The sequence below is a fragment of the Cibotium barometz genome, chromosome 21, assembly GCF_041138505.1.
Source record: "Cibotium barometz isolate CiBa-2024 chromosome 21, ASM4113850v1, whole genome shotgun sequence".
Taxonomy (NCBI): Eukaryota; Viridiplantae; Streptophyta; class Polypodiopsida; order Cyatheales; family Cibotiaceae; genus Cibotium; species Cibotium barometz.
This window is the reverse complement of record NC_141066.1, coordinates 44,815,334-44,887,422: the sequence shown is the minus strand read 5'-3', so window position 1 is coordinate 44,887,422 and position 72,089 is coordinate 44,815,334. Positions and strand designations below refer to the sequence as shown.

Genomic DNA, 72,089 nt, shown 5'->3' with positions numbered 1-72,089 from the left:
ATATAGAAGAACACATGTTCACATGTGCAAATCATGGAGGCTTTCTCAAATGCCTAAGGTTACAACTCTGCAAGCCTCCCTAATTGAGAATTGGTGCGCTAAGGGTAATGTTCCAAAAGAAAATATTAACTTTTGATGGAGTGGTTTTCGTGGTGGCGCCAGAGAATTGCTCATTGGGGGAGTCTACATGAGGTTAGTGAAACCACAATTGTCTTATTGTTTTTCTAAACTCAAAAAGTAGAAATATCTATTTACATGTGTAAGTTTCACTTTGTATGGCATGGCTACCACGAGCCCATGGGTAAGAGCAAAAATTCCCAGCACAAATCTCTCACAGAGTGTGCATGCTAGTTGGCTAGCTAGAGAAGGAGGCACTAGATATCCCTATTTGATGCTTGTGTAACCGATGTAATAAATTCTTACATGTAATGTGCAAAGTATCTTGGTTTTGAGATTAGACAATACATTGGGACAGGGCTCAATATGGAGACATTTCTACGTAGAGTGTCCATGGGAAGAACTCAAATTCCTGATATGGTTTCTCGAGTGATGCATTTAGCGGTTGTTGTAGGGACTCCTATGTATGAAGAGCCTAACCTTCATGGAGACAAAGAGACGGTTCAATGAAAGAAGAGGGGGAGCATTGCAACTAGCTCCATAATCTAGGCTATGTGATGGAGTCAAGGCAACGCAAACCTTGACGAAGGCCAAGGAAAATTAGTTTTGAAGGTGAGTGAGCACACTTTAGAGAGGAGGATGTGCCTCAAACGGAGGAGACTATACATAGCAAGGACAATAAAGGACAGGGACAGTCTGTAATCAACATAGCAATTAATATGGAGGAGAAAAATGTAATTGAGGAGAAAAAGGTAATTGAGGAGACTATACATAGCAAGGACAATAAAGGACGGGGACAGTCTGTAATCAACATAGCAATGGAGGAGAAAAAGGTAATTGAGGAGAATATACATAGAACAATGTGGGCCATCAAAAGAATATCGATCCATTGCAAATGTAAGTGTTTTGGAGTTGTGAGCAATAAAAAGTGTTTTGACTACATAGAGAGAGTAGGTCCCCCTGGATAGGTTTCACCATGTTTCTGGTCAGCAAGAGTGTATAATGGAAAACAAATCTCCCAATGGATGTGGTTTTTCAATCATGATATTGATCACACGTGGGAGGTGGATAAGCAAGTGAAGATTGTCCCTAGGGTCTTGCCTGTTCTAGTGGGACAAACATGACCAATGATGAGGTGGCCACACTTAGAGGGTTTGGGTTCACATTGAGAGAAGATTTTCCATCACCTATGTTCCATAGAACATAGACACATGTTCAAGGAGATGTAGATTCAGAAGACATGTCTCCTCCATCTAGCAAACACAGCAAAAAATGGAGACAGCAGGGCCATGTCTTTGATGATGCAAATAAAGCTAGTAGACAGATACAACAGAGTCATTCTCAACAGAATTGCAAAAGTACATGAAGAGAAAGAAGAGATTGGGCATACTATGTGCAAATAAAGCTAGTAGACAGATACAACAGAGTCATTCTCAACAGAATTGCAAAAGTACATGAAGAGAAAGAAGAGATTGGGCATACTATGTACATAAAGAGATGGAGAACTACTTGAAGGCCCACCATTCTAAAATATCTAACCCATACCTTCTCACATAGGTTCTCAATCATGTAGCAAAAATACCTCTCAAGGAACCTAACATATGCAGTTGGCACTACTACCAGACCAACCCAAGCTAACAGCTGAAGATGTACACGAAGGGCAAGCCATCTTGATTGAGACCAACGATATAATAAAGAAAATGAAGAAATAGCGCAAGAAGAGAACATAAAAAAAGATGAGGGGAGTGCTCACCGATGTTGATGCTGAGTCACAAAGACTAGAGGAGGAAGTGGCCACAAAAATCCGCACTTACCAAGAGGCACTGAAAGAAATTATTCTCAGCCATACCACACAGCAACTTTGGCAACAGATCACTCCTCCAACAAGCCTGGCCCAACATATATTTACAAACTTATCTCCTCTCAAAGACTCAAGTCTAGAGAAGACACACCAACAGAGAGCTCCAGAACCAGCAACGCTCATACAAGCTGAGAAAAGACAAGATGAACATCGCACGAGCTTGCCTCAGTAGGGTTGGCTCACTTTGACTCTTTAGATTTCACCACTGCATTGAAGGAGTTATGCAGATCCTTCTTGGTGGACTTAGCCACCAAGCGCATCCCCACACTCACCACCACTGCCTACATTAGGGAGGTTTTTCAGTTTCCCACCATTCCCAAGCTTGTAGATGATGGGATTGGGTATTACGGGATTCCTGAGGAGGATTGGGTCCTTAATCTCCAGGGGGTCAGTCCCTGGGATGATTCCTAGGCGTGGAAATCCCCTCATGACCCAGCATCCCCCATCATCTTCCTAGATGCCAGCACGTGTCGGCAGAATAGCTTCACCCCCCACATTTTTTAATCTATTATCTCCTCACTCGCCTTGCCCCTCATCCCCAACCAGGAGTTCTTTGCCTTCGTTTGTTTAATGCATTTCTCTCTTTACACACCACTCACCTCTTTTACTGGGCTGCACTCATCTCCACTGTTCTCCGCTCCACCGTAGCCCGTCTCACATCCACACGCACACCAGCTTTATGCTTTGCTGGTTCATTATTCACACACATGGCACATTACTTTTACACTCACTCGATGGCCCATCCTAAGCACCATCCCTCACTCGCCGACCCTGGTTCCCCCTCACCTCGCACCCGAGCCTGCCTCCTTGGAGAGCAGCCATCATCGCCATCCATCCCACGGCCACCCTCATCATCGACATCCATCCCACGACCACCCTCATCATCGACATCCACTCCACCCCCACCCTCGTCGTTGGCATCCATCCCATGGCCACCCTCGTCATCGACATCCACTCCACCCCCACCCTCAACATCGACACCTTGCCCATCATCGACATCCATCCCACGGCCACCCTCGTCATCGACATCCACTCCACCCCCACCCTCATCATCGACACCTTGCCCACCATCGACATCCATCCCACCCCCACCCTCGTCATCGACATCCACTCCACCCCCACCCTCGTCATCCACCAGGGACACCTTGCTCATCATCGACATCCCCTCCACTCCACCCTCGTCATCCACCAGGGACACCTTGCTCATCATCGACATCCCCCCACTACCACCTTCATCATCAACGGCTCTATCATCAACTACTCCTTCATCACCCTCACACCCCATTCTCCTTCCATGGATCCTTGCTTCCCAGGGACCGGCATCACACCACATCTCCCTGGTTTCCCCTCCGGCGTCACCACTATCCTCGCCACCCTCTCCTTCCGCACCATCCAGAGCCCTCTGGGAATCTCTTCCGATGGAGGTTCCTCCCACACCACCCCTTAGTTTGCCCCAACTCACCCATTTTTTTAGCGCCGACTTCCCTCATCACCACCTCATCTTCCACTTCACCTCGATCTCCTGTCACACCACCGACATGAGCTACTTACTTCAGCCACTACCACCCTCATCCTCTCCTCCGACACACACGTGTATTGCTTGACCACGAGTAATACACATGGTGCAGAAATATTGGTGCCACGTGTAATATCCGAGCATGGACATTACATGTGGAACACCGAGCGTGTAATGCCTCGTTGAGTTATTACACGTGGCTTTTGTGCCACGTGTAATGCCCGAATGAGGGCATTACACGTGGCACGCTACGTCTACATATATATATATATATATATGTGTGTGTATGTGTGTGTGTGTGCGTGCGTGTGTGCAAGCAATACACGTGGTGCACAAACATTGGTGCCATGTGTAGTACCTGAGCACGGACATTACACATGGCATGCCATGCATAGTGCCACGTTGAGGCATTACACGCGGCGTGCGCCATGTGCTCGAGCGTGGGCATTACACGTGGTAAGGCATGTAATGCCCAAATGAGGGCATTACATGTGGTGTGTGCCACTTGTAATGCCCAAATAAAGGCATTACATGTGGCACGCCATGTCTACACGCACACACACACACATACACACACACACACACACACACACACACACACACACATATATGAGAAGGGAAAAATAAAAAATATCATATATATATATATATATATATATATATATATAAATTCACACCTTTGTGGTGACAACTTTATTATTTTTCCCTTTTCATAAAGATATTTTCTCGACTCACTGAAATAAATGTGAGTTCTCAAGGAATTTTTTTTCCAATCTCAACCATGGCTAAAGTGTCTCCAAGCTGACAAGTTGTAGTGGATCACACATGGAGTTGGCATCCACTAGATTGATAGGGTTGTTGGCATTCTCTAGATTACACATGGAGCTATGGAGGATGAAATATCATCATAGTGGGGGGAGAGAGAGAGAGAGAGAGAGAGCTCTCAACATGTGTGTGTGTAAATATATGTGTGTGTGTGTGTGTGTGCAAATATATATTTGTGTACAATATATATATATATATACACACACATATATACATACATATACATACATACACACATACATACATGCATGCATGCATGCATGCATATATATATATATATATCTCCATACATTTTAATTTTTAAAAAAATTAATATTCTTTTTAAAAAGTAATTACATGAAAATGATCAATTAAAAAACGGGGATTATAATTTAGGGAGCTTCTCATTTGGAGCTTTTTCCACAAATAGACCAAAAAATAGAGTTCTTTCAACGCACGAGAGTGATGCACTCACTCGATTCTTCCTCCCCTAGAGAGAGAGAATGAGACATGTATTTTTATTCAAATATTACTAAGCTGGATGGTCCACCAAAAGCGACTCCTTGAGCTATTTCTTGCAATTTGATTGCTACATGCATATAAACCACCTGACATACTCTAATCTACTAATATCCAAATCATGTATAGTGAGAATATTCACCTATACACTATGATTATCAAACAAAATATTTCTAACATCTCAAGAAAAGGTTCAGGGTTATAATAAATACTAGACATAACTTCTATTTTGAGTCATATCACAATTCAACAAATAGCACTATTTTAATGAAGCTATTTCATTGCAATCTATTGTAATTGCTTTGTACTAATGAAGTTTTTATTTCGTCACGCAATCTAAAGTTGTCTTCTAATTTGAGGTCTATTGCATCATTCTTAAACATTTTAGTGTGAATCCCAAAATTTGAGTTGTCCTTGTTTTTTCATGCTCATAAAGGCCATTACTCTAGATACAACAATTAGAGATGCACACATGCTAATCGGACACACACCCCAATTAGACTAACACACACATGTACTTACCAATTTGGCACACACACACACACACACTAATTGAACACATACACACCAATTGGCTACACACACACACACACAAGATTTTCAGTAAATAATTATAGAGCCAAGACATTGCACTTTCATCGTTTACCAATGATTACAAAAAGGTGCATAGATTTGAAAAGGTGAACTTACCAAAGAGCGATTACAAAAAAGGTAATAGAAGTCCAGAAAAAGATGAGAACAAATGTTTTCAATATTTGACCTACTCTCTAGATAAAATTCATGTGTTTGCATACCAGAAATGGTTTCTTGGTCTCCTCTCTTTTTTGAAAGTCGAGGCATGTGCAATATGGCTCTGCTCATTAGGAATTTTTTGGACCCAAAAAGGGCCTCCTAAAAGGATTCCTAATTTTAAGGGATTAGAGCTTAAAAAGCTGGGCTTAAGGGAGACAAAGGCTATGATAACCCCTATTTTTTACCTTGCCACATCAACCATACCCCCTAGTTTCACTTTTTAAAGAGAATATTCTCATACTCTCTCTTACTTTTTGACTTTTCTCATACTTTCTCTCTTACTTTTTGAATTTTTTATCTTCACTCTCTACAAATTGAATCTTTCTTGTTAGTTTGAAATCTTCTTTCTCATTAACTCCCACCATATCTCCCTTCCACATCAGCAAAGCATGGCCCCAAAAAGTGAAAATTTTTTATTTTTTATTTTTTATTTTACATTTTGAGGTAGAAAAACACCACCCAACCAATATGTATGATGAAAATAAATTTTTTCCTCCAAAAAGCTTGTAATTCAAGGGTCACGTCAGAAGCCTGTCAGGAGCCAGTACATCCATAGCTAACTGTCAGGTCCCCACAACCCCATAAACATAACTAACTGTCAGGAACCATTACATCCATGAGATCCCGAAATTGTGGGGACCCCAAAAATTATTATTTTTTTATTTTTCTCATAAATGTAATTTATTGATGAAAAACTCCATGTTAGTATATTTGTATATCAAAAATATCATTTTCTACTTAGAAAAATGGATTTGTGTTAAACTTGCAAACAGCAAAGCTCTCACTCACTCCCTCTCTCTCTCTCTCTCTCTCTCTCTCTCTCCCTATGAGGATCTCTCTGCTTTAGCTTCTTCCTCCTCTGCTTAGCTATGGAGCCTTTGCAAGCTGTGTGTGTAGCCCCTTGTGAAGCTAAAAAACAGAAGGTTGATTTACACATTCGTATTCCTAAAGAGTATGGCAGCTCTAAAAAAACCCATCCTACTGATGCACAATCTGTCCAAGCTCGTAGGATAGCTAAGGAGAAAAATGTAGATCTTTGGGTTGATGGGCATCTCTATCCAGTTGACCCTCCATTAAGAGCAAACCCTCCTTTCCGTAATTTATCATCTTTTATACAATTTGTTGGTGAAGGAGAGCTTGGCTTGTTAGGATACTACAGAAGATTGACTACAAGTGGAGCTTGGCAAACCCATATTCTCCACGTGGAGTACCCAAGGGATGGAGAAATCACATTATAAAGCAAGAGGGGTTTATTTCAAAAATACAAGACATGGAGGTGGAGCTTCTACAGGAGGAGGAACACGGAAGGGTATTGGTTAGCGACTGGGCCTAACAATCTAAGCTTGCGCAAGAGGCATGCAAGGCTGCAAAAAGTCATGCTCGGCTTGAATGGTTGCAGACCAATGCTCCCCATAGGCATGGTGCTTGGCGTGCACACGAATGAGGAGACAAGGGAGGCATTGGGTTGTGCACGCACCAGCATAAATCTAGATGTAATAAGGCTAAGAAAATAAGTTTAGTTAGGTTTTTCTTTTGCCCTTAAAAAAAACTATTAATAGTTCCTTCTCTCACTACATTTTTATTTCCTTTTTTTAGAGAGCTTGAGCTCAAGATCTACGTAGACGCCCACGTAAGGACACCAGCACATCACCACGTTAGCATAGTCGTACATGGATATGGCACGTACCAAGAACACCATATGTGTTACCATGCCTTCACAAAACACAATGCAAGGCACCCAACGACCACATACTGGCGACACCACGGAAGAGAGTGACCCCTTGAATTCTAGGACACGCCCAATGGGATCACCAAAGTCCAAACCCTCCTCCCACAGCAACACTAGCGCACACACATGCAGGCCCTTCTAGTGGGAGAAAGCGTGTGAAGAAGACCCCACAATGTAGCCACCCCAGAGATCAAGACAGAGAGGCTGATGATGAGCAGTTCGACTGGGTTGGTGAAAACATTCCTACATTGCGCAGCACCATAGGTGGCAAGACCCTACTACCAGGGCAGGGTCCCCTACCTACCCGGGAGGAACTTGATACACAGGTACTAGAGCAACAGGAGGAGGAGGATTTAGACTATGAGAGAGACCAAGAGGAGGTTCCTGCAAGTGCGCGCAAGCGTAGAAAGGTTAAGCTCTTCAAGCCAAGGAAGTCCCAACCTCGGCAAAGCACTAACATAACACAGAGAGCTCCAAGGACAAGGATGCGCCAAGAGCATAGGGCTCTACAAGAAATCAAGTTTTAATAGAGGAACACTGAGTTGGTGATAAGAAGAGCCCCTTTCGCTCGCACATTGAAGGAGATTCTCCAACGATATAGAACAGAGTTCCGTGTGCAGTAGGGAATTGCCCTTGAAGCATTGCAAGAAGCCTCCGAGGCTTACCTTGTTGGGATTTTTGAAGACACCAACCTCCTTGCAATACATGCAAAGAGGATTACCATATCTGCCAAGGACATGCAACTAGCTCGACGCATACACGATCTAGAGATCTTAGATATTAACCTTTTTTTTTGAAGCAACTCTTTTGTTTCAAACCCTCCTTTGTAACAAGCCAGTTTCCTTGACCAAAGCAACTGTCTCCGCTGCGATAGATTCTCCAAGGGGTAATATAGCACTATCTAGGTGAGGACCGAGGTTGGACGTATCAAGGTCCACCTCACATCACATGCATATAATGCCCAAGCAATCATCCATTCTCAAGCCAGCTGCCTTTTCAAGGTCATGAGAAATAAGTATTCTTCACCTTCCACCACAATAGTGCTCAAGAGATTGATCTCAAGCTCTGGTAGCACCTTGTTCTCCTTGTATGGGGAAGATGGCCCCGCATCTTCTACTATAGTGGGCTGCTTAGTTGCAGATTGTGCACCCTCTGGAAAGTGCTCTGATGCAAGCTGCTCTTCCACACCAACACTCGTTCCACTGCCTTCACCCCCTTGTCATCCCTTCTGCTTATTAAAGGTATAGTAAGCTCTTGTGGGGATGTAGATGTAGATGAAGCGTTCAAGGCACTGGATGTAGGGGCGGGCATATTGTTGAATGTACTTAAGCAGCTCAATAGGCACCCATCAATCATTGGGACAATGGGGAAAGGAGATGGAGTGGAGAGCCAAGTATTGCTCCATGTATGCAATCTGTGTCTCATAATGTTGGGACGCAAGGGCGAGCGACTTTTCAAAGTCGACTTCACGAGAGAACATGACAAAGAGCTCACTCTTGCCCCTGCCCACGGGGTGGTGGAGAGGAACTCACAGAAGTTGTCAAAGTGGGTAGCCATGTGAATGCAAAGAGATAGTGTGAGCTCATGCTTGGTTTCTATCGCTTTAAAATGAGAAAGAAGGCACCTTTAGCTATTTATAGTTAAAATTTAAAGTTTGGCCTTTTCACACTAGACCGCTAGACAAAAAAAATACAGTTTACAAAAATATTAAGATTTCAATTAAATAAAGATTAGTTAAAAAAGAGCCTGCTACAAAATTACAAGCATGTCATCTAATCTAAAATTGTTATAATGTCTTCATTTTTTGTTCCTCTTGTGACATTTACTTCATGTTGATCTCCATCTCCTTGTTGACTTGAAAGCTTGTCATTGCCTTCACCTCGATCCTGAAACTCTTGCCCCTCGCGTGCATCAAAACAGAGACTATTTTCCCATATACTCAGTTCATATTCAAGCTCTTCCACATGCCTGGTAGGGCTATGCACCTTGCTCTACTGAAAATTCAAGGTCCCCCATTTGCCATGATTCTAAGACCATGGTTGTCCCCTCCTCCTTATGCTTCCCAATCTGTAAAAATATAGAAAGTGGCACAATAACCAGAAAGTGTAAGGGTTAATTCTAGATATATAGTGAAATCAGATATACCTTTCTTCTCATCAACTTGAAACTTGACTCTTCCACATTGTCAAAGCCCATGATGCTAAAGTGTTGACACAGGTCTACTAGGCTCCAATGCTTGCTTGCTGCCACTCGCTCAATCCATCCATTTTGCATCATCACAGCTACCTCAATAGACATAATTTCTTCTTTTGAGGCTTGAAGTGGGATCCATGTCCCGTGCTTTTGCATCCATCTTTGGTAGTGCAGATGCATGTACAAAATAGAGCGTGCCTTCAAGAACCTGAAAGACATTGTAGAATCTACTACATTGCACTTGTACACATCACCTTGATGTGACCCCTCATTAACCTCCCAACCCTCTCCTAGTAATCCTTGAATGAGGTCAGATCGTACCTCCTTTTACAAATATACATTGTTTTTGTTTGGTGCATTGGCATGGAATTGAACATGTGCACAAAAACATGTAAAGGACAAAACCAATTTAGCCCTGCTGACCTAGATGCCTTTGAAAACTTGAGTGATGTCTTGATATCACTTACCATCTTAAACTTTAAGCATAAGATGGTCCAAGCATCAGGTTTGGGCCATTCGGGATTGTTAAGAGGGGGGTTGGGGATCTCTTCTAGCTTGCCAAATAAACCTAGTTTTTTATCTACAAAATATGAGTGAGATAAGAAAAAGATATTGTTCTGTATAAGATCACTTGGGCTTTGAGATACAAACATTGCCTCTCCAATGGATGCATGCATAGAAAACTCTAGTGAGGCTTTGGAGTGGTTGTTCCTCATCAACATAATTAGAGGAGAAAATATCTGCAGAGAGATAAGAAAATGGAGAATCATAAGAAAATTTGAAATAAAAAATTCAATATTAGCATGTTGTTAAAGCTGTGTTTATGTTACACTGACAATTTGAAGAAAACCTTGGTCGTTGGCCTTGAATGTACAGGTCTCCAAGGGTATACACATGTTGCACTATGGCAACCAGTCCTTCCTTCTTAGTATGCTTGAAGCCTTGTAGCCGCCCCTTCCAATGATGTAGCATATTCCCCAGTTGACGCACTCGTCGATATGGTCCCTTAGAGCTTGGCTACATGTAGACCCAAGCCCCAAACCTGAATCTTGTTGGAGCCCAAACTCCATTCTCATCTCTTGTGTTATGCAGAAAAGCTCTTCCACCTTCTCCCTAGGTCTTCTCACATTACTGGAAGAGGCCATGGTGAGAAAAGAGAAGAAGGAAAAAGAAAAGCTTGTTTTACAACAGAGGAGTGGAGAGGAGAGAAAGTTCAGGGTTTTCAGTGCCATGAAAAGACAGAGGGGAATATAGGAGATGCACCAAAACCATACTTGCTCTCATTTCATCAACACATACCAAGTAGAGAAGCTCCATATATTTTTTTCATTGCACTCATAGCACATTTTCTAATGATAAGTTTACACTGTAATAAACCTAATGCTTATGTCCACACACTCGGCCAGTTGGGCACGGCCATTATCATCCACACACACACACACACACACACTGCTACTAGACTAGTTTCCACACACTACCACTATCCACCATCTCCCAGTGACCTTGCATTCTCAACAACTCTCTCCAACCTAGTCCAGTGCTACATACCTTCTAGTTAGTCGAGCATCTACAATTGGTCTCTTCATGTAGAAAGGCCTTGTGAAGGTGAGGGAGAAGGAGTAGCAACAACAGCAGCACTAGTAGGAGCATCAACACTAGTATGAGCAACATGAGCGACTAGAGAAGCAACAGGGGGGGTAGCAACAGGAAGAGGTAGGAGGAGATGGGAGCAGTAGGTAGCACCATGAGCATGAGAAAAAGCAGCAAGAGCAAGATCAGTAAGGTAGCAATAGGAGCAATAGTAAGAGAGGGAGCGAGAGGAGCAAGAACGGTAGTAACAAAAGTAGCAGTAGCATGGCAACAATAGTAGCACCAGGCTTGGGTTGTGTGAGAGAGAGAGGAGGAGGAGGGGGGGGAGCAACTGTTGCTACTAGTAGTGGTGGTGGTGGTGGTGGTGGTGGTGGGAGCAACAGTACCAGAAGATGATTATCAAATTATGTAATAGAGAGAGAGAGAGAGAGAGAGAGAGAGAGAGAGAGAGAGAGAGAGAGAGAGAGAGAAGTAGTAGAAGAAGAAGTTAATAGTTAGTTGTAGTTGCAAGTTTTGTGTGTGAGAGAGAAAGAGAGGGAGTAGTAGTAGTGGTCGTGGTCATGGTCGTGGTGGTAGTGGTAGTTGGTGTGGTTGATAGTGGTAGTTGGTGGTTGTAGTGGTAGTTGGCAGTAGTGGTGGTGGTTGATAGTGGTAGTTGGCAGTAGTGGTGGTGGTGGTGGTAGGTGGTAGTAGTAGTAGCAATAGCTATAGCAACAGTAGTAGGAGTAGTAGTGGTGGTGGTGGTAGGAGGAGAAATTAGTAGTTAGTAGTTGGTAGTAGTGGTGGTGGTGGTGATTTTCAGTGGATGCAAACAGTGGTTTTGAGTCTTGAATTTAGTTGCCATAACAATTATGGAATGTGTGGACATCATTGGTGATCAAGCACATGTATATATGAGTGTTTGAGTTGATTGGTTGCTATACTGATTGTGCATAACAAGATGAGTGATGGTTTAGATACGATTGTTGGGAAATAGCTTGATAGAAACAACAAAGGACTTTGGAATTTGGTGACAAGTGAGGAGACGGGGCCAAGGGTTACACCCACTTAACTAATATCACAAGAGAATTGGACAGAGAGGACACTCAAATTGCTGCATTATTTCTTGATTTGTGTAACAGATGGGATGTTATGCCATATTCAAGATACAGTTAATCCAAGGTTACATGGGATACATTAGTGAGCTTGTATGATACAACTACTCAACCAAAGAAGAGCAGTCAAAGAAAAACATACATAATGTGACTCGAAACAATAGGAACATCAATGACTATGTGTAAGAGATTAAAGGATGTGCAAATGCGCTTGCATCTATTGGTGCCCCTATGGAAAATGATGATTTGGTTACCATTACATTGAATGGTTTGGGACAAAGACTACAAGGCATTTGAAACCTCTATTACGGTTAGAGGTGGAGATCCCCCAAATTTTGATAAGTTGGTATCTTTTTTGATTGTGAAAGAGATGAAACTTAGTTTAGTTACTTCATCTAGTACCAGTGGGCATACAAGGGACCATGCATTCTACATTAATAGATGTACTAGAGGCTAGGGGAGAAATAGTTCGAGAGGATGTACAAGTGGACGTGGGTGGTAGATAGGGTATCACAACAATAAGATTCACAACCATCGTTTGGTGCACGTGGTGGTAGAGGTTATATCCTCATGCAAGAGAAAGATCTTGATCTCGTGGTAGTGGTCGTTACAGCAGAATATGCATGGCATTGAGTGTCATTTTGTGGTAAACTTGGACATATGACTAGAGATTGCTACAAAAAGTAAAATGATATTCATGGTGGTACATTACAACATGGTAATCATGCATATCATCTAGCAACAAAGGACATAAATATCATTTGTTTACTATATGAAGCATGTGATGGGTACTATGATGTTATACAAAGAGAGTGATGAAACATGGTATATGGATTCAGGTGCATCAAACCACATGACATGCCATATGGACATTGGTTTGATAACATGATACCTACACAAACTCAGGGTAATGTTGCTACAGAGGTGATGATACTCAACATCCTATTATACACGTTGGTAGTTTACCACTGAGTGAGGATGCATGATGGCAGAGTGAAAACTATGTCTGAGGTGTTGTATGTGCTATCGATTACAAAGAGTTTGGCATCTTTTGGACAAATGGTAGAATAAGGATTACAAGTGTTTTACTAAGGACTTTAAGCATGGCTACAAATTGATTGCCAAAGCTTTTAAAAAAGGGATATTATTAAAGCTAGATGTAAGCATACCAAAATTGAAGTCAGTCATGTTTTCTGATAGTAATGGTGGGGAGTGCTAGACATTTATATTTGGCACAAAATGATTAGCCATGTGAACATACAAAAGACAAGATCTATGCAAACAAAGGGTATTGTTGGTGGTCTATCAAGATTCAAATATGATGGGTGTACACATGTTTCTGATGCATGTCAATTTGGGAAACAAGCAAGGTTGCCATTTCTTAGGGATAGTCAAATGAGTAGAAGACCACTTGAGGTTGTGCATAGTGATATTTGGGGTTCTACTTAAACCCAATCAAATGGGAGTAAGTATTATATTACATTTATTGATGATTTCAAGAGGATGACATGGATTTACTTTTTGAAAGAGAGGAGTGAAGCATTGGAAACGTTTCAAGAATTCAAAGCACTTGTGGAAAAGAAATATGATCATTGGATTAAATTTTTGAGGACAGATGGTGGTGGTGAGTATATCTCACCACATGCACTTGCTGGGTTCTTGAGAGAGCATGGTATTAGACAGGAGCTCACATGCAGGTATAGTTCCCAGCAAAATGGAGTTGGTAAGAGAGAATTGAATGATAGGTGAAGTGGCAAGAGCATTAATGAATGAGAAGAGTATGCCTTTGTATTATTGGAAAGAAGCATGTACGTCTTAAATATGACAACACCTGCCATACATGAGAGTACTCATGAGATAAGGATGACAGGTTTTAGGCCAGACATTGTGCATCTCAAGGTTTTTGGAAGTATTGCTTATGTACATGTGCTGGACAAGAAGAGAAGGAAGTTTGTACCAAAGGTTGAGAAGTACAGATTCATTGGTGATGCACAACACATAAAGGCTTACAAATGTTACAATCCAGAAACTAGAAAGGTGCTCATTTCTAAAGATGATGTGTTTGATGAGTTGGCAAGTCGGTACAAAAATAAAGAGGATGTTACGGTTGATGACATAGATGGAGATGTGCTTGTGAACTTGCTACTAAAAGAGAGTCTACTTCATTGTCTGGGCGAGGTGAAACATCTAGTGAAAGTGATAATGTAAGTCCATGGTCAGGAAGGTTGAGACATGGTAGTGTGAACATAAGTGGAAGTGTTGTTGAGAAAGGAAAAAAGAAGGTTGAAGAAATTGGCGTAGTAGTTTATGAGTCATCCAGCTCAAGAATTCCAGATGAAGAACTTGGCATCCTAGCCTTACATACTCCACATGCTAGTGTGGAGGGTGTACAAAGTGATCCACAGGTTTTGAGAAGGTCACAAATCATAGGATATCCAATGGAGAGATTGACATATAAATGGTATGCAATGCATTATGCGTACATGACATCAATGGTTAAGCATATGGAACCATCATGTTTTGGAGAAGCTATTGAAAAGCATGTGTGGGAGAAAGCAATGGATGCCTTAGTACGTAACGATACATGGGATTTGGTTGCATTACAAGTAAAGAATGTCATTGGTTGCAAATGGGTGTATAAAGTGAAATGTAAGTCGGATGGATCCATAAAGCAAGGCTAATCATAAAGGGATATGCACAGACACATAGTTTGGATTACAATAAAACATTCAACGCTATTGATAAGATGAAAAAATTGAGATCTGTGATTGCATTGGATGTGTAAAAAGGTTGAAAAATGCATCAAATGGATGTAAAGAATGCATTTCTAAATGGTGAATTACAAGAAGAGGTGTTTATGGAGTAGCTAAAAGGTTATGTATATCTTTATTATCCCACATGTATGTAAGTTGAAGAAGGCTTTGTATAGACTAAAGCAAGAACCACGAGCTTGGACAGACAAAAGAAGCAGGTATCTCATAAGCATTGGTTTACATGTGGGAACATCAAATTCATCTGTATATGTAAAAAAGACAACAAATGGTATTGTGGTGATTATTATCTATGTAGATGACTTGATTGTGTGACAGGTGATTCAAGCAAGGATACTGTTAATGTGAAAGCTTTATTGTGGTGAATTTGACATGAAAGACTTGGGAGAATTGAGATACTTCCTTGGCATTAAAGTGGTGAAAACAAAGAAAGGCATTTGATTGGTTCAAAGATAATATGCATTGAATATGCTAGCAAAATATGACATGATAGGTTGTAAGCCAATGAGCACACCATTGGATGTAGAATATTAAGCTAAGGATTGATTGTGGTGAAGAGATTGAGGATGTGACAATGTATTGAAAGATGATTGGTAGTTTAATATACATGACTATCACTAGACTTGATTTATGTTATGCTATTGGACTGGTGAGTCAATTTATGCAAAGCCCAAGAAAACCACATTTGGATACAGTGAGAAAAATCTTGAACGGACTCTTTTATGAGTATGGCAAAGTTATGGATATTCATGGATATACAGATGCAGATTGGGCAAGGACATAAGATCTACTAGTAGCTATGCTTTTACATTGGGAAGTGTAATGGTACGTTGGAGTGGCAAAAAGAAACCCACAATTGCTTTATATCTAGCACAGAGGCAAAGTATAAAGGAGCAGATATGGCTGCATGTGTGGTGGTATGATTGAAAAAGCTATTTGAAGATTTGGGACAACAATGTGATGGAAAAGTTATACATTGTGACAACATGAGTAACATACAGTTGGCAAGCAATCCGGTTTATCATGCGAGGACCAAACACATAAAGGTCCACTATCATTTCATTAGGGAGAAAGTGTTAGATGGATAGATAGAGTTGACATGTGAAGATTGGAGAGCAGATTGTAGATATCTTTTCCAAACCACTTGGTAAAGAGAAGTTTGAGTACTTTAGAGATAGGCTTGGAGTCCATTGATGAGCTTGAGGAGGAGTGTTGAGAATGCAAGCTCATCAAGAATTGGTAGATAGCGGTAGCATGTGGACACCACTCTAGCAGTGTGTGTGTGTGGATAATAATGACCATGCCTAACTGGCCAAGTGTGGATATTAGCATTAGGGTTATGACAGTGTGAACTTATCATTAGAAAATGTGCTGTGTTTTGTGGAGTGCAATGAAGGAAAACTATGGGGCTTCTCTACTTGGTGTGTGCTGATGAAATGAGAGCAAGTATGGTTCAGGTGTGTCTCATGTGTTCCCCTCTACTCTCTTTTCAAGTGTGTTTCCAAGCTCATTTCTAGGAACCTAGCATGAAGAGCTAGGACACTTTGGTGACTCTAGCAACGATGTATGGTGCAATCTTTTGGGAACGTGATCTAGTAGGGGATGGCTGGAGAAGAGTAGAGACACTTCAAGTGATGATGCACTCATAAATGATTAGATGTAAACCATCGGTTCCCTATTCCATTGGCTGCATTTGTGGCTACTCCCCTAGTGGTGGATGCCCTTTTTTACACAGTTGTCTACATTCAGTGAGTGTACACATTGAACAGAGACAGGCTCCTAAGGCTAGAACTTGAGTCCTCGCGAACGGCTAGCAAAGAAAGGTAATGGGAAATCTTGGTATCCTGTCATGCGGTGGTTTCTGACACATGATTTCAGATTGATCCCCCCCCTCCCTTTTCTTTTTTCGATTATAGTCTTGAGACTGGAGGTATTAACCACCTCATTCACATTGATCTCATGAGACTGGAGGCACACGCTTCATGGGTGGCTCCTCAGTAGTAGCGACTGGGCACCAAAACGTAATTTTACCGGTATCATTTCTCACCTCACAGTTGATGCCTTCATTCAGAAACCCAAGTATGTGCTTAGACATATGACATGCGATGAGGATAGCTATAGGCCAAAGTAGGGTTTCCTCACATTGCTTGCGGTTGGAGACTCGGAGAGTTGAGGATTGATAGAGAGGAGAGGATATGTCACTTGTGCTCACTAGAGATGGAGACAAAGGAACATTACATTTGCAAATGTCCTGTATATTATGAGATCAAAGGGAAATTTCGTAGCCTTTTCAAAGACGAATTTGGGCCACTCACCCAAGTCATGGATCACTGTGATAAGTAATGCCTTGGACTATATATCAGGGAGCTTCGTCGACATAGAGACAACTTGATGCATGGAACACAAATACATGGACATGATGCCCCCCACACACTACCTTCTAGACTTCTATCACAAGCTTCTTTGCCCCCTTCAAGAGAGCAGTCTTAAATAATATTGGGAGACCACAGAGGGGGCCTCATCTACCAGACAGATCAAGCAACACCTTCTAGTAGCAACCCAGCCGTCCCCACTCAGGTTTCCAAGAGTGTCTATCGAGAGAGCACACCAAATGGAGAGGGACAAACCAAGAACGGCAAGATATAGAGCACACTCTCCTCGTCAGTTTCAAACAAGAGGCTCCAAAGACGCCACAATACTTTCCCACAAGAGGTGGATATTGAGGAGCTCTACATAGTTGTTGAGGAGGCTTCGTCTCCGCTCTCTAAGATGCCACCACCCCAGGAGCCTCAAATCTCTCTAGTTGTATAGGCCATACCTTCGCTAGCCACTACTTGAGCAGTAGTGCTTCCAGGCACATTTCCAAGAGCCCAGGCCTGACAAAGGGCTAGCTTTTTGGCAACGACTTGAGAGGCCAAGTCATGATGTTATCCCGTATGATCCACAATAAACCATCAATCCCACACTAGATTATCTAGGCAGAGTTTGCTGCAGCCCCAATGGTAGTGGATGCACTCTTCCAAACAGTCACATACCACCATCACATCAATCACATGGATCCCCGCAAGTACCCGAGGCTTGCCCTCGAGTCCTCAAGACAACTAACACTTGAGGGCCACTCTCGAGTATGGTACACACTAGTTTCTACTTGGTTCTCAATATATGGGTCCACATGGACCACCTAGCCCCCCTTCAATACAGTTTGGACTCCCCTTTTCTCCAGCTCTCTCACGAGTATACCAACCGGGTTATCTGGTTAGATCTTCTCAACCTCTACACCCATTGCACATGGATTACACCTTCGAAACTCCCCACGAAGATGCACTTCTATAGAGATCACTTCCTCACACTCACTGAGGATGGATTATCAAGTAGCCGGGCTACTTGAGTGTTCACATGTCCCATGCCATGCGGATTGCGATTGGCCAAATATGGGTTTCATCCCACTGCCTCAGAGTGGAGACAAGTAGAGCTGAACGCATCTTCAGAGCCGGAAAGCTCACACGGAGACCCAAAGAGGAGAGGATGTACCGACTATGCCACACAGAGGTTGAGACTAAGGAGCATTACATATGCTGCTGCCAAGTATACTATGAGATCTGCGAGAGGTTTCACTGTCTATTTCGTGAGGGATTTGGTCCACTCTCCAAGATCATTGACTTCTAGGACCAGCATTGCCTTCCTCCTTGAGCTCCATAGTCACATGGACACCTTCTTGAGAGAGCTTCGACCCCAGCCACCCCGCCCCCTCCCTCGCCAACCAACCATCACTAGTTTCTTCCGGACCCAGGAGGCGAAGGACAGTGATATAGTGGATCTTGTGGACCCTTCACAAGCTGATCTGGACCTACCTCACCTGAGAGGAGTTACCTCGGATTGAGCATCCGCACTTTGGCGTGCCTAACGCCCCTGGCCCCCTTGCCGTCAACCACAATCAAATTATCAGCTCCAGATCCAAGACATGCTCCACCGCTATGGAGCTACCTTTCCACGTGACATAGCTGAGGGAGACCTCTCGGCCATACTCATTAGCCCCATGCTTGATATTTTGGAGAGTGGTATAACATCTACTCGGGGCTAATGCTACTCTCATGTTTCTATGTTTTTAGTATTCCATCATGAGTGTCCATGGACAGCTTTATATCTCCCCAATAAGATAGCTATGTTTATGTTTTCATTCTGTTTTATTTTCTATTCCATGATGAGAATGCCATGGACATTATTATATCTCATAGGCCCGTTGGGTCTTTGGTAGACGCTATATATATATATATATATATATATATATATATATATATATATATATCCCCTTTAACCAACACACTACTCCAAGATGGGCAAGCACTTAAAGAAGTGAATCTAGAGCTACTGAACCCCAGGTGGTGATACGTACAAGCAGCCCTGTCAGCCTGTATGCTCATAGGATTTACTTTGAGTGAGACCTTTCAAGGCCTATCAATTGTACCCAATCCCATAGGTCATATTTGGCCCCTCTGCCTATCGACCTGCCTATCTAATTCTCTCCCCCATATCCAATGCTTTCGGTAAAAGATTGTTAAAGTCGTGATTAATCTTTCCACCCATTGATTGTAGCATGTAATTCTTTTTTTCGTGGAGGGAGCTTCAACTCTCATTCAGCACTAATTCTGTGATCAACCTTTTCTAGTGTTTTTGTCGCAATCCATCTTTGAAGTACCCACTTGTATTTCTTGTTGGAGTGCAGCTCTAGTGATCTACAGGGGTACGCACTGGAAATTTCTTGCATGAGGCAACTTGTGGACGGCTGAGCATCTTTTGTTACAAAAAGTCAAAATTACATAGTTGAACATGGTAATAAGCTATCAGCACAGCGTTCCTTGCAGCTCCTTTCAAGCCCACAACAATATATGGAACCCCTTTATAGATCACAGCTGGTGGATAAACATCCCTGCCACAATCCTTCAAACAAAACCAACTCAATGACTGGCGTTAAGATAGGAAAAACGAATGCACAGTAACACATCAACATGACCTTACAAAAGCACAAGAGTGCCAGTATGTACACAAGGATGCAAACAAACAACGATCCCCAAATCAATCTGCCCACACGTCAATCAACAAATCCATGCTCCCAAAAGAAATAACCTATTAATAAAACACTCATCCTATGTATATGCCATCAAAGCTTCAACAATAAAATTGACCTGTGAAACAAGAAATCAGGGCTTTATGATGTGGAGAGAAAACAACCTCAAATGTTTTCCGTAATTTGAAAAGCTGAGAATCAGCATGCTCACAAATACAATCCAGCGAGACTCCACAATTCAATCACACCAATACAAATCAATCAAAGTCACAGACACCCCCATACGCATACAAACATAGGTTTGAAGTACCTGAAGTAGCCAAACTGTAAGGCTTCATCCCTTCATCAAAAACCATTACACCATTATCTGATCAACATTACATAATAATATTAAAAAACCCTCTGATATAACAGGCAAGGGGTAGCCCTTAATAAGTCACTTGACTGTTGCATTCTAATCATCCTCTGGATCATCCTCTTCATCATGAATAGGCAGCCCCTCAACAAATAAGTTCTGCAAGAGCATGTCAAAAAGCAAACGATTGCTTGGTGTCACTCGAATTGATCTTATCTGTTCGTTTCTTCCTGGCCACGGGAACAATCTAGATGCCACAGCAGCATGAGAGCTCGTGTGGTTTTGGGTTGCAAAACTGGATTTCTCTCTTTTGCAAACATGCTTCAACACATACCGGCCATCTTTATCCACGCCTTCAAATTTGAAATCTGAAAGTGGATGCCCGCTAACGTTCACATGAGAAATGCTGCCAACACAAGCATTTCACACTCTTTCAACAATGTCTTAGAGACAGCTACTTCACAAGGCCTTGCATCATTATTATGTCATGCCACTTCTCCTCATAAATGAGTAGCACATTTCTTTTTTATCTAAGCAGAAGCACATAATCATGAAAGAGCTCACCAGATGTAATACAGGCGGTCAATCTGCTGAGTTTGAACTCGGCCTATGAGTTCGATCTGGAAAATGCCACCGATACACAGTGTTGGTTTAGGGAGCTCAAAAGTCTGGAGGGTATCTTCCTGCACCACAAAGCAGTTTCATCAAGTTGGCCTTACTAAACTAAAAAAGCAGCCATTACTGCCTGCAAACACACTAAAACACAAGAAGCAAAACTTCCTGTTCACACAAAATCTGACAGAAGACCAATGGAAGAGGAAATAGCTAAAAAAGGCATGGTGTGTGGGTGGGTTGACCAAAAAGAAGAGTGATTATACATAGCCTACGGACCCCACACAGCAAATAGCAGGCAAGAAAGCAGCAAAATGAGCGGCACACAGGAGCTCAGGTGCATGCAAGGAATGGTCTTTGCTAAACACCAAGATGGGGGCCACAAACCCATGAGCAGGTAGCTAGGCATACTCAGGAGCAGGTGGCTGACTCTGCAGAGCCAACAGCCCTTCAAATGTGCATGTTATCGGTCATGAAGAGGTGGTATGAATTTTGATAATTAAGTGATAGCAGGAGCCTTCTATGATTCAAACCTGTGCCATACAAAATGTCGGTGATTCGTATGTCCAAACATAATCATCCTTATTCACTTTTTTCGGCGTTTCGGACAAGCAATCGAAGAGGCCACTCCAGCGAGACTGTATAGACCCAGCATAGCCAAACCGAAAGCGAACCATACGGGCAGAATAAATAGGCTCTCCAATCTGGAAAAAAGCTGGCAAAAAGTAACAAAATCCAGTTTTAAAATACCCACCTTGAGTTTCAAAGAAAAACATATTTTTCAAAATAATGCAAGAAGACAAAAATACAAACGAGTGGAGGGCTCACTACATGGATATATTTTATTTTATTTTATTTTATTTTATTTTGGGGGGGATGATTTATATTTAATAAATATACATACATATAGAGCAAAATAAATATCAACAACATTTATTTTTTAAATTTCAGTGCACAAATGCAGTAATTTCTAATAGTAATTAATAATTGTTAACATAATCATATTTAAATGGAAATATTCGTGTACATGATATATAATTATAATATGTTGATGTTTAGTTGGTTTATATTCACTAATTATTACTTTCACCCATGCATGTGCATGCACACATACAATCTAATTATACACACAAGTATGCACACATGAGAGAGAGAGAGAGAGAGAGAGAGAGATTAACGTCTACAAGAGATCAAAGTGGCCTATGAGACAAAAGTACCAATACATCCAAAACTCAAGGAAACTAAATGTCCCGAGTAGAAAATGAAAAGCATAAACTGAAAAACAACTAGCTATAACATGTGGCCAAAGAGGAACTAGTGGCCTAATACAACTGCCAGAAAAAGGCATATCTGATGAAAGTGTGGAACTGGAAAAATGGTAGGCTATGGGAAGTAGCTGAGATAGACTCATCCCATAATGTCTCACATAGGTCGATCCATCATAGACATGAGAGGAGCATCAACCCCCACCAATGGATGGTATACCACTCTCCAATATAGCAAGCATGGGGCTAATGAGTATGGCCGAGAGAGAGAGAGAGAGAGAGAGAGAGAGAGAGAGAGAGAGAAAGATATATTAAGCGTCTACTAAAGACCCAATGGGCCTATGAGACCAAAGTGATACAATGATGTCCATGGCATATCTTATCATGGAATGGCTATCTCATTGGGGTGATACAAAACTGTCCATGGAAACTCGTCATGGAATACTAGAGACATAAAAACATGGGAGCACCATCAGCTCCGAGTAGATGGTATACCACTCTCCAAAACGTCAAGCACGGGGCTGACGAGTACGGCGAAAGGTCTCCCTCAGCTATGCCACGTGGAAAGGTAGCTCGATGGCGGCGGAGCATGTCCTGGATCTGGAGTTGATGGGGGGGTCGAGGGCGTCGGGCACGCTGGAGAGCAGAGGCTCGGTCCGAGGTAACTCCTCTCGGGGGGGGGGGGGGGGGGAGGTCCAGTGTAGCTCGTGGAGGGTCCACAAGATCCACACTGTCTTCTAAAGGCCAAAAAACGGCCTACGAGACAAAACCTGTGTACATCATCATCATGTCTCAATGGACATCAAATGGATACAAAAGAAAAAAAAGTACAAAGTACTCTATAATGTGGAGATAAATCACATACAGGGCTCTGGTTAACTACTGGGGGATGGGTGGGACGAAGGGAGGGGGGGTAAATACATCCAATAAAGCAACTAGCTCCAACCGGTGCCAACGACTAGATGTAGGATGTCATACATCGGGTTAGGGGCAAGATATCTCCCAATCGGTGATAGATCAATCTGGGGTCTGTCCTCTCTGCTATGTCTCCTCAAGATCTCATCAATTTGTGTCTGATTAAGACCTGGGGGGTGAGGGCCAGCGTCTCCTGGATCGTAGCTCTCTCGCTCCACCGGCTGATGTCACTCCTCTACTAGAGGATGTAGAGATAGTGCGTCTCCGAGTGACCCGGGTTTGGACCGAAGGATCCGTGGAGGATGTCCCACCACTGAGTGGCTGGAAGAAGGTAGTAATCCGTGTCTGAGATGTAGTATCCCTCTGCTGTGGGAGCTGCTGTAATAGCCACTCTCCATGACGTCGTAACTCCATCAAAAATCCCCACAAGCATCTCTGATCATGAAATTGCATGACTCTACTGAGTGGACCAAATCCCTCCCTGAAGAGACAGTGGTATCTCCCCCGAATCTCATAGTATACAGGGCAATGGCAAACATAATGCTCCTCTGTCTCCACCTCTATGTGGCACAATCTGCAGATCCACGTCTCCCTCGGGGCTCCTTTAGCTCTCCCTGCCTCTATTTCTATCTCTAGAGTGTGTGAAGATACCCGAAGCTTCCCAATAGTAGTGCGCATGGCATGAGACATATATACATCCATGTACCCCGGTCTCTGCACAAACCCAACCTCTGTGAGCTGTAAGAAATAATCGTGGTAGTGCTGCCTCTTCACAGGAAGAGGCTGCGGAGGATCAATCCATGTATGACGTGTGTATAGCTGTATCAAATCCTGACGTATCAATCAGTTCCTCTCCATACGGAAGAGAAACATTCAAATAATAACTAGTTTGTTCTTAGTTCTTAGTTCTTAGGTCTTAGTTCTTACTTCTTAGTGTGACATAGATCAAAATTATAAAATGTCAACAAAAGCACTGGAGGGCTCACTACACAAAATACTAGAACCCCTTTATTATTACTATTATAAAAAAGGGGGGGGGGGGGGGGGGGGGGGGGGGGGGGGAGGGGGAGGGAGAGATGGGGGGAGAGAGAGAAGCAGGAAAGAGGCAAAAGTCCTGAAAAGAGAAAAGGGAGAAAAAAATAATAAAAGTTTTAAAAAGGCAGGCCAGTGAAGTTCATTCCAAGTAATGTTTTGAGGCAAGTATATGAAATAGTGTGTATAAGATCTTCCTTTAACAAACACAAGTCAAAAATCAAAGACAAGTAAAAAAATTACCTAAAAACGGTTGAATCTTCACGTTGTGAACTATACACAAGTCGGAAACAAGTCTGTAGGTAAGCCTCTCCGGCACATTCTTGCTACTTTGACCTTTGCTCGACCAATAGGAGGGCGTCTCTTCATCCGGATAAATTGGACGTGGATAAAGCGTCTGTGCAACACTCTCTTGTGGGAGATTGTCAGTGCTAGATGCATGCAAAGGCTCACATATGCATGTCTTCTGCGTAGGAGGACTTTGAAGCTTATGCAGCAAAAGCTCATACACAGAACTCCCTGCTTCTGAACAATCAGATTGGCTTGGCCCATCCTCATGTTTTGAAGAAAGCTTGTGTGAACAGCCACTACTGATGCATTTGAAATTTCTTCCAATCTCCGGGAAGAATTTGATGCACAGCTTTCTCCAAAGGTTGCTTTCTGTAACTGCACACACCAAATAGCGAGATATTACAAGACCCAATTCACAAATGATTGGGACCTTCTGTTTTTTCCCTCTCTCTCTCTCTCTCTCTCTCTCTCTTTCTCTCTCTCTCTCTCTCTCATGAGGAGTATTTTGAAACACGGGAGAACATACCCAAAGCTCCTCTGACAATCAAGTGGAATAGGCAAGATGTAACTAGGCTCGGCTGAGAGGGAACCATGCAGTGATCACTCATGACACCCGAGCCAGCAAAATTGGAGCTCTAAAGAAGTCAAAAGACACTAAGCGCACAAACCTATGGATAGCAGAGGAGCTTATGCTAGTGCAAGTGAAGCACAAGGATGCAGAATTGGCTAAAATCCAGGCAGCTCACAAAGGTGGAAGAGCCTTCAAGGATTTTCACAAGCCAAAATCAGCTGAGCCTCCACTTGTTGTAACTGATGTACCTCCTGACATTGCAGCCTCCCTAGCTGCCGACTGCTACGGTCTTTTCATTTTCTTTTCCTTTTTTATTTGGCATTTCCTTTTTTGTACTGCAGCTTCTCCTAAGTCCTCCATGGTCTTCATGTTCATCAATGGTCCCATCATTTTGGCCTCAAGCAGACATAAATCTCTCTCTCTCTCTCTCTTACGGCATATCTGATCACGACGTATATCACTCTACACAGAATCATTACTACTAGTGTTAGATGTTCTCTCGATGTTCTCTCTTTCAGATTTCTCTCTCTCTCTCTCTCCATGTGCGAGTGTGGGGGCTACAGGCGAGGGCTTCCCCCAAGGAGGATGCCATGACACTTTGCCAGATGCTAGGAGTGGAGGGGATTGCCCACATCCCCCCCCCCTCCACTTTGCAAATACATGGAGGGAAGGCAAGGATATGACACGAGAGCGGCCCCTCATCATTAGATTCCCTAATGCCATCAGCAGACAGGCCTTCTTAGATAGGCGGGCTGCCCTCAAGGACACACAGGTGTACATGGTAGATGATCTCACCCCAGCACAGGTGGCACACCGGCATGAGGCGATGGTGACAGTTCATGAGGCCCGTACAATAGGCAAGTGGGCTATCTACAGAGATGGTAGGCTCATTATCACTGAGCGTCATCTCAAATAGGGATGCGGGGTATATGAGGCCAAACACGTGAGGTTAGCAATATGGAACTGCAATGGCATGCTGTGGTCGAATCCAGGAGGCTTGAGGGAGATTCTCACGGGCAAGGATGTCATTTTTTATATAGAGACTCATCAGAGCCATGAAAGGGGCTTACCATACATAGCCGGGTATGAGTGGGAGTAATCTTTCTGAGGCGAGACCCGCACATCAAGAGTACATAGCTCTAGAGGGGTAGCTGTCCTTTTTAGATCCCATCTTCGATAGATTCTCTGCATCATCCGGAAGGACGAGGATGCTGGGTATCTTTGGGTGCGGCTACAACTTAGCAGTGATAGAGTCATCCACATTGCTGTGTGTTATTTTGCACCACCCCACTCCCCTTATGCCGCGCAGCATGGCCAGTCACCGTACTTACCATTATATGGGGATATTATGGAGTTCTCACAGTTGGGGGAAGTCCTCCTGCTTGAGGATTTAAACGCCAAGATAGGAAGTCAACAGGCCCCACTACTCGATCTAGACGACCCTATCAAACTAAAGGAGCTGGACATCACTGACACATGACTGCATAGATCATCACAGGACCGTGAGGAGGTCATGGTGTATGGGAGATATTTCTTAGAGCTGGGAGCTGCACATGGTCTTGTTATCTATAACGGGATGTTTCGATGGCCCTCCTTCGACACCCTCACCTCCTTCTCTCACTCAGGAGGTACTAGCACTGTGGACTACCTTATGGGATCTCCGACTTTGGCACACTTTCTCCCCGACTTCTCCAGCCCACCACCCCCCTTTGAAGCTGACCATGCCTACCTCTCTTTCACTCTTACTTGCACATGTCGTCCCTCCGCCACCACCCCCCATCTCACATTACACTCAAGTACTTTTTGATCACGAGCTTGACCTTGTGAACATGGGCTGACCAAGAGCACTTTTCTCCCTTTGGGTTTTTCCTGTTGGATAATAGGTGTGAAGGGACACCACACTTACTTTATTGTATTATGATATTGTGGAGTCAACTCCCTTGCTCCACACATCTTGTGTCTATCTACTTTGAGTAGCAATCACCATCTCTCTCACTCTCTTGAGAGCTTGTTGCTGTGTACCATCTTTGTGTGTGTGCGTGTCTTTGTTTCTCTGAAACCCTAATCCTCAACAGTGGTATCAGAGCTGGGCTGCTTCCATCTAGCCTTACAGTTTCTGACGCCCGAGTTTCGGCCAGCTACTTGTGTTTTTTCGTTGCCTCGGTAGTCCGTTTGACGCTTCCGTCCGGCACTGGACCACCGTCGCCGCTATGCGCCTCCGTTGAATTCCGGCCAACGCTCTGTTCCGGCAACCCCAACCTCCGCTCAGCCTAGTAGGCCCTGTGCCGCCCTTTCCAAGCCACCGAATTGGGCGGCGATAGTGGAGAGGGCTCCACCACTGCCCACAGGAGGCGCTCGCAGCAGAGGAGGCAGCCCCCGGCAACGCTCAGCCCCACCTGGGGCTTAGGTGGCATTTGACGGACTTTTGAAAATTCTTGCATCTATTTCCGTCGCCAGTCCGGTACAGGTCCGTCTGACTGCTCCTGTCGTCATCCAGTTGCTTTGCTCCATCCCTCCCGTCGCCTGTTGAGCTGCTCCTCATCGCATGTTCTGGTCAGGCCGCCTTCTGCTCAACGTCTGCAAGTCCCTCCACCTGCTCCCGTCGACTGTGCCTCCCCCTCGCTCCACTTGCCATCAATGCTGGCACCTACTCTCACCAAGCGAGCAGTAGGTGCTCTTTTTGTTGGCCTGTAGCAGCCCATCATTATCAGAGCACTGCCGCTCCGTGCACAGCCAGACTCCAATCGATGGCGGAAAGTCAGCACCAAAAGTGCCTGTAGCAACCCTCCAAAATCAAGTAACTGTTCTTTGATTCAAATCAAAGGGCTTTTGTGAATTCATTGCTTCATTGCAACATTCAAGTGTAGGCAACACTGCAAGGTAGCATTAGGGTGCAAGATTCGGGAAAAATTTGGAGATTTGTTAGATTTTGGGGATTTTTCAAAAATTGCACAATTGCATTTACAGGACACATAAATTGGGGCTTTCGTGAAATCATTGCTTAATCACAAAATTGAAGCTCATTGGTACACAGATTTTTGGGGTTTTTGTCAATTATGTGCAATTGACACATAAATAAGCCCATTGGTACTCAGAAATTAGGGGATTTTCAGCATTGTAGCCTGAAATTTGGGGCAAAACATTTGTACAGGACATTGTGGTTGCCTGGCATTGCACTCTGGTGCATTCTGGATTTTCCCTGCAGGTGCTTTTTACAGCATATTTGGTTGCATGTGTTTGCATATCTCTTGGTGAAGAGATTTGAGCAAATGGCTGAAAATACGACCGACATATTCGGGGTTTTGTCCCAAGAGGACAAATTGGATGGCAGTAATTACTCCCAGAAGAGTTTCATGGTCCGAAACCTTCTTGTGGCCAAAGGATTGTGGGGTTATGTGTCAGGTGAAGATGTACGCCTGACTGACATAGCACCTAACACACCTGGCCGTGGTGATCAACAAGCAGCAGTACCCACACCTCCCTCACAAGAGCAAAAAAGATGGGATACTCGAGATGCCCAAGCGATGGCTTTGATTGCTTTGCCAGTAAAGCGATCAATCATACCGGATATTCGGTCTTGCAGAACCTCATGGTGAGCTTGGGATGTACTTGAAACCATGTATTAGGTAAAAAATGAGGGCAGGGTTGCATTTCTCAAGAAAGAGCTAGAGAACTTGGGCACAAATGAAGGTGATAGTATGGCTGATCATCTCTCGAAGATCCAAGATCTTCGAGAGCAACTGCTCAACATTGATGAGGTCATTTCCGAAAAGGAGTTGGTTTCCAAAACACTATCATCTTTGCCAGAAACCTACTTGAATTTCCACACATCGCTCACTCTATCTATGCGGAGTAACCCTGAACCAATCTTGTTTGAAGAGTTGGTTGGTTTGTTGCTACAGGAGAAGCAGAATCGGAAGAACAAATCTTCCAGCATGCGTGGTGATGGAGCTTTTGTTGCCGAAGATAAGGACAAGGGAAAAGCCAAACACAGTTTTCAGCCAAAGGCTGATTCTGGACAACCTTCACAAAAGCTAAAAATGATGCAGACAAGCCCAAAAAGAAGGGCAAATGTCACTACTGCAAGAAGCCAGATCATTACTTGAAAGAGTGCAGAAAGAGGCTTGCAAAGGAGAAGAAGAAGGAAAACGGCATGGTTGTAGATTCTTCTTCATCACTTGCAGGGAAAGATGATGCATCAGTAAATCTTGTGCAGGATGAGTGGACTTTCATCACTTGCAGTTATGATGCATCTTTGGAGCATATGTCTCTCAGTGTCAATGAAACACACGACACATGGTATTTTGACAGTGGTGCTTCTAAACACATCACCTCTCAGAGGGATTTATTAAAGAAGCTTATGGCTACCCTAGAAGGCAAGCGGGTAACATGTGCAAACAATTTTTCTTATCCAGTTCAGGGTGTTGGTGAGGTGATCCTCACAACAGCAGATGGTGTAGACTTATGTCTTTCAGATGTATTGTATGTGTCGGGGATTAAGAAGAACTTGTTGTCCATCTCCTCTTTTGCTAAAAGAGGATATGCAATCAACTTTGAGGACAACAGATGCACAGTGAAAGACCGTGAAGGTGGCTATGCATTGGTCACTTCCGGCACATTGTACCATGGTTATAAAAGCTTGACATGTTTGACAGGAGAGCATGTTGCTCATATGGTTACCACTCTTACACCTGCCATGCACGAGGCAGAACTGTGGCATGCCAGGTTTGGGCATGTGAATTATGGCAGTTTGATACTATTGCAAAGGCATAATATGGTAAAGGATATGTCTCATGTAGAGCTGCCACCAAAACATGTATGTGAAGAGTGCATATTGGGTAAGATGCACAGAAATGTATTCCCAAAAGATGGATCAACAAGGGCTGTCCGGAAATTACTTGTGCACAGTGATGTGTGTGGTCCTATGCGGACACCATCTTTTGGAAAGCATCGATACTTTGTAACCTTTATTGATGACTACTCCAAATTTGCATGGGTGAGGGCCAAATCTGATGTATTTGCATGTTTTTAGCATTTTGTGGCACAAGCTGAAAATCAAACAGGACCCTCCGTATAGATTGAGGAGGGGAATACATGTCCATTGCTTTCAAAGCATTTATGGCAGACAAAAGCATAAAGCATCAATGCATGATGCCATATTCTCCTTAACAAAATGGTGTTACTGAGAGAAAGAACAGGTCTTTGATGGAAATGGCTAGATACATGGTTAAAGGCAAAGGATTGCCTCACAAATTTTGGATGGAGGCAATAATGTGTGCTACACATGTGTTGAATAGATGCCCTACCAAAGCATTGAAAACCATACAAAGTTGATGGCTGATCTGTAGAGCCATCAACTCCCAATGGGAGAAGTCCTTCAAACATGTTATGTGGGCCCAAAGGTGGCTGTCCAAAAAATTCAGCCAATGGCTAGTCTGAATTTTAAGCAAATACAACATCTCTGCTGTCCAAAATCCTTTGTGTGGAAGGATTAAAGAGATGGTAGCCTTTATTGCCACTGCTACAACCCACAAATATGCACTTAGTAGCTTTGTCACCAAGCTTACCTCTCAACTGCTGAGGTACATGTGCATATGCTATACATGCAAAAACTCTGAAGTGATCAACTTTAGGTTTCCTTTCATGCCAGGCCTCATATGGCATGCCAATGGACAGCATTTGGGTGCTCCAAATCAGCCCATGAATAAGCTCATTACACCTCATAATGTGGAGGAAGCAGTGGAGCAAGAGCGGACAACAACGGAGGAGGCTAGAGTTGTGCCTCGTTGGCTACTCCGTACTTTACAAGAGACCAAACTTGCAGCTCCACTTGGTAGCAGGACACGGGCTGGTTCACGTAATGCAAGAGAACACGTAAATGTTTCTTGCATGAGTACAATTTGTGATGTAGATGAGCCAAATTCATTTGAAGAGGCTCATGAGGATGGGCATTGGATGCAAGCTATGCAAAATGAGATGGATTATATCCATAAAAACAGCACTTGGGATTTGGTAGACTTGCCTGCTCGCAAGAAGCCCATTGGCACAAAGTGGGTTTACAAGTTAAAAAGAAAGTCTGATGGTACCATTGACAGGTACAAGGCCAGGCTAGTAGCCAAAGGATATGCCCAGCAAAAAGGCATTGACTATGATGAGACTTTCGCACCCACTTCTCGTATGGCCACAATTAGATGTGTTGTTGCATTGGCTGCTCATCATGGATGGAAAGTGTATCAATTGGATATAAAATCAGCTTTTCTCAATGGAGATTTGCAAGAAGAAGTGTATGCAAATCAATCCATTGGTTTTGTGTTGCATAGTCAGGAAAACAAAGTATGCAAGCTTCGAAAAGCACTTTATGGTCTCAAACAAGCTCCTCGAGCTTGGTATGAGAAGATACATACTTATTTGACCATGCAAGGATTTTGCAATAGTCCAACGGAGAGAACCCTCTATGTGAAAGAGGATCATGGTACTTTGATTATGCTCATTCTTTATGTGGATGACATGTTGCTAACTGTGAATGATATGGATAAAATTTTAGCATTCAAAGCAGAATTGCAATCGTCATTTGAGATGACAGATTTGGGATTGTTGCATTATTATTTGGGCATACAATTTGTGCACACAGATGTTGGGATTTATGTACACCAATCAAAGTACATTCAAAAGCTGCTGCACAAATTCGGGTTTCAAGATTGTAAGCCCATCTCTACTCCGATGGAGCCAAGGCTGAAATTGAGCATGTATGATGTTGGAGAGCCTTTTGATAGGAGTGTTTACAGCCAAGCAGTGGGCTGCCTCATATATTTATGCAACACACGCCTAGATATTCAGTTTGGGGTTTTCCAATGTAGCAAATTTATACGCAGCCCAGGTACAAACCATTGGCAAGCAGTGAAGTGAATCTTCCGCTATTTTCAGGGCTCCCTAGATCTTGCATTGGTATATCCCAGAGGGACAACTTGCAGTTACATGCTTATAGTGATTCAAACTATGCTGGTGAGTATGATACACGACAGTCCACCAGTGGGAATTGTTTCTTTTTGGGACATTCATGCATATCATGGCTTAGCAAAAAGCAACCCACTGTTGCTACAGGGCAGCCTTTACAGCCACAATAGATTGTGTATGACTGAGGAGATTGATGACTGATCTTCGTGAGTGTCAACAGACACCCACCACCATACTCACTGACAGTCAGAGTGCTACGAAACCTAGTGTTTGAAGCACGTATTAAGCACATAGAGATTCATTATCACTATGTCAGAGAGAGAGGATTCATGTACGGAAGATCACATTATCTTACTGCTCTACACAGGACAATGTTGCAGATCTGTTCACAAAGGCGTTGCCTCGAGAGAAGTTTGAAGCTTTCCGCAAAGCTTTAGGCTTCCTCTCCTACAAAGAGTGATCTGCCATCTTGCTATCGACCTTGTACATGTTCACATTGCCACTAAGGGGGGGTTTATTAACATATATGCTATGAGTAGTGCCACATGTGAACATGGGCTAACCAAGAGCACTTTTCTCCCTTTGGGTTTTCCCCCTTGGATATTAGATGTGAAAGGACACCACACTATTTTGTTGTATTGTGATATTGTGGAGTCAACTCCCTTGCTCCACACATCTTGTATCTATCTGCTTTGAGTAGCAATCACCGTCTCTCTCACTCTCTTGAGGCCAGTTTCAACCTTGATATGGCCTTGTATATTAGCCTTTAAGTGGGAGGTTGAAAGCAATGCTACAAATGGAAAAATGATCAAAAAGAAAAGGGAAAAGGCAAAGACAAAGACAAGGATGAAGCCAAAGATGTAAAGCCGAAGGGCAAAAGTGGAGTCAAGATTGAAGCAATCAATGTGTCACATGCAGGTGGCAATGAGAATGAGGTCCTATTTACGTCTTCACTTGATGCCCATTCACTTCTTACAGGTGGTCATGGTATGCACTCATGGATCATTGATTCAGGTGCCTCCTTTCATGTCACAGGTTGCAGAGACTTGTTTGTCAGGTATACTGCTGGCAATGAAGGAGTGGTTTATTTGGGTGATAACCATGCATGCAAGATTCTTGGCAGAGGTGTACTTAGTACTATAACTTATGGGCTTGTACACACTATAAGGGTGGGCATAATGCCTTTACCCCAACAACCTCCCACTTAAAGGCAAAGTGCCCTTAAGTAAAGGAAAAGAAAAAATCAGCATGTACATGATAATATACAAGGCCATATCAAGGCTGAGACTGCCACAAGCTGAAGCATACGGAATTTTGGCCATATCAGCCCTGCCACTATCTGATTGTGGGCTGTCCATAGCACTGAGTTTCACATATGGAGGCAAAGGAGTACTAGTCTTCTTCCCCCCGTCCATATTGAACCTCTGCAAGACTTTGCCAATGTATTCCTTCTGAGACAAATACAACACATGCTGATTTCTGTCCCGAAATATCCGCATACCCAAAATGTGATTTGCATCACCCAAATCCTTCATATCAAAGGTTTGATGCAGCCTCTGCTTCAAGGCATCCATCTCCTTACGAGATTTCCCGGCAATCAACATATCATCAACATACAAGATGAGGATCAATAGACTGCCATCCAAAGCTTTCTTGGTGTATAAGCAATGATCTATGTCACTTCTCCTGAATTTCTGGGATTTCATGAATGTATCAAATTTATGATACCATTCCCTTGGTGCCTGTTTGAGCCCATAAAGACTCTTTTTCAGCTTGCATACAAGCTTCTCCTTTCCACTTACTGCATAACCCTCTGGCTGCTGCATATATATCTCCTCATGGAGATCACCGTGAAGAAAAGCAGTCTTCACATCCATCTGAATCAAGTCCAGATCATCATGAGCAACCAAAGCTAACACAGCTCTAAGTGTGGTCATTTTGACCACTGGAGAGAAGATCTCCTCAAAGTCCACACCATATTCCTGCTTGAAGCCCTTAGCCACTAACCTGGCTTTGTATCTTGGCTTTGCATCTGGTGCAACTTTGAGCCTGTAAACCCACTTGCATGGCAAAACCTTCTTGCCTGCAGGCAAATGCACCAACTTCCATGTTCCATTTTTGTGCAGAGAATCCATCTCTGACTTCATGGCACGCTCCCAAAGAGCCTTGTTTGCCCTCTGTAAAGCCTCCTTATAACATGAGGGCTCCCCACAGTCAGTAAGCATCAAGTAGTCAACCCCTGGAACACACCTGTCAGGGGCTCTGGAGGGTCTAGTGGACCTCCGTACCCAATGACCATCATTTGCAAGTTGCTGTCCAGCCTGCATATCACCCATTGGTGGCTCCTGTTCCATGCCATAAGGCTGAAATATCATGCCCGGTATCTCCTCTAACTGTGGTATATCCATAGGGATATCTTCTGCAATCTCTGGCTGTCCATTTGGACCATTTTCAGCATCATTTAAGGGCTGGTTTTGCTGCTATAATGGCTGATTTACAGCCCTTTGTTGTTGTCCATGATGTCCATCATCATCAAAGATGACTCTGCCAGGCTCCTGTTGCCTTGCAGGCTCCTTATACATGCATGTTTCATCAAAAATGACATCATTGCTGCGTATAATCTTTTTATTCACGGGATCCCAAAGTCTATACCCCATTCCACCTCTGTCACCATATCCTAGGAATATGCATTTGTGAGACTTAGGATCAAGTTTGGTGCGCATTTCCCTGCGTATGTGCACGTACGCAACACAACCAAACACTCTCAAGTGCTTGTATGACGGAGGCTTCCCTGTCCATACTTCCTCTGGCACTTTCCCACCAAGCCTCGTGTTAGGTGACCTGTTTATAAGGTGAACGGCTGTCATAACAGCTTCAGCCCAAAAACCATGAGGTAACGCAGCATGTGACAACATAGAACGGACCTTCTCCTGAATGGTCCTGTTCATCCTCTCTGCTGTCCCGTTTTGTGGAGGATCATAAGGAGTAGAGAGCTCCCTCTTGATGCCTTTAGCATCACAAAAGTCCTGAAACTGTTTGGACATATACTCTCCACCATTGTCGGAACGCAAAGCCTTCAGTGTTTTGCCTGTTTGATTCTCAACATGAGCAACAAACTTCTGAAACACTGAGAATGTATCACTCTTCAAACGAAGAGGATAGACCCACACCTTGCGTGTGGCATCATCAATAAAAGACACAAAGTATTTTGCCCCTCCCAAAAAAAGCTGAGGCATCTCACATACATCAGTATGCACAAGCTCTAACTGAGCATCTTTCTGTCCAAGAGCTTTCTTGTGGGGGCACTGTAGTTGCCTACCATATATACAATGCTCACAAAACTGAAAACTTGAAAACTTTAGAGAAGGCAAGTAACCCAAACGAGACAATTGCTCCATTCCTTTGACACTCATGTGTCCCAACCGGCTATGCCACATAGAGATTTCCGGCAGCTCGGTTGCATTTACATTAGCATGGTGACAAACACCTGCATGCATGAAGTAAAGAGTGTCCACCTTAGAGCCTCTGGCAACAACCAGTGAACCCTTACTAACTTTCCACTTTCCACGACCAAATGTGGTAACATAATCAGCATCATCAAGCTGTCCAGTAGAAAGCAGATTCTTCTTGATCTCAGGCACATGCCTGACATCATGGAGCATAAGCTGTGAGCCATCTGAAAACACAAGCCTCACATCACCTCTGCCAAGAATCTTGCATGCATGGTTATCACCCAAATAAACCACTCCTTCATTGCCAGCAGTATATCTGACAAACAAGTCTCTGCAACCTGTGACATGAAAGGAGGCACCTGAATCAATGATCCATGAGTGCATACCATGACCACCTGTAAGAAGTGAATGGGCATCAAGTGAAGACGTAAATAGGACCTCATCCTCACTGCCACCTGCATGTGACACATTGATTTCTTCAATCTTGACTCCACTTTTGCCCTTTGGCTTTACATCTTTGGCTTCATCTTTGTCTTTGCCTTTGCCTTTTCCCTTTTCTTTTTGATCATTTTTCCATTTGTAGCATTGCTTTTTAATGTGTCCCTTCTTGCCACAATAATGGCATTCCAAATCCTTTTTGGAGCGAGACTTGCTCCTTCCCCGTTCTTGGCTTTTTCCCCTTTGCTGGGATCTCCCACGTGCATTCATTGCATTGGACTTTCCAACAGAATTATTCTTTCTGTTCATCTCTTCTTGAAGAAAAGCACCCTCAACATCTGCATATGACAGCATAGCATGCGAATTGCTAGTGGCTGTCCTGAATGTGTCCCAACTCTCTGGCAAAGTGCATAACAGAAAAGTGGCTTTGAACTCATCGTCCATTGCCAACTTTTGATTTATAACTTGGCTGATAATACCATTAAACTCATTTAAATGGGCTGTCATAGACGCCCCTTCCTTCATCTGAAGACCTATGAGTTTCTTCAACCAATACACTTTGCTTGAGGCACTTTGCTAGGCATACAAGTCCTGCAATCTCTGCCACATTCCCCAAGCTGTCTTCTCTTCACGAATGCTGAAAAGTAAAGAGTCTGACACAGACAACATGATAGTAGATCTTGCCAGCTCATCCATATCTTCCCACTCTTCAGCAGTAAGAGAAGCGGGCATTACACCCCTTTCTTTGATGGGCTTATGCTGCTTCTTCTGGAGCAACACATTGTAGCACTGGGTTTGCCAAATATCATAGTTATGTGAGCCTTCAAGCTTCTTGATGTGAAGCAATGAAGAGCTCTCACCTGTGGTTGCCATAGCAATATGCAACCTGTCAATGCCTGACTCCCTGCAAAATGTGCAAACACTACACCAAAAGCACACAAAGTGCTCACAGTTGTTCTCCCAAGCTTTATCTCCCACTGCGGAAGCAAGAATGCAACTTTTCTCCCACTGTATGTGATGAAAACACCAAAATCTGGTTGCTGCAGATTTAGGACAGCACCTTAAATGTGCTCTGTTACCCTTCCAAAGTACTGTACAACAGTACCAAGTACTCACCTGTGATGTACCAAACTTGTACCGGCAAGTACAGCAGCTGAAATTGAACCTTTTGCTCACTCAAATCAGTGTACAGCCATGCCAAAACTTGCACAAAGCTGTGCCAAATCTGTACCAACAGGTACAGTAGCAATAAATGCTCTCCTGGCTGTCCAAATGAGTGAAAATCAGACTTTTACAGTCCCGAACACTGCATACAACAGTCCCGAACAAAAAATTGGCAAAAGCCCCTTGACTGCAAGCTGATTTCTGAGGATTCAAGGCATAAAAGTCTTGCCTGCTGCTTTGCCAAGCTCAACAAGCATACGAGCTTGAAAAGCCCCTTGATTTAAGATCAATTTCTGATCATACATGGTACATTGACGCACATGAAGGCATCCAAAGTCTTCACGGTGCTTCCCCCTGGCCACATATACATTCAATACATGAAAGCCCCTTGATTTACAGGCACATTGAGTGCTTGTAAGGCATCAACACATTATCCACAGCATCAAATGCGATTGCCTGCATGCAAATCAATCCAATCGGCACAAAAGCCCCTTGATTTGCACTGCAAATTTTGCAAATCAATACAATCGGCACAAAAGCCCCTTGATTTGCACTGCAATTTGCTGCAATTTTGCCCAAATGTGCGATTTCTCACATCATACAACATGTATGAGTGCTTAATTGCACAATTACATCAAAAGCCCCAAATTTCGACATCCAATTTCCTGCAAATTGATCCTGATTGTGACCAATGTCACCCAATTTTGCCAATTTTGCTCAAAAATTGAGCAATTGGGCACCTGTACCTGCTCAATTGATGATTGTACTTGCTCAATTGCAAATCCCAAAAAAAATTTGAGAAAAATACCTTGAAATTTCTGATTTTTCTTTTTGTTGCAGGAAAAGGGGTTGATGATTTTTGCTGTTGCAGAAAATCTGATGCTGTTGCAGAAGGGGGGTGATGAAGCTGCTGATGTACACAGGATCAAGACAGCAACCTATGCTCTCAGCTCCGCACTGTGGTATGCTTGCTGCTGATCGCCCAAATGCACTTCAAGCGTCCCCAACTCCTATGCTTAATCGATTGTTGGAGACGAAGGGAGTACGAGACTGCAACAAAGAGTGTGCAGTGCTCAACTGCACGATGGAGATGGGCCGGAGCGGTCACCAGAGCACCTCCGGTATGCGACTGGTTCTGGTACGCAGCCTATCCTGGTTCTCGTCCGCAGCCTGTCTAGCCTATGCGCTCGCTGCTAAACGCCACTCGCCTAATAGCAAGCCGTCGACCAAAGCTCGCCTTCGCTCACGCCCAGCAGTCAGCCTACGCCCAACGCTCGCCTTCGCTCACGCCCAGCAATCAGCCTACGTGTCCGCCTGTTTCGCCTAGCGCCTAGTAGCCAGCGCTTGTTGTATTGACGCCCGATTGTTTTACGCCGTCAAACGCCCAGCGTAACACGCTTTTGGACCAACGCCTCAACGCCACGTGCTCGTTGCTGTGTTTGCCTGGGCTCGTGTGTTCGCCTTCAATCGCCTGTGTGTTCGCTCCACGCTCGACGCCTGGCTGCTGTAGGCGCCTGGCTGGCAGCTGTAGGCGCCTGGCTGCGCCGGATAGCTATGCAGCGTGGCTGCTGCCTGTTGGGCAGCGTAGACTACCTGCTGCGCTGCCTGCTGGTCGCTTCTGGCCTCTTCACACACAGGCTGCGCCCAACCCTAGACCACGTGCTCGCCCAGCCCTAGATCACGTGCTCGCACAAAGGCTCTTCACGACTGCTGCTGGCTACCTTCCTAAGCCGATTGCTACTGCACAGAGATTCGAAGGGCACCGGCTCTGATACCAGTTGAATGGGAGAGAGAATCAGGTTAGAGATTCATGTGGGAGACATACACAGAGAAGCAAGGGAGAGAGAGAGAGAGAGTTGTGGGGATAAGTCAACTCATAATGAATGAGTGTGTGACTCCCCTATCACACATGTATATTGCACTAGTACACATAGTGCACTTAGTACATTAAAAGTACTAAGTGTACTATGTACTACAACTTATGGGCTTGTACACACTATAAGGGTGGGCATAATGCCTTTACCCCAACACAGTGTACCATCTTTGTGTGTGTGAGTGTGTGTCTTTGTTTCTCTGAAGCCCTAATCCCCAACAAGATATGTACACCGTATTGGGTCCCACATTACCCACCGCAGGACCCCCTCCTATTGCTAGGAGTATTTGCTTTATTAACTTTGAAGAGAATGACTTTGGATTGTAGATTTGTAGATAAACCAAACGCAAGATCTCTGAAAGACCAAGAGTCGGGCGGCAGGCTGAACTGTACACGGCTGTAGAAGCACCAATGATGACCGATCTCAAGCCTATGCACTCTTCCAATGGAATGTAGGAAGGCTGCAAATATGAGGCTGAGATATGGGCTGTTTGGGACTGTTTCTAGGCTGTGTATGAATGCTGAAAATGAATGAATGCGTGCATTTTACCTTCACCGGAAGGGCTGTAGCAAAATAAAAATTGGTGGTATGCTGAAAACGCTGAATGCTGCGTTTTGTTGATGCTATGCTGAATGGTCAATCGTTTATGCTCCTTGTGCTGAAGGATCAAACGCTTGAAGGCTTTGATGCTGAATTATGAGATGCTTGAATGAATGCAAGGCTGATCTATTTATATGCACTACATGAGCAAGTCGGCTGGCTGAAACTGGCCGACTACCTCATGTCTTGCCAATAAATGTATAATGGTGATAATAATGGGAAAAATTTGCTAAATAAATACTTTAAATATGGGAAAAATACCAGATAATATTCTGGGGCTTCTACAATGTTCTAGGTGGCCTAAATGCATATGGGATGAATGCTATGCAAAAATGCAAACATGTCCTGATCTTCTATGACATCTATATGCATGAATGATTCTCTCCAAGTGGGTTAAGGGACTTCGACTGACTGACTGACTCTCTAAGGCTGAGGAATGACCTACGTAGCTCGTACCTGACATATCCTGGACTAAGGATTACAATGGGGTCACGGCGTACGACAAATATCAAATCCTAAAGGGTTCTACTACTGTACAATGTTGCACTGATGATGAGCCATCTTGTCACCATGCACTACAGTGCAGAGTGCACGTGATAGTAGTGGATGCACTCTTCCAGACAGTCACATACCTCCATCGCATAAGTCACATGGATCCCCACACATCAGTCACATGGATCCCCACAGGTACTCGAGGCTTGCCCTGGACTCCTCAAGATAGCTAGCACTTGAGGGCCACTCTGGAGTATAGTATGCACTAGTTTCCACTTGGTTCTCAGTATATGGGCTCCACAAGGACCACCTACCCCCCCTTAGTACAGTAATCCAGCCTTCCTCGTGCAGGACTAATCTAGCCTGCTCCTCAAATGTAACAGGATTGCATCCTCTTCTCATAGAGAGATTCAGAGAAGTCTCAAAACTCTGACAAGACTCGGGAAAGAAATTGAGAATAGTTGTGACCGATTTTCTACCCTCATTAACATTCAACACATGTTCCTTAAAGTGAGTTACCCTGATAAGCTGATCCAATATGGAATCTCCCTTGTTCATGGTTAGATTGTCCAGCTTCCGCATCAAGTACTTCATTACGAGACTTGAACGAGATCTCGAGGACCACCCTTGCAAAGTTGCAAGATCAAATGTGAGAAGTAATGGATCACTTGACAAAAAGAGCGATCATGGCCATTGCTTGGGCATCACAAGCATCCCACCATCTTTGATCTTTAGTGAGTGGAGCGGGCTTTGCTAGAGTTCCTACCACCACTTAAGCTGTAGTTTGGGTCCCTTTTCTTGTTGTGGTTGATGTTGCCGAAGAGGTTGTGGTTGCTAACGTCACAGGACAAGGCTCTTGCCCCATAACAATTGTAGGAAACAAGGTATCCTAGGCTAGGGCACAGGATCTATGGAGGCTTGAAGTTCTTCATGATGAAGGCCTGTGGGAGAGAGATGGAAGCTCAAGGAGATGGCAATGATTGCACAAGATAAAGAATAGAGAGAAAGTAAGAAAGAGAGATATTCAAGCAAAGAGAGCAAGTTTGCATTTCCTCACAGGTGTTGGATGCGCATGAGTGGGTTTAGAGGCATAAGAGAGAGGTGGTCCCGCACACTCTCCGGACTTACCTCCTAACCCCCTTCACTTCTCAAGAATTGGCAGAGGCGATGATAGCATTACCTAGGGACAAATGCCCAAGAGAGAACGAGCTTCCACACACCTTATTTCTTTTTTTTTTTCCGAGAAAAGATCCTTTCATTAGTTATAAAAAAACGCCCACTGGGCTACAAAACCCCCTCTCTTGCTCATAAGAAGGCAGAGCAGAGATCCAATCAAGGCAGCTAGGGAGACTCTCCCTAGGTGCAAAAAGTTACAAATAAAAGTACAAATAACTGAGAGGCTATATCATACAATAGGAGGGGGGAAAATCCACACAGGTGGCCTGTAGTGCCAACACGGGGGTACTCGCGTGTAGAGTATAGAAAGGGCCGCTGCGCCAAGTGGTGTGGAAGGCCTGGCGCCGCAAGATCACTCGATCCGAGTCGCCCCGGATGCGGTCATACTGTCCTCGCAGGGTGTAAATCAACTCCTGCCAGATAGCCCGAACAGTCTCTGCTGGTGGCTCCAGTCTCCCCTCAAAGGCCCTGAAACAACGGGCTCTCCAGGTGAACCAGATTGGTCAAATCCAAGAGGTTTGAGCGAGATTCTCACAGGTAGGGATGTCATTTTCTATAAAGAGACTCATCAAAGCCCGGAGAGGGGCTTACCATACAGAGTCGGGTATGAGTGGAAGTCAGCTTTCCGAGGCGAGGCCCGCACATCAAGAGGAGTACGTGGCTCCAGAGGGATAGCTGTCCTTTTTAGATCCCATCTCCAACAGATTCTCAACATCGTCCAGAGTGACGAGGATGCACGGTATCTTTGGGTGCGGGTACAACTTAGCAGTGATAGAGTAATCCACATTGATGTGTGTTATTTTCCTTCACGCCACTCCCCTTACGCCACACAGCATGGTCAATCACCGTGCTTACCATTATATGGGGATATTATGGAGTTCTCCCAGCTGGGGGAAGTCCTCCTGCTCGAGGACTTCAACGCCAGGACGGAAGTCAGCTAGTCCCACTACTCGATCTAGAAGACCCTATCGGACTAGAAGAGCTGGACATCCGGGGCTACAGAGATCATCACGGGATCGTGAGGAGGTCACGGTGTATGGGAGATATTTCTTAAAGTTGGGATGTGTACATGGTCTCATAATCTATAACGGGATGTCCCGATGGCCTCCGACGCCCTCACCTCTTTCCCTCACTCAAGAGGTACTGACACCTTATGGGATCTCCGGCTTAGGCACACCTTCTCCCAGACTTCTCTATCCCACCACCCCCCTTTGAAGCTGACCATGCCTACGTCTCTTTCACTCTTACATGCACACCACCTGTCCCTCCGCCACCACCCCCCATCTCACATTACACCCAAGTCCATTTTGATCACGAGCTTGACCTTGTTTACTCCAACCACAACTACCACCAACTCCGGGATGTGGAACCTATTGTCCCCCTACCTACTCTCACATCACAGCTCACCACCATACACACATCCACCACCACTTCTTTCATCTGCATGCGGCAGTCTACTGCCAAGCCACCATGCAATTGCATACCCCAAAGTTGTTGGTATGATGAAAAAATGCTGAGCCACGTGCTCCCGTCTTAAGCATGAGGTACAGATTGGGCAAATCACAAAGCGCCAAGCACAACGGATTTCTCAACAGCTCATCCAACGCAAGAAACGGGAATTCTATGCTCGGAAAGAGGATGAGTTATACCGACTTTTCTTACGGCTTAACTGCAAAGAGGCCTGGAGAAAACTCCGAGAACATTGCCCCCCCACACCTATCACCTGCCCAGACACATGGCACTCTTATCCCCCATCAGCCACCCCTACCCCCACCACCAGATCCCCACCCCACCACCTCCACCTTCTTCACAAAGAGCATGGCCCTCAAGGCCATTCATAGACTACGTAATGGGCGAGCCTAGGATCACTACCGAGTATATCCCGCATGCTGATGATACACTAGAGCCCCTACTAGCCCACATGTTCAATAGATCTTCCACCCTCTTGGTCCACCAACACGATCACCCCCATAGTCAAAGCCAAAGGTCCACTTGATCCTAATAACTACAAGACAATCATGATTTGCCACACATTGGCCAAACTCTATGGATCGGTGCTAGAGGTGCAGCTCACTTCATTTGCAGAGCGACAGGGATGCAAAAGCTTCAAGACAGGCAGGCTTTCAGAGGAGCTACTCTACCCTTGACCACATCTTCACCCTCCGTGCCATCATTGATGAGGGTAGAGCATGACATCCCAGGATTTGCTGCTGCTTTGTGGATTTCTACAAAACTTTTGATACTGTACCCCGAGCCCATCTCCTACTCCATCTATACACGAGATACGAGTCCCATCTAACATGGTTTGGAGCATCATCGCCCTCTATGAGTCTGTCACCATACAAGTGAGAACCCCAAGAGATGCATTCATAGTCACAAGGGACGCAGGGGACGGACCCTTGGAATGGGGGGACGTCGTCCCGGGAACACTTTGGGACAGGGATGGACGGGGACAGATGGAAGTCCCGAGCTGGGCGTCCCTCACAAGGGACGGCGTTCCGGGGACAGATCTAGGAGGGGACGGTTGTGGGGGACGGCTGCATGGGAACGCCACAAGTTACTATTTGGGCAATGGTCACATTTTTGACCTTTTTTCTGGCCATTTGGGAGGGGCTTTTCGTGGGCCTTTAGCCTTGGCCCAAAGGCCTTGAGCCTTTGAGGCTTTCGGCCTTGGCCTCTCTTTTGCCTCCCACCCTATAAGAAGACACACACACACACACACACTCCCTGTCACACTTCAAGCTTAAGCTTCACACACACTCTCTCTATCCCTCAAGCGGCAAGCCTCAAGGGCCAAGGTCTCAAGTTTCAAGCTCTCACACAAGCAAGCTGTAGCCTCTCAAGACACACTCTCTCCCTCAAGCGGCAAGCCTCAAGGGCCAAGGTCTCAAGTTTCAAGCTCTCACACAAGCAAGCTGTAGCCTCTCAAGACACACACTCTCTCCCTCACACACACACTCTCTCAAGCTTCACACACACACACCCACCCTCACACTCAAATTCTCCCTCAACTTTCAAGGCTGAAGCCTCACTCACTCTCTCTCTCTCTCTCAAGCTATCAAGTGACAAGGAGGCATCCATCATCCATGGCATCCTCCTCGTGGTGGTGGCACTTCAAGTTCCAACTTCCCGTAGAAGGACAACGGGATGGACATGGTGGGATGAGGTCAATCACACCCCATCCCCTCATGGAGGTGGTGCACGGCCATGGGCATGCAGGCTTTGCCCGTGTAGGCGAGTGGGTGGTGCTGACAAAGTAATTTTTAAGTGTCGTTCCTACCCGTGTCCCCGTTCCCTACATATGGCCGTCCCCCGTCCCCCATCCCTTGTGACTATGGGTGCATTGCAGAAGATTTCCAGCACTATTGGGGTGAAACAGGGCTGCCCTCTACCACCCACTCTTTTTGGCCTCTACATTGATGAAATCTTTAGCTTCATTGACGGATTAGGCAAGGCTGGTCCCACCCTAGCACACATATTGATCCCCATGCTACTTTATGCAGATGACATAGTTCTCCTCTCAGACTCAGCCAAGGGGCTTTAGAGACAATTGGATGCCTTACACGACTTCTGCACTCAGCGAGACCTCTCTGTTAACCTTGGTAAAACCAAGGTAATGGTCTTCCATACTTACCGCCCCTTCACATCCAGATTGAGCTTCACATACAGAGGGGATCCTATGGAGATTATCTCATCCTATGTCTAGCTTGGTGTCACTTTCAGTGGCCCACGCTTCACATGCTTCCCACAGCACATGCCAAAGTGACACAGGGATATGCAGCCTTGAGCTTACTTGAGCAGTAGTGCTCCTAGGCACATTTCCAAGAGCCCAGGACGAAGGGTTTGCTTTTTGACACCCTCGTCACACCAGCCTTGATATATGGAGCAACGAGAAATTCCATTGCCTCTTTCGAGAGGGGTTCGGTCCACTCGCACGGATAATACAAAGATACATCAGCGTGTACTTGTCATGTGCATCTATTGATCCCGATGCTCATGCCTCCTCTTACAGGAATAGCATATACTTTCTGGGGAGCATAGGTCAGAGCTGGATGATATAACCGTGCTAATAGTTGAGGACTTCTGAAAGTGTACACGGATCCAATAGAAGTGGTTGCTACTGTTGATAGCATAGGCATGCTCCTCACTAAATGATGTGCCATTAGTGTGTTCCCCTTGGGAAATAGGGGGAAATAGGGGGAACTACAGTATTAATGTAGTTGTAAGGCGCATATCCAGGATACCCATCACCATAGGATCCACTGTCACATATCATGTAATCATGAGCAGGTGGAGGTGCAATTGGAGGTGCATTATCCATTGGGTTAGTGTAGAAAGTAAATTCAAGAAACCCACTTGAGGCTTCTATTTCTGAGGTTCATTTAGAGATTCTTCATCATCCCCTATCTTCACATTTACATTTACAGATGCTTATCCTCATCAGCAAATGTATGGGCAAGATAAGAGAGAGAATATGGTCGGATTTGAGCAACTCTTTGTCTTTTTTCAGCCCTAGACACTGAGATATGAACATCCTCATGCAAAACACAAATAAAGAGAGAGAGAGAGAGAGAGAGAGAGAGAGAGAGAGAGAGAGAGAAATGAAATGAAATGAAATTTTATTATTGTCTTCGAAGGACCATAACGGGTCCATGAGAGAGAGATGGCAGTGTATTCAGTATATTATTTAGTACACAAAGATAGTACAAAACCTGTGGCCTTTGGCCTTCCAAAGGAGGAAGCATAGAACCTATCTAAGACCTCCCCCACCTTGGGGGGGGGGGGGGGGGTGTCTTGCCTTTTGTAGGCACATGGAAGCATTTCTCAACTGGCCGACTGCTGGTCTGCCAGTTCCATGGGACAAATAAATACATAAAATGCTATAAATTGCTGCCGACACCTCATAAGCTTGGCCAATAAGTTTTGTCCCAAAGAACAGCTTCCGGTGCCTGTCAAGGCTCGGTTACTGCTCTAAACCTTTGTTTATCTTCTGCCCAATGAGGGATTAGCCTAGGAAGACCATCCATGTCCATGTGTGCACATGGCATCCCCTCCTAAACTTGATGACGGGATTCCAACCTTTGACCTTGGATGACTGCAATGATTCCCTTGTCTCTCCATGGACTCGCAAAGTAGTCATCCTTCCTTCCTGGCAACCTTTTCACTAAAAACCTTGCCAATCTCTGATTCCACTCGAAATCTGATGTTGAGATCTTTGCATCTTTGCATCTGTTCCACTTTGTCCCCTTGTCTTCTTGCCCTATCCCTGAACACAAACATGAATCCTTCTTCTTGAATTTGATCATGGCACCGTTGGCTCGACCCCTTGGATGATTATCATCCCTTGGAGTTGCTCCATAAAAGCCTTCCTTGGCAGCCCCAAATGGCTACCGACTCTTATGAAACCCTTGCCTTGGGTTTGCCTAACACCAACCAGCTTTTGGGGGTCTTGACACATGATGAATCAATTTACTTGGACCTATGCACTTCTTCTGGGACACCAACAGCACTTAGCATAGATGAGCCTGATGCTCTCATACCAATGTTACATGCGCAAAAACTTTGTCTTCTTTCAGCCCTAAACACTTAATAGGAACATCCTGATGCAAAATGTAAAGAGAGAGAGAGAGACAGAGATGACTGTGTATTCAATATATTATATAGTACACAAAGATAGTTCAAAACCTGTGGGCTTTGGCCTTCCAAAGGAGGAAACATACAGCCTATCTAAGACCTGCCCCATCTGAGGGATAGATGAATCACAATGAATCTTGGTCGTGCCTTTTATAGGCACATGGAAGCATTTCCCAATTGGTGGACTGCTGGTCAGCCAGTTCCATGGGACAATAAAAATGCTATAAACTGCTACTGACACCTCATAAGCTTGGCTGACAAGTTGTGTCCTAAAGAACAACTTCCAGTGCCAAGGCCTGGTTACTGCTCTAAGCCTTTGTTTATCTGCTGCCTAATCAGAGATTAGCCTTGGAAGAGCAGCTATGTCCATGTGGACAGTACTTGCTAGAGCTCAGACGTCATACAGATGTACTGAGACGCATACAGACTCTAGAGGCAGACCCGACATGATAGTTCTCAGAGAACCATTCCAGATTTCTTAAGTCTACATGCATCCACATCAGAGCCCGCCACCTGCACTAGCAATCTGGCCCCACACCCTAAAGGGGTCCTCAGTGATTGATAGAGCTCGATTTATTTTGTTGGCTACCCCCCAAACCCACAGCATCATGACCCTTCGCCTGACATATACAGATACAGGAGGCTCTTCGATGCCATGACATGCTTCCATCACAGAGGCTTGATATTCTCTTGGCCTTTAGATTGGTATTGGCTGAGGTGGGCATTACCATTAGTCATGGCTAGTTTACCTCAAAACAGGATCATATGCTGATATTACATGTATATACACTAGTAACAGTTGTTTTTCAGTTTCTTTTTTCCATGGCTTGGTATACCCATGATATTATTGTATCACTCATGGTCTCATAGACCCTTGGGGTCTTTGTATACATTTTCTCTCTCTCATTAACAAATCAACCACCCCGAATTCTTCTTAAAAAAGAATAACCCCAAAAAAAAATCTACCATAACTGCGCCATGTGCGGCAGACACAAACTGCATGAGCTAGATCATTCGGTCTATCAAGAAGACTAAGCACATGCGTAAAGGTGTCCTTGTCCAACTTTTGCAGAATGCCTCCACTCGCATCGTCCATCATGGAGAGAAATGAACCCTGCTGCAAACATGCATAAGAAAAATTCTTAAAAGAAGAGTTTTAGATAATTGAAACCAGCAAGCTGAAAGCATAAAAAAAGGGTTTTAACAGAAGAGGCTTCTATCTTGAAAAAAAATGTGCAAACACAAGCAAACAGAAAAATTACTTCCCGTACTTTTTTGTTCACCTACATTTTTTTCCAACATGATCATAAGTCCATCTCAAGAAAAAAAGAAAGAAAGTTGTATTAACATCTTCAAAAGGCCAAAATGACCTATGAGACCAAAAGGTTACATCATATCCATGAGGTACATCATCCTGGGTACAAAATAGTAATAAAGAAAGATAACAAAAATCTAGAACTATAAAATCTGATCTAGGTACATGAGCAGAGAGCTCTCATATCACCCTAATACATCCTTCATGGGCCTGTGTGGGAGAAAACAGGAATTAGGGTTAGGTTAATTCATGTGTGGGAGACATACACAGAGAGAAGAAGGGAGAGAGAGAGAGAGAGAGTTGTGGGGATAAGTCAACTCATCAATAGCATGAGTGTGTGACTCCCCTATCACACATGTATATTGCACTAGTACACATAGTGCACTTAGTACATTAAAAGTACTAAGTGTACTATGTACTATAACTTATGGGCTTGTACACACTATAAGGGTGGGCATAACGCCTTTACCCCAACAACCTCCCACTTAAAGGCAAAGTGCCCTTAAGTAAAGGAAAAGAAAAATCAGCATGTACATGATAATATACAAGGCCATATCAAGGCTGAAAATGGCCTCATCCAATGCCCATCAAGTGTCTGCAATGAGCAAACCGCTCCGGAGGCAAACTCTTTGTCAACAGATCAGCCGGGTTGTCATCCGTATGAATCTTAACAAGCTGAATTTGCTTGTTCTCTATCACCTCTCTGATGAAGTGATACTTCACATCCACATGCTTCGTCTTTGCATGAAAGACAGGGTTCTTTGCCAACTGGATGGCACTCTGACTGTCACAATGCAACAATGGAATATCCCCTGTATAACCCAAATCAACCACTAACCGAGATAGCCATAATGCCTCCTTGCAAGCCTCTGTGGCTGCAATATACTCGGCCTCTGTAGTAGATAAGGCTGTGCACTTCTGCATCCTGGATATCCATGACACAGCACCTTCTGTGAATGTAAATACATAACCGGTAGTAGACTTCCGGTTATCTGGATGACCGGCATAATCCGAATCCATGTAACCATGCACTAATGCATCCTGTTTGCCAAAACATATGCACATATCCTGTGTGCCCTTCAGGTATCTCATGACACCTTTCACTACTTCCCAATGCTTCTTGCCAGGGTTGGCCATGTATCTAGAAACCACTCCCACTCCAAATGCAATGTCCGGCCTAGTAGCAACCATGGCATACATGAGACTGCCACAAGCTGAAGCATACGGAATCTTGGCCATATCAGCCCTGTCTCTATCTGACTGTGGGCTGTCCATAGCACTGAGTTTCACATATGGAGGCAAAGGAGTACTAGTCTTCTTCCCCCCGTCCATATTGAACCTCTGCAAGACTTTGCCAATGTATTCCTTCTGAGACAAATACAACACATGCTGATTTCTGTCCCGAAGTATCCGCATACCCAAGATGTGATTTGCATCACCCAAATCCTTCATATCAAAGGTTTGATGCAGCCTCTGCTTCAAGGCATCCATCTCCTTACGAGATTTCCCGGCAATCAACATATCATCAACATACAAGATGAGGATCAATAGACTGCCATCCAAAGCTTTCTTGGTGTACAAGCAGTGATCTATGTCACTTCTCCTGAATTTCTGTGATTTCATGAATGTATCAAATTTATGATACCATTCTCTTGGTGCCTGTTTGAGCCCATAAAGACTCTTTTTCAGCTTGCATACAAGCTTCTCCTTTCCACTCACTGCATAACCCTCTGGCTGCTGCATATATATCTCCTCATGGAGATCACCGTGAAGAAAAGCAGTCTTCACATCCATCTGAATCAAGTCCACATCATCATGCGCAACCAAAGCTAACACAGCTCTAAGTGTGGTCATTTTGACCACTGGAGAGAAGATCTCATCAAAGTCCACACCATATTCCTGCTTGAAGCCCTTAGCCACTAACCTGGCTTTGTATCTTGGCTTTGCATCAGGTGCAACTTTGAGCCTGTAAACCCACTTGCATGGCAAAACCTTCTTGCCTACAGGCAAATGCACCAACTTCCAACTTCCATTTTTGTGCAGAGAATCCATCTCTGACTTCATGGCACGCTCCCAAAGAGCCTTGTCTGCCCTCTGTAAAGCCTCCTTATAACATGAGGGCTCCCCACAGTCAGTGAGCATCAAGTAGTCAACCCCTGGAACAAACCTGTCAGGGGCTCTGGAGGGTCTTGTGGACCTCCGTACCCAATGACCATCATTTGCAGGTTGCTGTCCAGCCTGCATATCACCCATTGGTGGCTCCTGTTCCATGCCATAAGGCTGAAAAATCATGCCCGGTATCTCCTCTAACTGTGGTATATCCATAGGGATATCTTGTGCCATGTCTGGCTGTCCATTTGGACCATTTTCAGCACCATTTAAGGGCTGGTTTTCCTGCTGTAATGGCTGATTTACAGCCCTTTGTTGTTGTCCATGATGTCCATCATCATCAAAGATGACTCTGCCAGGCTCCTGTTGCCTTGCAGGCTCCTTATACATGCATGTTTCATCAAAAATGACATCATTGCTGCGTATAATCTTTCTATTCACGGGATCCCAAAGTCTATACCCCATTTCACCTTTGTCACCATATCATAGTCACAAGGGAACGTCGTTCCAAGCTCTTGGAACGGGGGAACGCGTTCCATAGAGATAGCCGTTCCCGTTCCCATTCCAAAATGGCACCGCAGACCATGTAAGAAATATAAGTGAACTATGTATCATGTAGAACACATCTATGCATTATCATGGCCACTACTGAGATGGTTTGAGGTTCTTTCTTTACTATGCCTCTTTCCAAAGCATTTACAGATATATAAAGTAAATTTATACACACATTTATGCAATGATGTGGCGTTCCCGATTCCGTTCCCTTTTATTCAAGCTTTTCGTTCCCGTTCCAAACAGTCATCCGTTCCCCAAAACGTTCCCGTTCCCTTGTGACTATGCACCATATCCTAGGAATATGCATTTGTGAGACTTAGGATCAAGTTTGGTGCGCATTTCCCTGCGTATGTGCACGTACGCAACGCAACCAAACACTCTCAAGTGCTTGTATGACGGAGGCTTCCCTGTCCATACTTCCTCTGGCACTTTCCCACCAAGCCTCGTGTTAGGTGACCTATTTATAAGGTGAACGGCTGTCATAACAGCTTCAGCCCAAAAACCATGAGGTAATGCAGCATGTGACAACATAGAACGGACCTTCTCCTGTATGGTCCTGTTCATCCTCTCTGCTGTTCCGTTTTGTGGAGGATCATAAGGAGTAGAGAGCTCCCTCTTGATGCCTTTAGCATCACAAAAGTCCTGAAACTGTTTGGACATGTACTCTCCACCATTGTCGGAACGCAAAGCTTTCAGTGTTTTGCCAGTTTGATTCTCAACAAGAGCAACAAACTTCTGAAACACTGAGAATGTATCACTCTTCAAACGAAGAGGATAAACCCACACCTTGCGTGTGGCATCATCTATAAAAGACACAAAGTATTTTGCCCCTCCCAAAGAAAGCTGAGGCATCTCACATACATCTGTATGCACAAGCTCTAACTGAGCATCTTTCTGTCCAAGAGCTTTCTTGTGGGGGCACTGTAGTTGCCTACCATATATACAATGCTCACAAAACTGAAAACTTGAAAACTTTAGAGAAGGCAAGTAACCCAAACGAGACAATTGCTCCATTCCCTTGACACTCATGTGTCCCAACCGGCTATGCCACATAGAAATTTCCGGCAGCTTGGTTGCATTTACATTAGCATGGTGACAAACACCTGCATGCATGAAGTAAAGAGTGTCCACCTTAGAGCCTCTGGCAACAACCAATGAGCCCTTACTAATTTTCCACTTTCCACCACCAAATGTGGTAACATAATCAGCATCATCAAGCTGTCCAGTAGAAAGCAGGTTCTTCTTGATCTCAGGCACATGCCTGACATCATGGAGCATAAGCTGTGAGCCATCTGAAAACACAAGCCTCACATCACCTCTGCCAAGAATCTTGCATGCATGGTTATCACCCAAATAAACCACTCCTTCATTGCCAGCAGTATACCTGACAAACAAGTCTCTGCAACCTGTGACATGAAAGGAGGCACCTGAATCAATGATCCATGAGTGCATACCATGACCACCTGTAAGAAGTGAATGGGCATCAAGTGAAGACGTAAATAGGACCTCATCCTCACTGCCACCTGCATGTGACACATTGATTTCTTCAATCTTGACTCCACTTTTGCCCTTTGGCTTTACATCTTTGGCTTCATCTTTCTCTTTGTCTTTGCCTTTTCCCTTTTCTTTTTGATCATTTTTCCATTTGTAGCATTGCTTTTTAATGTGTCCCTTTTTGCCACAATAATGGCATTCCAAATCCTTTTTGGAGCGAGACTTGCTCCTTCCCCTTTCTTGGCTTTTCCCCCTTTGCTGGAATCTCCCACGTGCATTCATTGCATTGGACTTTCCAACAGAGTTGTTTTTCCTGTTCATCTCTTCTTGAAGAAGAGCACCCTCAACATCTGCATATGACAGCATAGCATTCGAATTGCTAGTGGCTGTCTTGAATGTGTCCCAACTCTCTGGCAAAGTGCATAACAGAAAAGTGGCTTTGAACTCATCGTCCATTGCCAACTTTTGATTAATGACCTGGCTGACAATACCATTAAACTCATTTAGATGGGCTGTCATAGACGCCCCTTCCTTCATCTGAAGACCTATGAGTTTCTTCAACCAATACACTTTGCTTGAGGCACTTTGTTGGGCATACAAGTCCTGCAATCTCTGCCACATTCCCCAAGCTGTCTTCTCTTCACGAATGCTGAAAAGTAATGAGTCTGACACAGACAACATGATAGTAGATCTTGCCAGCTCATCCATATCTTCCCACTCTTCAGCAGTAAGAGAAGCAGGCATTACACCCCTTTCTTTGATAGGCTTGTGCTGCTTTTTCTGGAGCAACACATTGTAGCACTGGGTTTGCCAAATATCATAATTATGCGAGCCTTCAAGCTTCTTGATGTGAAGCAATGAAGAGCTCGCACCTGTGGTTGCCATAGCAATATGCAACCTGTCAATGCCTGACTCCCTGCAAAATGTGCAATCACTGCACCAAAAGCACACAAAGTGCTCACAGTTATTCTCCCAAGCTTTATCTCCCACTGCGGAAGCACAAATGCAACTTTTCTCCCACTTTATGTGATGAAATCACCAAAATCTGGTTGCTGCAGATTTTGGACAGCACCTTAAATGTGCTCTGTTGCCCTTCCAAAGTACTGTACAGCAGTACCAAGTGCTCACCAATGATGTACCAAACCTGTACCGGCAAGTACAGCACCTGAAATTGAACCTTTTGGTCACTCAAAACAGTGTACAGCCATGCCAAAACTTGCACAAAGATGTGCCAAATCTGTACCAGCAGGTACAATAGCAATAAATGCTCTCCTGGCTGTCCAAATGAGTGAAAATCAGACTTTTACAGTCCTGTACACTGCATACAACAGTCCCGAACAGAAATTGGGCAAAAGCCCCTTGACTGCAAGCTGATTTTTGAGGATTCAAGGCATAAATGTCTTGCCTGCTGCTTTGCCAAGCTCAACAAGCATACGAACTTGAAAAGCCCCTTGATTTAAGATCAATTTTTGATCATACATGGTACATTGACGCACATGAAGGCATCCAGAGTGTTCACGATGCTTCCCCCTGGCCACATCCAGAGTGATCACGATGCTTCCCCCTGGCCACATATACATCAAATACATGAAACCCCCTTGATTTACAGGCACATTGAGTGCTTGTAAGGCATCAACACATTATCCACAGCATCAAATGCGATTGCCTGCATGCAAATCAACCAAATCGGCACAAAAGCCCCTTGATTTGCACTGCAATTTTGCCCAAATGTGCGATTTCTCACATTATACAGCATGTATGAGTGCTTAATTGCACAATTACATCAAAAGCCCCAAATTTCGACATCTAATTTCCTGCAAATTGATCCTGATTGTGACCAATGTCACCCAATTTTGCCAATTTTGCTCAGAAATTGAGCAATTCGGCACCTGTACCTGCTCAATTGATTGAATTGATAAGAAATTCCCAAAATTGAAGGCAAATACCTCTTAATTTTTTTTTGAATTTCTCTGATCTGCAGGCTGAATTTCTGTTGATGCTATTGCAGAAAAGGAGGCGTCGATTTTTGCTGTTGATGCTACTGTACACACTGACAATAGAGGGCTAGGCTTGTTGAAGGTACTGCTGATGCGCCTGCAGCTCTTCTGCCGGAAGAAGACGAGCTGCTCAGACGGTCAGGATGGAGCGATGGCGCTTCTAACGACTACAGAGAACAAAACCGCTGCTGGTGTGGACTCTGAAGATTCCGCCCAACGCATTGTGAGCCGACTCCACCTGTAAGCCAGTCGACGACTAACGCCTAGCTGCCTTGTGTTCGCTCCACGCTAATACGCTTTACTGCCTTCGCATACGTTCGCACTGTTGACGCCCAGCCGATGCTTCTTCGCTCGCCTAGTAGCCTTCGCCGTCGACTTCGCCTTGTTAATAACGATCAACGGCTGCTCAGCTGGGGGCTTGGTGTTATGTCCATCCTCAATGGCTTTCTATGAGATCGAACAGAACTAACCCTAGATGGATCCTCCACAGCTTCATGCACCCCAAGGCATTTCGGCAAAAGGGCTCCACTTTCCCCTTGCCTGCACACACAGGAAGCGAAGAAGCTTTTGATTTTTTTTCTGTCAACGCAGAAGGCCCACTTGTTTTAAAAGCTGAAGAGGGCGACGGTTCTAAAGGGGTGAAGCTACTAGTTTCGGCCGCCCTCAGATTGTGATGGATCCAGCAAGAACAAGCCACAGGCTATGACCATGGCTCTGATACCAGTTGTGTGGGAGAAAACAGGAATTAGGGTAGGTTAATTCATGTGTGGGAGACATACACAGAGAGAACAAGGGAGAGAGAGAGAGAGAGAGTTGTGGGGATAAGTCAACTCATCAATAGCATGAGTGTGTGACTCCCCTATCACACATGTATATTGCACTAGTACACATAGTGCACTTAGTACATTAAAAGTACTAAGTGTACTATGTACTATAACTTATGGGCTTGTACACACTATAAGGGTGGGCATAACGCCTTTACCCCAACAGGGCCGCTGTGACATGGTGCTCGAGGTGGTAAAACTAAGTTGGCGCAAGAAGGTCCTACGATGATGGGAGATGATGGCCCGGATCCTCCTCTGGTGGCGTGGCCGTGGGCGAGGGCCATGGGGTTTGGGGCATCGAGCTCTGCATAACTCAGTGACTCTGTCGATGCATAACGCAGTGGCTCTCTCGAGTGTCACACCTCTCGGCCGAGCCACTGCACTAGCATATGGTCCGGGTCTGATGGGTGGATTAGCCCTCGGAGTGCTGGTATAGAAGAAGTCGGTGAGAGCTCTCTGTGGTTGTCCTCCAACAAGTACAGCTGATTTGGATCTCACTGAGGACTCCCTGTGTCTACGGAGCTCTAGAAGAAAAATTCCCAAGCATCTCTAATCCGAGAAGTCCATGATCCTTGAAAGTGGTCCGAACCCAACTCGGAAGAGGCAATGACCTCCCCCGAATCTCGTAGTATACAAAGCATCGGCATATGTAATGATCCTCTGTCTCGGGCTCTATGTGATAGAGCTGAAATATCATGTCCTCTGGTGCGGCTATCACATGCACTCTGCACTATAGTGCATGGTGACAAGCTGGCTCATCATCATCAGTGCAACATTGTCAAGAAATTAGTTCCTTTTAGGATAATATTTGTCGTACGCCGTGACTCCATTGTAATCCTCAGTCCAGGATAAGTCAAGCACGAGCTGCATAGGTCATTCTCAGCCTTAGACAGTCAGTCAGTCAGTCAGTCCAAGTCCCTTAACCGACTTGAAGAGACGCATTCATGCATGTAGAGTCAGTAGAAACCTTAGGGTTTGCATTAGAAAGCACTTGGTATCTTGCATATCATTCATTCATTGCATCTAGACCATTGCAGAACCCCTCAAATATCATCTAGTATTTATTAGAATATTTACTAGGACTTGTCTGGTATTTTTCCCACCATTTTCAGCATTTATACATCATTCTCAGTCGTGTAGCATTTATTATGCAGTCGACCAGCATCTAGTGCCAACCAACTATCATCAAGGGTAGTTAAATAGGAGTGCTTGGTTCATTCACTCATTTATCTCATAATTCAGCAAACAGCCCTCAGGCACATCAGCATTTCAGTCTTCAGCCCCTACATTCACCTCAGCCACCTGCGTTTTGGAGAAGCATTTCATCCTGCAGCTAGAGGAGCATCAACGCTTGTGCATCCAGTCCTCCATCAACAAACGCAGACGTTTTCAGCATTCAGCCATCAATAAACCTTGCGTTTTCTACATCCATACAGTTTTCAGCATTCATCTATTCATCGTTTTGCTACAGCCACTTGGTGAAGGTAAAACGCAGCATTCATATTCATTTACAGCATTCATACATAGCCTAGAACAGTCCCAAACAGCCCCTCTCTCAGCCTCAGCTTTGCAGCCCTTCCTCATTCCATTGGGAAGAGTGCATAGGCTCGAGATTGGACATCATTGGTGCTTCTACAACCGTGTACAGTTCAGCCTGACTCTTGGTCTTCCTAGATCTTGCATTTGGCTTATCGTCAATCACACCGTTAGTCTCTTCAAAGATAATAGAGCAAATACTATTCCGGTAACGGGATAGGGGCAACTGCACAAACACAACCAGCCTTCTTCTTGCAAAGCAAACAACCCTGCTAAACCACCTACTCCCTCATCACGGGTTTCTTTGATGAAAAAGCAACATACTATCTGAAAAAACAGCAGCATGCATAAACAAACAGCAAGCTTCCTGAACACATACCTTTCTTCGACCTCATGTTCTCTACCTACCGGCTTGCTCGTTCACAAGACACGCTTTGATACCACTGTCAAATCCCCATAGGATCTCCTCGTGGAACGCTCCTGGTACAAGACTCGAAACCTGCAAACAAAACAAACAAACAAGAAGGGGGGTGGAGGCCTGACTCACCTCCCAACCATGATAGCCGTGGGCAAGCCCACAAGACCTAGCTGTCCCCACCGAGCCACGAGCTGAGCTAACTAGATGGACGTACCGACCAATCTCTACCTCGCAACGTCCCGTACCGCCACGAAGCTACCCTCGCGGGCCTTGAAACTGCTGACGGCCTCGTCTGCATAAAGCAGGTGCACGTCTGCACCAGATCCAGGCTCCAGACCATAGAGCTCTCACAAATCACGCGAGACTCTATATGACTAATGACTAACCTTGGCCACCCTTTTATAGGCTCTTGGCCGGTCATCGGGCGTCCACACTTGGGCGCCCGCCTGTTAGTCTATCCCTAACTCAGCCTGCCTAGCTCCAAGCTTCCCCAAACCTCGAAGCTAGTCTTGTGTGCGTGTAGCACACGGTAGATACACACTGTGCACATGACAGTCATGACCACTCCCGGCTAGTTCAGGTGTGAACACAGCTTACTCACGGGTACTTTTTCCCTGTGACTAGACACAGGTTTTTTCCCGTGTGAACACACTTATGTGTGTTGGGCACCTTGCCCTAGGCTACTTTATGTACTCACATTGTACTTTCATATTAAGATAGTGTACATCTTTTCCAACACTCACGTTTCTCTGTGCTTGAGGTTGTGTGTATGTGTATGTGTGTGCAGGCTAGCTTCCCTCCTACCCAACAATCTGGTGGTGGGGGTAGGGGTGGCTGATGGGGGATATGATAGGGAGCGTGCATAGGAGTGCCATGTGTCTGGGAAGGTGATAGGTGTGGGAGGGCGATGTTCTTGGAGTTTCCTCCAGGATCTGAAAAGGTCCATAATACCTAGGAGCAAGCTTTGGGTCCTTCTGCTCCTTGGCTTTAGACTTTCTGAGTCTTGCTTTCTCGAATCTCAACAAGACCCAATTCCCTTCTTCAAATGTGACCTTCCTTCTATGCTCATCTGTAGCTTTCTTCTGCTTGGCTTGAGATGTCTCAATAGCCCTTCGAACCTGTGCAAAATCTGTATCCAAATCTTGAACAAACTCATCCGCATGGAAGATCTCTTCCTTCGTTCTTAGCACGAACAACAACAAAGCTTTACCTATCGATGAATGAATGGTGTTGTTATAACCATACTCAACCAAAGGCAAATACTTCTCCCATTGATCTTTCGCTTTGAGAGCATAACACTTTTAGCATATCCAGGATAGTGAGGTTTGCAATATCACTTTGTCCATTGGTTTGAGCATGATAAGCTGAAGAGAAATTCAGCTTTGTCCCCATGTTCTCGAAAAGAGCTCTCCAAAAGAAACTAGTAGTCAGAGGATCTCTATCCCCCACAATGGACTTAGGCAATCCATGGTGCTTGAAAATCTGCTGAATAAATAATCTTGCCGTATGTTCTATGCGAATAGTCTTCTTCCCTAGAATGAAGTGGACTTGCTTACTAAATATATCAATAATAGTCCATATTCCATCATTCCCCTATCCTGACTTTGGCAATCTAAAGATAAAATCCATAGTAATACTCTCCCATGGAGCATTGGGAATTGACAAGGGTTGCAATAATCCTATGGGTTTTTGTCAATCAAACTTGACCTTCTGACAAACCAAACATTCTCGAGCATATTGCTCAATGTCCTTTCTCATACTAGGCCAATAAAAATAGCTCTCCAAAGCTTGAGTTGTAGTCAAGATGCCTCTATGCACCATGTAGGGTGGAGCATGGCACTCTTCTATCACTTTTGTCCTTAAATCCTTTGTTACACATAAACGGGTTTGCATCATAAGAAAACCCTCCTTGATGACATAGGAGGTCACCAAATCTCCATTCTGCAATATATTCCAAATATCCTCATCGATAGCATAAAGATCTTTCATCGAAGTAAAATCCATATAATTACCCATAGAAACCGCAAGGCTCGTGGATCTCCGAGATAATGCATCTACTAGAAATGAAATTGGGCCAAATAACTAGCCCATCTTATATGCTTTTCGGATATCTTAGGTTGAGACATGAACTATCCAAGACTTTGATGATCTGTCTTGATAACAAACTCAACACCGCTTCCAAATCTTCAATGCATGAATAATAGTCATCAACTCTTTCTCATAAGTAGGTGCCGTCTTCAACTTTCATAGGTCACAGCATGGCCCTCTTGGTTCAAGACTGCTCCAATGCAATCTCCTGAGGCATCACATTCTACCATAAAAGGCTTCATGCAATGGACTAGCTACCACTGCAAACCATTTGATAAACTTTCTGTAGTAACAGCATAAGCAAGAAAACTTCGAACTGCATGCACGCTAGTCAGCTCTAGCCATTCCATAATAGCCTTGACCTTATCTAGATCCATCTTGACCCCTTTTGGACACTGTCACCCAAATAATGAATTTTTGACAAAAAGAATCACTCTTCTTACCATTCACATACAACTTGTGCTTCCGCGGTTCCGGGAACACAATGTCCAAGTGCTTTTGATGCTCTTCCTCATTCTTAGAATGCACAATAATATCATCAAAGAAAGTAGTTGCAAACTTTCTACGTGGTCGAAATATTCTCTCCATCATTTGGTTGAAGGTAGCCCGGGCATTGGTAAGACCATAAGGCATCACCAAATACTCATATAGAGTCCAAATGTGATCCTGAATGCGGTCTTGTGAATGTCCTCTGGAACAATCCTGACTTGATGGTAATCACTCTTCAAGTCAATCCTGCTAAAGATAGTGGCTCCATCCAATCTATCTAAGATGTCATCAATCATAGGAATAGGAAACCTATTCATTACAGTGATCTTATTAAGAGCCTTGTAATCAATACACATACGCCAAGAACCATCCTTTTTCTGAACCAATAAAAGTGGGGAACAAAAGAGTGATGAACTAGGTCTTATCAAACCCTTTTCCAATACCTCATTCACTTACTTCATAATCTCCTCCTGTTGTGCCTAACTTGCGGTAGGAAGGTCGATTAGGAGGTGAGCTTCCTAGTATGAGTCGATCTAATGATCTTTCGATCTCTCCGGAGGTAGCTCTCTTGGTATAGTATCTGCAAAACAATCTTCATATTTCTTTTGAAAATCTTTCCTTTCATGATCAAGAGCTGGAAGTGATTAATCACTCTCAGATTCCTTTGGATCTCTGACATAAACCAAGTACGAAGAAATAGATTGCTTTATTGCTTTAGGAACCTATACATGACCGATGAGTGGAATGGAATTCCCCTCAACTCCTACATCAAAAGTTACATTCTTGCCTTTAAAAGGAAATCTAATCTTGTTTCCAACCCGATCAATAGCTGGATCAATCTTCTTATGCCAATTTTTTCCAACAACAAAGTTCTCATGATCCACATAATCCCCAATCTGTAAACGAAGCTTTTCCAAGATAGGGGTCACTTCTACTGACATTCCCTCAAAAGCGGCACCTGCATAAATAGAAGCTTCAAACCTATCAAAAGGGAGGTTCATAGCTTCAACCACTCGGGGATGGATATAGTGGTGGGCAGCACCACTATCAAAATGAATAAGCACGGGTTGGTTAGCCACTTTGCCCCAAGCCTTGAAAAGTTGCCTTCTCTCTGGTAGTGTATCATCCTGGTGTTGAAGTTCCTTTGGTAATGCATTGGTTTGAGGCGGCTTGGCTTCTTGCTTTGGCTTGTCGAGACATTTTACAGCCATGTGTCCCTTCTTTCCACAGTGGAAACACTTTCCTTCCTTGACATATTCTTCAAGTTGCTTATGGGACAACTTCTTTTGAAAGAGTGGAGGTTTGTTCCCACTCCCATCCTTTTTCTCTTGTGGCTCGGTCTTTGATTGAGATCCTGCTTTAAACCTTTTCTTTTGAGATGAATCTCGGTTGTCATGTTTTGTCTTGCCACCATCCAAGGCATGTGCAAGACCTCGGCTTATAGAGCTTTGTCATGTGCTTCCTCCAAGGATTTTGGACCAGCCATGTACGCTACTTGCATAAGCTTAGGTTACAATCCATTCACAAACTTATGCATTTCTATTAGTAGTGGAATAGGAGTATACGAAGTAAACTTGAATGAATCAGTTGAAGAGTTGCTAAGATAAGTTGCCACATTCTCACCGACTTTTTGCTTCACCTCATCCCATTCTTTTTGCACATCCGCTTCAAAGTTTGCCGGTAGAAACTTCTAGTTGAACATAGTCTTGAAATCGGTCCATGTCTTTGGCTCGGCCCCTTCTTGTACCACCTTTAGCCACCAATTCAAGGCAGCGTCCTTCAATTGCATGTGAACCATTCGAAGTTTGAACTTTTCAGAGAAGTCCTCTCCTCCAAAAGCAGCATCAAATCGCTTGATAAAAGATAAAGTTTTTTGAGTATCCCGCTTTCCATAAAAGGCATCAATAAAGGCTCCTTTGCTCACTTGTCCTGCAGAGGCTACATGTGAGAGAGCGGGCCTAGGGATGGCCTCCCTGTCTCTTACATGAGAAGCAGACTTGGTGGCTCTACATCCTTCTACAATGGTGACTCCTTTGGCTCGAAGATAGACTTTGACAGCTTCAACTCCTTCGGCTTCGGTTACTCTATCCTTGATGAAATCTTCAAACATTAGAGCCCTTCTTTGGTCCTATTCCCTCTTGGCTCTCCAAGCAAGGAATTCTTCACCTCTGAGCAAAAGCCTGAATTGCTGGAAATCATGGTACTCTTCTTTTAGCTTTTTGGTCCGACTCAGTCTCCTCTTGCCAGTGGTGCTCCTGGCTCACGGTCAACCCAGTTTGACTTTTTGCTTTTCTTTGCTTTTTGACCAAAACTAGGGCAAGGGTTCCACCCTGTGAATAGAGCTAGGAGGGCCAAATACCTACATTGTGTCACCCAGGGTCTCATATACCTTGGGGTCTTTCGTAGACGTTAATATTACTCTCTCTCTCTCTCTCTCTCTCTCTCTCTCTCTCTCTCTCTCTCTCTCTCGATAACCCTATTTGTGATGAGAGGGACCTCATGGTAAACCTTAGGAAGACCAAGATTATGCTTTTTTCAACACCTTCTACCCAGTTCTTTCATATATAGAGGAGATGAGGTTGAGTTGGTTATATCTAGAGATCACTTTTACTAGCCAGCTCTTCACTATGCCTTATGGCACAACTAGCACAGGGATATGCTGCCCTCATTCGTTTTTGGAGAGTGTGTTTTCAAGCTTACTTCAAGGAACCTAGTACCAAAAGCTCGCTATTTGATACTTTGGCACGCTCAATGGTGATGTATGGGGCGTCTTTCTAAGAGGAGGACTGAAAGAGAGTGTGGATTGCCGCTTATGATGCTCACACATGATCAAGAGTCTGCCATCAGTGCCACATGCCATAGAATTGGCCGAGTTCGGATCAAACCTTCTCCTCCTACACACCATGTTCCAAGACGTCCCATACATGCAGCATGTCTACACATTACATAGCGACCACCATAGGTGGGTCATCTTGCAGCTGTTGATACGAACACACCACCACTTGGTTCAAGTCGTATGGCTTTCAAACGGACAAACTCCCTCCTTTGAGTGCGGTTTGGACTACCCCTTTCTTGATCTCTAAGGACGAGATCAACCCCATCATCCGTCTGGACTGACCAAGCTTCATGAATACTAGACACCGATAATACAAATGTGCTTAGCCCGAAGCTCGAGTCCTATTGAGGGCATTTCTTGAGGGTCACTAGGTATGGGTTCGTTGAGAGACCATACCTAGTTATCTCCCCAGACACACACCATGTGGATAGCCATTGGTCAGCCACACCATCACGTCGCCTTTGAATGGAGACATGGAGAGCAAAAGGCATCCCACGGAACAGACGGACCCACGAGTAAACACGCCATGTAGTATTGGGGAGATAAGAGTGAGAGACTCATTACATACTAAGATGCCCAGTTTACGAAGACTACCACTGTCCCTTCAGGAAGGGGCTTGGGCCCAGCCTGTTAATCTGTGCAAACAACTCAAAAAAAAAATGGCTCATTGTCAAAATCAGCTCTCGGTAAACACTGGATTTGCAGTAACATATTCGACCCCAAGGCCTTGCCATGTTGGAAACATGCATCAAGCCTCCATGGTCACATGAGCTTATCAGAGTGACACTCAGGAAGTTTTTTTTTTTTTTTTTGTTTAAGCCATGATTGGGCCAATTTGAGGTGTCATTACTGCCCACGTCTTTTTTCTTGATTGTAAGGGCATCATCATAAAGGCGCTAGACCCTAACAAATCCTGACATAGCTTGCCAAAAATGGGTTTTTTAACCCTAAGCGGCCTTCATAGCTTACCTCTCTCACAAACGACATAACAGATGGGTCTTCTCAGAAACCCAAAAAAGATTGGCATAGCAGCTCGAGAAATTCAGAAGCCCTAAACAGAAACAACTTGGCGTAGATGTCCATGGTTATTTTTCCGCTCTCAGGTCTGCTAAATCTCTCAAAAAAATCATTAAAAACGAACAATTACTCAGAACAATAGCCAAGAACAGTACCTGTGCCGATTGCGCTACTTGCTCAGTTATCTTTTGTCATGCACCGACATTATTATCAATCGTGACTAAAAAGAGAATTATGGTGCTTTTTCTAAAACGATCTCGTTCTTTGGTAGACCACATGCTGCAGTTTGGAGGTCGACTCTGATTTTGGCTTTGTCAAAAGTTTCTCTTTCAACTGGCTAAGAGGTGGGTTGATTTCCCTTATCTCGTTTTCCTACTATCAAAAAAAATTTGTTATACTAATTCTAATACCTTTTTTATCTCTCTCTCTCTTATAAAGGCCATGATTCACCGAGGACTTGTAAAGGCCATGATTCACCGAGTTCAAGTCCCACCATTGGTCGTGTATGCCCTCATGTTGCATTCTACCGACGTTAATACCTCTCTCTCGCTCTCTCTCTTAGGCCCTCTCTTTCTAACTCTCTCTCTCTCTCTCTTTCTAACTCTCTCTTGCTCTTTCTAAAACTCTCTCTCTCTCTCTCTCTCTCTCTCTCTCTCTCTCTCTCTCTCTCTCTCTAACTCTCAAACTCAAACTCTCTCTCTACCTTACTCTCACTCACTCTCTCTCTCTCCCTCACTCTCACTCACTCTCTCTGTTAACTCTCTCCCCCCCCTCTCTCTCTCTATGACTCTCGAACTCGAAAACTCTCTCTCTTGCTCTTTCTAAAACTCTCTCTCTCTAACTCTCGAACTCGAACTCTCACCACTCAGTCTCTGTAACTCTCTCTCTCTCTCTCTCTCTCTCTCTCTCTCTCTCTCTCTCTCTCTCTCTCTAACTCACTTTCTTTACCTTTGTCTAACTCTCTCTTTTGAACTCTCTATAACTCTCTCTCTCTATCTCCTCATCACTCTATCTCTCTTTAACTCTCTTAAGCTCTCTTACTCTCTCTACCTTTCTCTATTTCTCTCAAACCAGCCAACTCTCTCTCTCTCGAACTCTCGAACTCTCAATCTCTCTCCAACTCTCTTCAACTGTCTCTATTTCTCTCGACCTGGCCAACTCTCTCTCTCTCTCTCTCTCTCTCTCTCTCTCTCTCTCTCTCTCTCTCTCTCTCTCTCTCTAACACACTCTCTATCTCTACCTTTCTCTCTTAATTATCCCTTTCTAACTCTCCCTCACTCCTTAACTCTCTAACTCTCTCTAATTCACTCGAACTAGCTAACTCTCTCTCTAGTTCTCTCTAACTCTCTCTTTCTCTCTTTAACACTCCTTTCTCTTTCTAACACTCACTCTTCCTCTCTAATCTACTCTTGTTACCTCTCTCTCTCTCTCTACCACTCTCTCTCTAACTCACTATCTTTACCTTTCTCTAACCCACTCTCTAATACTCTCCCTCTCTCTCTAACTCTCGTTCTAACCCTCTAACGCTCTCTCTCTCTCTCTTTAACTCTCTTTCTAACCCTCTAACTCTCTCTCTCTAACTTTCTAACCTTTTTTCTCTCTCTAACACTCATATTCTATCTCTAACTTACTCTCTTTACATTTCTCTAACCCTACACTCCTACACCAATAGCACAAACCTATGCGCACCCCTACTCACACTTCGCGCTATTGATGTTTGCACTTCAGTGCCCACGCGCTGTCGCGCTTGCCTTTGCATCCACCTACACGCTGCGCTACCTGGCTTCCTCTACCTCCCTTATCCCACCCACCCCGCTTTACACATACGCAGCACTCTCTGCATGCCTGGCACCTACGCCTACCTAGTTCGCACCTATGCAACGCCCTTGGCCGGGTGTATTTTTTTGGCGAGCATTTTTGAGCGAGCGCGTTTTGGTGTTCATGCGAGCGGTTTCTCTCTCTACACTTCTTGTATCCGTCTACTCCTCTCCCTCTACTGTCACACCTATGAGATGTTGAGCACTACACACGATGGGCCGTTATCATTGTTGTTGAAACTCATTTACAAAGACAGCGTATTATGATCTAAAAGTTCCATTATATGTGTGTACACAATGTTCTTTACTTTCATGCCACTATCATTGCAACTCATTTACAAAGACACCATATTATAATCTAAAACTTGCATTGCATTCCAAAGCAAATTTACAAATCATGGCATTACATGGCAAACTCTTGCCAAGATGTTGAACACACGCAACAATACATGAAAGCAAGGGTGTACACATTGTTCTTTACTTCCATGGGCCACTATCATTGCTACTTCTTCACAAAGACACCATAGAGAGATGCAACTTCCGTTATATTCAAATAAAAATAGTAATATTGTAGCATATTATGACAAACACTTGCAACAATGTTGAACGCATGTAACACTATCTGTTGACCCAAATCATCGTAAACGTAGGCAAGTGGTTGTAAACACGAACTAAGGCACACCTCGTTGCTCTCCATGCACTGATGCAATGTTGTTGAAGTATCTTGGATGCTCTAGCCATGGTCCCAGTACTGGTAAAACAATCTAGGACCACAATCGGTGAGCATCTCGAGTAACCACTTGCCATAATACAATCTCACAATTGGCATATATATAAATGGATGACAATATAAAAGACAATGACTATATAATGATTACTCTACTTGAATCGAGTTGTAATGAAGTGAGTGCTGTAATTACCTTGCAAAAGGCTCACTATACACTCAACAACATCTCGGATGGGATTTCGGTTTGCAATGGCGAGGTTCCCTCTTGCGGTCTCGGCTTCCAAGGCTATCGAAGGCCTCCATGCTTCCCCACCTCATCAGAGATCCCATGAATCGTTTTGCAATACTACAAGATTCCTAGAACAACAAAGCATATAAGTGGACTGCAAACACTATAATGACGACGAATGGAGAGAGTCACTTGCACGGAATAGAGATCATACTTATGTTTTTTTTTGGCAATTCATTCACTTCTAAGGATGATCTCTTGAGCCTTTATGCATTATGCCTGCAGTCAAAACATAAAAACTACCTTCCATGGGGTAAGAACTAATGTGGAACATTATAATGCATGTAGTTAGAATGACTACAGGCATTATACCTACAGTCATAACATAAAAACTACCTTCCACAGGATAAGAACTAATGTGGAACATTATAATGCCTGTAGTTAGAATGACTACAGGCATTATACCTACAGTCATAACATAAAAACTACCTTCCACAGGATAAGAACTAATGTGGAACATAAGCTTCGACATCCCTTTACATTCATTATATAGACTTCAGACTATCTCAAAGATTTGGTTGGCCTAGTGTGACCCAAGTCTCGTATGACATAAAATTTTTCTTACTCCTATATCCAATAAAGAAAGTTTGACTATGTTTTGTTTTTTTACAGGAAAGTCTAGGCAAAGCCTTGAAGGTTTAACCTCTTCCTCCTCGTGATCATTATGTAATTCAACCATGTGGACAGGTATAATACCTAATGTCTAAAACATACTTTGAAATTCCTCAACCTCCCCCTCTGGGTAGTCTATCCACCATGGGCACATTATATAAGTGTCCTTGCCTTGAAGCTCGTCGATCCACTCCTCGAGGTACAATCCTATCTCCTCTATCTCAGACTTCACTCATGCGTGTGAAGAGTGCTCGGGAATATATACCCAATTACACACAATACTTCTCCACCACCTAATACAGAAACATTGAAGTTCTCTCAGAAATCAACATAATAACAATAACAACTTCTTCGCCACGTAATGTGATAAAATAAAAATAATAGTATTATGGCATGCTACTACATACCTATATAAGAGGCGACATGCCGTGCATATTAGGTGTGGTTGTTGGTCAAGATCCAAAGTGGCACGCATTTTTCCTTTCCACCTGACGAGTATTTGAGGGCATCCGTGATACCTACCCCAAAGTCCATTGTTGCTCTCTCGTGCATATCGACTATAGTGGGTGAGCCCGTCTCCAACTTTGCGTACAATTGTAGTGTGTACTTGGTCAATTGGAACCAATACACGTGATGATGAATCCACACGAAGGACGCTCTATCAGATAGCAGGATTTGGGCATCCCTCATAGCAAACTCCCCACCCACCAATATTTCAAGGAGCTTACATTTCCTCCATTGCAAACGAGCGTTATGTTTCTACCTACGTATAAAAAATGACATAATGCATTGAGAGAGTTAGAGATCTTACTCTTCATTTGGAATATGTGCTCGAGTGATCTCTGCTAGCTTGGGAGTAGTGAATTTGTTGGCCTTTTCACCCCAACCTTGGTATGAGATCACTTTCTTGAAAAACTATTTTCCACAGTCAAGAATGGCAATTTGTGCTAGCTCATGTCCCCACTTAGTAAATAGTGCCTCTGTCTCCTTCAGGGTATCTATGTAATTCTTGTCGAACATTTCTACATTTAAAAGATATTCTCTACTCCCTCGCTCAGGCAAGCCACTAATCTTGTCTTGGTACGTGGCATCGAACTCCGATTGTAATACATTTATGTACAAGAAACATATTTCGAAATTAAAACATGCACATACCTTGAAAACGAATTGTGAGAGGAGTGCCATGGGAAGCCTCAACCACTTCGATCTGTGAGGTCCCCAACGAGTAATAGCTTTCTCGGCCCATGCACAATTAGTGTCATTGAACTTTGACAACAAGGATTGTGGATTGGCAAGGCCCATACGCTGCATCATAAATATATCATGTGATGTTGTGTTAGGCACATGAATGGTAGTGACCCTGGTAATTTTGCATGCATACAAAATAAGGTAAATGATGACATATAATATGTTTGTCCATTTGTACACAAAAAAACAATGCACAATCCACTTACTTGTTTATCATGCGTAGCACCAATAAGAACTCTACCTCCTCCTCAAGGAATTGGACCACTCTACAAATCACCTTGGGAACCTTCTCTCTTTCAACTTGATTTGTTTTTGCCCATTCTTTGTGCTTTGAGTTGATGGTTACCATCCCAGACAAATAACATCTTCCCAACCATGTGTTTCCATCCTTCCGTCTCCTCTAGTATCATGTCAAACTCAGCTAACAACGATAGGTTGTGAGGACCGATTGCACTTTGACAGTCAAATGGAAAGGGCTCTTGGCCAAGGAATCCCTCGGAGAGACAATGAATGCTAAGGATGTGTTGACGTAGTAGGGGGACGCAAGGGCGTGTTGAGAGAGAAGGGGGGTGTGTTGAGGAAGAAGGGCTTACGCAGCACTGTTGTGAGCCCTCCTATGGTTGTCCAACAACTTTAAAGCAATTGGACAACCACATGCAATGCCGTGTACATGGCATGAAAATGCCACATGCGCTGCCATGTGTATTTCCCAACCTTGGGCATTACACGTGGCATGCCTACGTGGAAAGTGATTTCCATGTAGGTAGCCACATGTAATGCCTTAACTCGAGCATTACACGTGGCAGCTGCCATGTGTAATGAATGTCCACATAGGTAGTGTGGAGAGAGAGAGAGAGAGAGAGAGAGAGAGAGAGAGAGAGAGAGAGAGAGAGAGAGAGAGAAGAGGGGAGAGCAAGAGAGAGGAGGGAGGGAGAGAGAAGAGAGAGAGAGAGAGAGAGAGAGAGAGAGAGAGAGAGAGAAGAGGAGAGGGAGGAGAGAGAAGGGAGAGAGGAGGGAGGAAGAGAGAGAGAGAGAGAGAGAGAGAGAGAGAGAGAGAGAGAGAGAGAGAGAGGCAACATGATCTTTTAGGTATTTTTTTCTCAAATTGAGCCTTTTTTTTCTCAAATTGAGCCTATTTTTTAAGGATAATGACTAATGCAGGTTTTTGGTCAATGTGGGAGTGGTGATTTTTTGAAGTTTTGTTTTTCTGAATGGATTCCTAGTACACACAAGTAAGAGTGGTGAATTTTTGATATATATCTGGAACTGCCTATGCCTCCTTGTGCAAAGCTATGGTGAGTAAGAGATTTTAATAACATATAATCATGTATGGGCAAGCCACTTCTTCAAAGTTTTCATTGCAAGGGCTTGCACCATGTTATCTAAGGAGTGTTTCCATTGCAGGCCACTTCTTCAATGTTTCCACTTCTTCAATGTTTCCATTGATGTCATTTTATGCATAATATTATTTAGGAAGATGGCCATCTATAGCATTTATCAAATAAGAATGAGTCCTTTATGAGCAGGGAATTATGTCTTGAGACTTCTTAATCCTTCAAGAGAGAGGAGGGAGGGAGAGGGAGAGAGAGAGAATGTAGGGATGCTAATTTATATATATATATGTATGTATATCATAGAATTTATTTTTTTGAGAATTAATATTTTTCAAATTTAATAATTACTTTAAAACGATCAAATTAAAAACGGCCAACTTATTTTAGAGTGTTAATCACCATTCATTTCGTGTGTACTTGGTACCCATTGTGTCATTCTTTCTTGTTCTTCTGTACTTCTTTTTTGTTGCTCTTTATAATGAGTTGTACAATCACATTCCCTTCTTAAGAAGAATCTATGTTTTAGTAATGGACGAGTTCTCGTGAGTGCAAAATTCTTACAAGCACAAGTAGCTTCCCACTCATTCTATGGATTGCAAGCAATAGTAAATATTGGGTCCCGAGAGTTGAATGTCCCCCTGGAGTCAACCTCTAATCATGAGGGGGAGGATTTCTATATACCTAAGGGCTCTCTTTCAGCCAGTTACTCCGCAATAGTTGATACTTTGTTAAACTCAAACCCACAACCAATAGCCATCTTAGATAGCCCAGAGGACTTCCAAATCAGACTGTGATAGATTTATACAGTCCCTTTCAAGATAACAACAAAACTAGTGCATCGGGCTCATCCACTGCCTATAAGAGGAGATTGAAAGAGCATTTTGGAATACCTTTGGAGCATGAAGAAGGAAAACACATTAATAAAGATTTTGTTGTGTCAAAGAGATTATCAAGGCCATGGAGATTCCTAGGTGATATAATTGTGATATTGCATTTGAGTTCCCACCAACCATGGGAACACATTCAGGAATGGACTCCATGGAGCATAAGTATGATCCCTATTGGTGGTCAAAGCCACAAACCTTTAACATTGCCTTCCTTGGAGTATGTCGGCGGGGAGAAGCCATTGCCTAGGTAGTTTGAAGTGTGTGAATGAAATTTGCCCGCGTTTAAAGCACCATAGTGCTGGTGATGTGCATTGCTACATCTATTATGTGATGCCCTCAAACAAGACGATGAGTCAATCAATGATACACATCTATTTCCATCAACATAATGTACGTGCAGGCACATCAAAGGCACTAATTAATAGGACAAAGCAAATGGGGTCCACGGTGCTAGGAATAGATCACCATGCCGGGGTAAGGAAGGTACAAATGTGTGTGGCCAAAGAAATCGTAATGGTAGTGCAAGAAGGTGGTTCCTCACATTTCATTGGGGAACAAGAGTTCATCAACACTGCAGAGGAGATGGGACCATTGGTGGAAGACAGGTAATAGGATAATCTAGTTGGACAATTATGTTTCTATAAAAGAGTATTTAATATCTAGATAAGTAAACTGTGAAATTTGAACAATTTGATTTTTAGGTTTTGGAGGTCAGTTCTCAGTAGCTCGTCGGCCACGGGCCTTCAAAGGAGAGCTTTGGCTTGGATTCAATTATGAAGCTGAAGCAAGAGTGCACTTACAACTTCTTCCACGGAAGTAGGTTCCCAGGACAAGGGTCCTCATGTGAGAAGTGTTATGTTTTCAAGATGTCCACCATTGGACCCACTTCAGGATTGGATTTGGTGAATTGAATGCGACAAACTAGCTCTGGCAACCTGCGACATGCGTGGATACAGTTCGACCACACCCGACAAACATTATATTGGGTGACCATGGCTTGTCATGTGTATGATCCAAGGTATTATATTACCAATGTAGAGTATTAAGGTAGTCAGAGCTGGTCAAGTGTGTTACCTCATAAATGACTAGCATTTTCACGTAGCATGCATGATCTTCTAAAAATTGCAACATGTGAAATGAAAGAGGAGGATATGGAGGCCCAATGTTTGTTCTGGGAATGCATTAATGAAGTGACGACAAACCATGGTTGTGAAAGGGCAAATTTCTTTGGTTTCATGGCAGACGAGGCTTAGGCTAACTAGAATGGAGTTTAACATTTTGTTTAATGGAGGGAAAAATAACGTCCTGACACATAGGGAGAGGTCTTACCTATTTAATTGGGAGCAGAGCATGGTTGCCCCCACAAAACAAAGTATGTGTGCATTTGTGCGCTTTTGCCGCACAGGTCATAGCTGGGGACTTGCCTAACACCGTATGCGAGCCACGAATGGCTGCAAGCATACAACCAGGGAAGCAAGCTCAAAACAGAATGCAAAAAGGTGTGTCACTCACCGCTTAATTGCCGCCTTGAAGGATTCCCGCGTCGCAGCCGTGAAGGAGGAGCTGCCGCCATCGCTGCTCTACCGCCTATCCGCCCGCCGTGCCGCTACACAGTGCTCGA

General features: G+C 44.0%; 1 protein-coding gene across 6 annotated transcripts; it reads right to left on the bottom strand.

Annotated features, from left to right (window-relative positions):
* Positions 1 to 20,212: 20,212 nt before the first annotated feature.
* LOC147627212 (F-box family protein) lies at positions 20,213 to 63,915 on the bottom strand. Of its 6 annotated transcripts, none has more exons than XM_086815879.1 (6): positions 63,710 to 63,915; positions 47,843 to 47,993; positions 24,474 to 24,896; positions 21,552 to 21,733; positions 20,971 to 21,089; positions 20,213 to 20,812 (listed from the first exon to the last, which is right to left on the bottom strand). In XM_086815879.1, exons 2-6 carry the CDS (start codon positions 47,973 to 47,975, stop codon positions 20,506 to 20,508), a joined length of 1,164 nt encoding a protein of 387 aa, XP_086672005.1. In that variant the 5' UTR covers positions 47,976 to 47,993; positions 63,710 to 63,915; the 3' UTR covers positions 20,213 to 20,505. The 6 variants fall into 6 exon arrangements, with proteins under 6 accessions (XP_086672005.1, XP_086672004.1, XP_086672003.1 ...); XM_086815878.1 differs by having other exon boundaries at positions 47,843 to 47,990; XM_086815877.1 differs by lacking the exon at positions 63,710 to 63,915 and adding an exon at positions 63,507 to 63,655 and having other exon boundaries at positions 24,474 to 24,890.
* Between the last annotated feature and the right edge of the window lie 8,174 nt (positions 63,916 to 72,089).

Coding starts and splice junctions, on each gene's coding strand:
- LOC147627212 (XM_086815875.1), bottom strand. Junction 21,734..24,473: donor GAAGATTCAACCGTTTTTAG/GTAATTTTTTTA, acceptor ACTTTTTGCCAG/CTTTTTTCCAGATTGGAGAG. Junction 20,813..20,970: donor GACCGCCTGTATTACATCTG/GTGAGCTCTTTC, acceptor TTGTGTTGGCAG/CATTTCTCATGTGAACGTTA.